Genomic DNA, 72,089 nt, shown 5'->3' with positions numbered 1-72,089 from the left:
AGACTTCAAAGAAAATTGAACACTTTCCTCGACTATAGGAGAAAGTCTGAACCAATTGGAGAAATTCATTCATTAAGGAAATACTGTCTGGAAAACTGTTAGACTTCAAGATCATGATGGAATATAATTACCAGAACCGACCAACCTTGACCGAATCAAACGGTACTACATTTAAGGAGGCCATCTTTGGCCGAATCAATTCTCCTGTTACACAGTTCAATATATCATTTCTCAACCCCTTTGCAGCCTTTTCAAAAAGAAAAATTATGCCTTTTTCTTTCTCAGCCCGATCACCTAACCTAGGGGAGGGAAGATTCGAACTACGTTTTGGTCTGATCCCAAAATTCTGGGGTACGTAGGCAACCTGAGAAGTTACTTCAGGCCCGACCATATCAAAAAAATAAAAATAGATTCCCCGACAAAGAAAAAATCTATAAAAAAAATTCAAAAGAAAAAAATTGTCAAAGTGGGGAAGAAAATTCAAGGAAAAAGAAAATAATTTAAAAGGAAATGTCACACAAGGGGCATTTGGGTTTTTGAGCCTCAAAATCCCTTTTTTTTTATACCTAGTCCTAAGCTTACCCATGAAAGTCCTCCTAAGTACCGTGCGAGAAGTCAAGGAAGATAGCAAAGCATGATCAGACAGCAACTCCAGAAGTTCAGAAGGGAAGAAGAAAAAAAAATCTGCTAAGTTGAAAATCCAAAAAGGGCGGCTTAGGAAAAAATTAAGGTAAGCTCGCAAGGTTGAAGATCTGAAAGGATGACCTTGGCAACAATCAAAGCAAGGAAAAAAGAAAAAATTGTAAGCTCGCTAGATCGAAAACCTAAAAAGGCGATCTAGGCAAAAGCTAGAGCATGCTCGCTAGATTGAAAACCTGGATAGGCAATCTAGGCAAAACTTAGAGCTATCAAAAAATAAAAGAAAATCTCCATTGAGTTGAGAAGCTGAAAAGGTAGCCCGAGCCGAAATATAGAAATCCGAATGATCAAGTTTCAATACCCAGTTTAAACCAAATATAGACTCAGTGGATACAAGTATCTCGTCTATGATTGATCTGAAGAGTTTCATGTCCCTAAACGAACCGACGGGGAGAAAGAACAAATTCTATGATGAATTTCAGAAAGAAATATTTTGTTCCAATGTCTTTGAGCCTGACTCAAAATCTTCAATATAAAAAGTCAAAATTAAAAGTTAAACCTTTATTGCGCTTGCGGTAATCAAGGATTTCAAACTTTCATAACAAAGGCACTTCCTTTTTTCTAAAGAGTACAGTTTCCCCCCTTACACTAGGGGCATTTATTTTCAAATTATATTCAATTATCCCTAGTGCAATGTTCCTTGTCAAACTAGGGGCATTTTTGTTCTGATGCCTGGTCAATTTCAACCCCAAAGGATAAGGTTAACTTTGCATTAAAGGTTACCCTCTTGATAGCAATTTTGAAAACTCCTCAGATTCAAAGAGAGTTAAAATATTTACCAGACCTTCATAAAATCCAACTTTTTATTAAAAAAAAAGTCAAATGCGAGGTTAATCCCCCGTTTGTTCCCTCAAAGCTTAGTTCATTATTCTTGCACCCTGGGCAGGTAGAATAGAACTTCCTAAAAAAGAAAAAAATTAGTTCATTACTCTTTCACTCCGAGTAGGTAGAGTAGAACTTCCCAGAAAAAATTAGTTCATTACTCTTTCACTTCGAGTAGGTAGAGTAGAACTTCCAAAAAAAAAATTTAGTTTATTACTCTTTCACTCCGAGTAGGTAGAGTAGAACTTCAAAAAAAAAATTAGTTCATTACTCTTTCACCCTGGGCAAGGAGAGTAGGACTCCCAAAATAATTAGTTCATTACTCTTTCACTCCGAGTAGGTAGAGTAGAACTTCCCAAAATAATTAATTCATTACTCTTTCACCCTGGGCAGGTAGAGTAGGATTCCCAAAACAATTAGTTCATTACTCTTTCACTCCGAGTAGGTAGAGTAGAACTTCCCAAGATAATAAGTTCATTACTCTTTCACCCTGGGCAGGTAGAGTAGGACTCTCAAAAAGCTTGGTTCATTACTCTTTCACTCCGAGTATGTAGAGTAGAACTTTCCAAAAAAAATTAGTTCATTACTCTTTCACCCTGGGCAGGTAGAGTAGACTCTTAAAAAATTATTTCATTACTCTTTCACTCCGAGTAGGTAGAGTAGAACTTCCCAAAAAAATTAGTTCATTACTCTTTCACCCTGGGCAAGTAGAGTAGGACTTCTAAAAAGCTTAGTTCATTACTCTTTCACTCCGGGTAGGTAGAGTAGAACTTCCCAAAAAAAATTTAGTTCATTACTCTTTCACTCCGAGTAGGTAGAGTAGAGTAGAACTTTCCAAAAAAAAAAATAGTTCATTACTCTTTCACCCTGGGCAGGTAGAGTAGGACTCCTAAAAAATTAGTTCATTACTCTTTCACCCTGGGCAGGTAGAGTAGGACTTCTACAAAGCTTAGTTCATTACTCTTTCACTCTGAGTAGGTAGAGTAGAACTTCCAAAAAAAAAAAAACAAAAATAGTTCATTACTCTTTCACTCCAGGTAGGTAGAGTAGAACTTCCCAAAAAAATTTTTTGCATTACTCTTTCACTCTGAGTAGGTAGAATAAGACTTTCAAAAAAATATAAATTTATTACTCTTTCACCTAGAGTAGGTAGAGTAGGACATTTAACTTTCTCCCAACTTTTGCTCAGATTTGTCTCAAATATCATTCAAATTTTCTCGAGTTTTGTTTTACTCAGATTTTACTCAATTTCACACAGTGCACACACTTGCACTTTTTAGTCAGGGAGAATTCTCTAAAATTCAAGGATCTGACACTGTCAGTGAGAGCTCTCGCTCAAAGACCTGACAATCTTTTAATTCGGGGAGAGCTTACCCTCAAGGATCCGAACACCCCGACGAATTGCTAAATCAGGCTGCAAAATGAACTGTCACTAGCTTTGGCATTCAGATATCGCACTATCTACCAAAATAGATTTGCTATCTAGTTTGCTTCAACCCTCTGCCAAAGAGGGGCATCTGTAGACACCCCATTTTTGCACTCGCCTGATTAATCAACTCGTCAATCCGATTGCAATGATTCCCAATGATGGATGTGTATTCCATTGCTTTATTTTGTTACCAGATGTGTTTCAGAAATCCGGATTAGGTATCTCGAATTGACAAAACCTTAGAAACCACGCTACGCTAGAAAAATACGACCCCAGAAACATAGAAATCATCATCTTGCAGACCAAAAAGAAACTTCACGATAAAAATCACTAAAAAATTACCAAATTACCAAAATACCCCTAACCTTAAAACAACCCTAGAGCCTACGTTACGCTTAGGAAAACTCTCTCGAACACATAAAATAACAAATCGGAACCAAATAAATCATTTCACCAATTTTAACAGAATTTGACAAAATTACGAAAATGCCCCTCATAAAGTTCACAATCATTTCACATAAAAATTTTCATAAATGACACAAACCAACATTCTCATTGAATTCCTTACGAAAAACCGATTCTAAAACATCCTAGAACATTAAAAACTGACTTGAAACATGAAAAATCCTCTCCGGGGGCAAAACGATAATTTCACAATTTTCATAATTAAAAAATTCGAAATTAATAAATAAAATATTAAATAATTAAAGTGAAACATTGATGAAATTAATTTAAAAATTTGAACTTAAAAAATCGATCAATCGGATTTTCAGGTAAAATTGTTGAGGGTTCGTGGGATATTTCTTTAAGGACCCCTCCATTTGGGGGTCTAAAGAATTAACGAAATAATGGAAGGGGGTTCTCCAAAATTTAAAGTCAATCAAGCAAGACTGTAGTCAAAGCATTAAAGTCAATCAAGTGAGACTAAAGTCAAAATTAAAGTCAATTAAGCAAGACTGAAGTCAAAATATTAAAAGTCAATCAATTAAGACTAAAGTCAAAACATTAAAAGTCAATCAAATAAGACCAAAAGTCATAATAGAACTCTAATTAAATAATAACTCTATCTAATAGAGTTCTAACTTAAAAATAATTCTACCTAAAACAATTCTAATTAAAACACAATTCTACCTAAAATAATTTTAACTAAAACACAACTCTAATTAAAAGATCTCTAATTAAACACTAACTCTATCCAAATTAACCTTAAAAAAATTCTATAAATAGAAGTGCTCACACCCTATTTTCGTAAAAAAATCATAAACCCTAAGACAAGGAGGTCTAGAAGCTCCCCTAGCCCCTCATAAACCCTAGTTTTAGAGTCCCAACTCCTTACCTAACATCCCCCTTTAATTTTAGTCTAGAAAACACCTAAAATCCCTCTAAAAACACCCTTAAATCCGCAACAAACTTGAAGAGTTCAGATTCAGAAACAAAGAAATACCTTGATTAAGGAGATTTGAAGTCAAATCCGGAGACAGAACGAAGCAAGGGAGTACAGTACAAGGAACTCTTTTTGTCAGATCTGAGGGAGCAAAATCCTTGCTATCGGAAAGGTATGAAATTTTATTTTTGTTTTAATCTAGGTTTTTAGCAATGTGATATCTTTGGGACTTTAGTAGAGATCGGCTTTGGTCGGGCGGGGTTGGTGCCTAACACCTTCCAATCCCGTAACATGATCCCCGAATTCAGTTTTTTTGGTTTTAGATTAGTTTTTATCCATTTAGAGTCATTGATCGGTTCCTAGACCGTAATAACTAGGTGGCGACTCCTAAACCTCAAGGGTCAAAAGCGGATCCGCGCACCCCGCGGATCGAGGGCGCTTTCAGCACTCATGGGCCCACTTGTTTGAAAAGGCCTCGGGCACATCCCACCCTACTTTGCACACACCACATGCACGTTTATTGTTTTACTCACTTACACGTCCCATATAGCCAACATGGCACTAGTGCGTGGCCCGGTCTCTTCAGAGATGCGACGTCATTCATGAAAACCACAACTCCAGTCACGTACCTTAGGGTATATCAAACTGGGGGCATCAATACCGTCTGATCAGGTGATTCTGTGAAGCATATTAATACACCTAGGCTGGAGCGACCTGAGCCTTTGACCTATTGTAAGCCACACAGTCACATGTCCCGATTGCCAACGTAGTACACTAGTACGTGGTCGGTCCCCTCGTGGGATGCCAAACCATTTATGAAAGCTACAACTCTTGACTCGTACCCATAGGTATAAAAGATAATCTAAGTATATCAATTGCACTTCTTGATCAAAATAGGTGCCTAAGAAAGATTTTGCCCTGTTGTACCCTACTGTACGAGAGGGATAGACTACGTCTATTCTAGACGAGAGGTATTTAAGTGGGCCCTTACTCAGCATTGTGTGCCACCTCTCAACTGGAGATCAAACTGGCTATTTTTGACTTCAAAAAAGTGAATTGAGGTTTTAGATTATCACTTATACGGTATATCAAACCAAGTCACCACGTATCGAAAGGTATATAGGTGTGCTTGGGCAAGGGTGGCTAGATAAAAATGCATTGCACGTAGTAAGCTTAGAGTCTAGAAACCTTCCCTGTAGGTCACGACTCGAACTTAGGAATGGGTGTTCCTGGGTTGTTTATTGAATGGAGCCTGTTGATTGATAAATGTATGTGAGTGATGTGAATGATGAGATCAAAGTGTATGATTGTCCTCAAGGATCAAAAATGTTGCTTTTGAAAATTAAAATGAGTGCACCGACCCAATAAAGAATCCATTCGTTTACCATAATGATCCAATCCATCCCGATCTAACAATCATGGTGGACCCGGCCAGTTAAATCAAAATGGAAGTCGAATTTTCAGAGAAGAAAAAGAAAATAATTTTCAGAAAAGAAAGTTTTCCAAAAAAAAATGTTCTTTAGAAAAAATGTTTTCAAGAAAAAAAAATTTCCAGAAAATATTTTCCATAAGAAAAAGATTTTCCAAAAGAAAATGAAAAGTTGATATTTTACATGGACCTTGGAAGAGTACTAAAATACCCTTTTGTGTCGAACCAGGATGCTAGTCGCAGGCGATAACCCAATCGATCAGTTAGTCAAAACAACCGTCATAGGAATGCACCCTGTAGAGAAGATCAATTTTGGGAGATTCATGTTGAGGAGTGCTCTCTACTTCTACGAATTTGAGATAGACTGGAGCCTCTTACATGTTATGGCTAAGCGATGGAACCCCTATCTTCACATATTTCATATAGGGTATATGCACTTGTGCCCCACTCACGAGGATTATTGTGGTATCATGAGGATATCCACTTCAGGACCTCTAGTCAGGCCCTCATTGAAGACCGGATATTCAGGTGAACTCGCCACAGGACTAAACATTTCCAAGGAAGAAGCCAAGGCCTTAGTCCATGACGGGAGATTGACCTTAGTACCTTTACTGGGTCCGTATCACTCCCGCAGTCACCCTATCAATGTAAAAACCGAAGCCTAGCGAGCCAGTAGAGATTATCGATTGTGCCTAGGAATCCTAGCCCAATACATACTGACCTCCAATAGTGATGGCCAAACTATCCCTGAGTCTTTCATAGATATAGCCTCTCAACTCTCAAGGAAAACCAACCCCGTCCCTCTCATCCTAGCTGAGACTTTCTCAGGTTTAGATGCCATAAAAATGGTGAGCGGAAAAGCTTCAAAGGAAGCCCCTACTTACTCTATATGTGGCTTTCTGATCGTCTCAAAATCGTAGAGGTTCCCTCAAACCTCGAATATGGACCAGAACACTTTTCCAAGAGAAATCTGTTAGTGCGTCACAACTCAGTCAAAGCTTGGAGTAAATGGTTAGACTCTCACCTTGCCTGTCATATCGATTTTAGGTGCCCTTGGTGGATGACTGATCCCTATGTTCTAGGAACCAAAGGATCCTACCATCCTAATCTGATTCTAGAATAGTACGATGTACCTACAGAGTTATCCTTATCTCAGCACAAAGCTTTCTTTTCCCCCGAGCCTTTGACTGAAAAGTTAGTACACCTCATTGAGAAAGCTTGGAACAAGTGCACCTTAGGGTATCCAGACGGATCAGCGGAATTCAAAGAGCCAGTTGTTAGAGCCAAGAGGGTTAAGCTTGACAGCAATCCTGATGACCATCAAGACAAAGTCAAGTATCCATGTAAAAATAGTTCAAATCAAATTTGTTGAAAGATGTTTTAATAAGAACATATTGTTTGTCAATCGTCTTCAATAAAACTATCTTTCTTTTTGAATAAATATTTATTTTCTTTTCGAATACTCATTGTGTGAATGGATTAATTAATGGATTGGTGCACAAACCTCAATAAAATGATTTCTTAAAATGTTATCAAGGGGGTAATACTGAAATTGACTAAATATACCTTTGATGGGGTCATATAGGATTATCATTGCGCCCAAACTCAAGCGTCCACCTCTTAGTTGGAGTCGTAAGTCCAGTCGATTAGAACGAACTACATTACCAAGTCAACAAGCAGAGATGGCTTTAAAATCTGAGCTCACAGAGATCCGTAAGATCTTGGCAGCCTTTGCCAATGACATCAACAATATAAAAGACAAAGTGGAAATGTTAGAACAGACCTCAGAAACGACGGGAAATCCTCTAGATGACACAAAGGGAAAAAAGGTTGAAGAGAAACGTCCACGTGAAATCTTCGAGCTCGACGGAGACGAAGAATATGTTGATGAAAATTCGGCGTTATCTAACAGATGTCTCAATTGGAGTCAGCTATGAAGAGTATAATGAGTATTGATGAAATTGCAGCAGGCATCGAAGCTCTGAGCTGCATCCCTAGAATCCGTTTGCCAGAGAAGTTTGTGATGCCTGAAATGGACAAGTTCAGTGGGACAGGGTGTGCGAAAACGCATCTTAAGGTATATGTTACCAACATGCACACTATGGGGCTCAGCGACGAACAGATGACATTATTGTTCCAAATAACTTTATCAGGATCAGCACTACGTTGGCTAATGCTCAAGATCTAGTTACTGTGGGTACATGGGAGAACATGTCGAAGGCCTTCTAGCATCAGTATAAATATAGTACTGAAATTGAGACCTCAAGAAGGGATTTGGAAGCAACTAAACAGAATAATGGGGAGACATTCACTGATTTCATTGGTCGCTGGAAGGCCAAGGCTTCTCAAATGTGGGATAGACCTTCGGAGAAGGAACAAGTAGCGATTATCCTAAAGAATCTCTCTCAAGTATATGCTCAACACTTAGTGGCCCAATATATCTCCCTACTTTTGAATTGTTGTTACAAGCCGGAAGCCAACTCGAGGATGCATTTGCCTCCGGAATTCTTTCTAACCCCTCAGATAACAAACCTAAGAAACCATATGTTCCCAAATCCAATATCAACCATACTTACATTGCCAATACCTCCGTTACCCCAGTTCAACCCCCGACCCGGGCTAATAACCAGGTTCACCCAAGTCAACCTCGAACTCTGTGTCAATTTACCAATTTAGGGATGACCCTTACCGTAGCTTTGCAAAAACTGTTGGAAAAAGGGTTGCTTACCCTGATTCAACCCCGACCTTTATCAAATCCCTTGCCAACCAGACACAACCCCAACTTATTCTGTGAATTTCATCAAAATCCTGGCCATCACACGGATCGATGTATCACCCTGCGCCTAGCCATTCAAAACCTTATTGATAACAAAAAGATCACAATCCCTAGCCTACCAAATGTCACCACTAATCCACTACCTACTTATCAACCTCCACCAACCCTAAATATGGTTTCTCATATCTTATTGCCATTCGATCCCGTCTCTCTTATCCATCAAATCCAGGTCAAACCGCCTAGTTACCCCCTTGCCGGGATAGCTTTCACTGATAAGGTTTTCATTACGAATTATGAACCATTTGATAAAACCTCGGATGACACATATTGTTTATCCCCGCCCCGTTACGATAATCCCGCATTTACTAGTTACTTGTTGGCCCAAATGAATCCGAAAAGTCCTATACCTTCGACAGACGAAGATCCATACTTGTTGACTGAAGAAGATGAGCCATTCCCTCTCTCCTGTGATGAAGTTAGACATATGACTTGAGGGGGAAGAGTTTTTAAGCCACAAGAACTCTGTGTTGATAATCCTGCAGCCCTGACAAGAAAAGAAAGAGAAGATTCCATCAAGGAGAGTATCGAAGAGGATAACTCCGTGATCAAGCAGTTGAAAAAATCAGGGGTCAATATCTCAGTATGGGGTTTACTCATGGCTTCTACTACTCATAGGGAGGCTGTTCTAAAAGCACTAAACACAGCCCAAGTCTCCCTTGATACTTCTCCAGATCAGCTGGCCAATATAATAGGGATAACTTATGTGGAAAATATCTTATCCTTCTCGGACTCAGATCTCTCAAAAGAAGGGGCAAGCCATACTAAGTCGTTGCACATTACAGTTGACTGTAACGGGATGAGGGTACCTCTGGTTTTGATTGATAACGAGAGTGCACTGAACGTTTGCCCGCTGAAAACGGCTACTTGTCTCGGGTTTAAGGTTGAAGATCTCAAACCTACTAATCAAGGTGTTAGAGCCTATGATAACACCAAGAGAGATGTACTGGGAATTTTACACCTTCCATTGTCCACAGGCATAGCTGAATTTCCTGTGGAATTTTAGGTCATTGACATCCAGTCTTCTTTCAATTTACTGTTAGGGAGACCATGGTTACACCAGATCAAAGCCATCCCTTCTACGCTACACCAGAAGGTCAAGTTTATCAAGGATGGGCTAGTAATTACTCTTCATGGCGACATTGAAATTGTAGGGATCGTAAATAATACTGAGGCTAAGGATGAGCCGTTGCTTGAGATTCAACCAGAACAACAAGGAGTAGAGCTCAGTAGGTTCGAATTTGAAAAGATATGCTCAGTCCAATGGGATCAAGCCATGAAAGAATATTTTCCAATGAAAAATACCTCTAATTGCTACATGGCCAATATATTCAAGAAAATGATATTCTTCCCTGGTATGGGCTTAGGTCACAAGTAGCAAGGTGTTAAAGAGGCATCAGTGATTAAAGAGGTCATCGGCACATTCGAACTAGGATATAAGCCTACTAAGGAAGATTGGGCCCAATATTGGAAGACAAAGCGGGATAAGGCCATTGCAAAGCACCATGGATCTCATTAAAATGAAATCCTATCGAAAGACCCTCAATGGTTATTTTGTGAAAGAAGGAGAAGACTTTCGTTACTATGGATTCCCAGAGCCGTTCATTGATCACATCACTGGTACTCGTCTGTCGGGGTTTGAAATCTTCCTTGGCATGGAATGACCTGAAAAAGAAGCAAGCACAGAAGTTAAAGAGAAGAAAGTTGAAGACTGGTAGCTCGATCTGGACCCCCTCAACATCGATCAACTATTCCTTGAAGATCATAGTGTCTTAGTGTTATCAGTTGGGAAAGGGATCCCAAATCCTCAATCTGTAATCAAACCCGCTGTTGGGTCTCTATCAAATTATCATGTAATCAGTCCTGTTGTGTATGTCAAGGCTGGGTCTGTCGGTCCCATTAGTCATGTTCAGTCTGACATGCCAGTTGAGTCCTTTATTTCTGTTGAGTCGAGTAAGTTAGTTGTTTCTGCTGAGTCTGTTATTTCTAGTAAGTCTGTTTTTCCTACTGAGTCAAGTGTATCTGTCAAATCTGTAATGGACCCCATCTCTTTTTAATAAAATGAAAGAAATTTTTGATTACCCTGAGCGCAATAATAATTTAACTAATAATCTCACTTCGGAGGGAGAATTTCTGACGAAGAACCTCCAATTGAAATAATCAAATTACTTGAACAAGTAGAGGAACGTCAGGCTCAACCTCTAATAGAGGAAGTAGAGGTTATCAATCTCGGAACAAAAGAAAGTCCTCAAAAAATTTGGATAGGGGTCACTTTATCTCCCGATGAACGCAAAGGGATAGTAGACTTGCTCAGAAAGTTCAAAAACGTGTTCGCGTGGTCTTACGAGGATATGCCGGGGGTAAGCACAGATATTGTCCAACATCGGATTCCGTTATATCATGATGCTCGACCAATCAAACAAAAACTTCGACGTATGAAGCCGGAATAGACTTTGAAAATTAAAGAAGAAGTTATGAAGCAGATTAACGTTGGATTTTTGGAAGTAGTCGAATACCTTGAGTGGATTGCCAATGTCGTCCTGGTGCCGAAAAAGGATGGAAAAGTTAGAATGTGTGTGGATTTCAGAGACCTAAACAAGGCAAGCCCAAAGATAATTTTCCTTTTACCACACATAGATGTCCTAGTAGACAGTACAGTAGGGCACGCTTTGTTGTCCTTTATGGATGGATTTTCAGGGTACAATCAAATAAAGATGGATCCTCGAGATATGCAAAAAATGTTGTTCATCACCCAATGGGGGACCTTCTGCTATAAGGTCATGCCTTTTGGTTTGAAGAACGCTGGAGCCACCTATCAAAGAGCAGCCACGATTTTACTACATGACATGATACACAAGGAAGTCGAAGTCTATGTTGATGATATGATAGTCAAATCTAAGGAACGAGTGGGGCATGTTATTGCGTTAGAAAAGTTTCTCACAAGAATTCAAAAGTACCAACTCCACCTTAACCCACAAAAATGTGTATTTGGAGTAACTTCTGGAAAGTTATTGGAGTTTGTAGTCAGTCAGAGAGGGATCGAAGTAGACCCTGTAAAGATAAAAGCTATCTAAGAGATGCCGCCGCCCGAGACTAAAAAGCAGATTCGAGGTTTTCTGGGCAGAATCCAGTATGTTAGCAGGTTCATCGTTCAACTCACCAACGTCTGCGAACCTATTTTCAAGCTTCTAAAAAAGAATGAACTAAAAGTTTGGAATGAGCAATGTCAAAAGGCTTTCGACCAAGTCAAGGAGTATCTCTTAAACCCACCTATTTTGGTCTCACCTACACCAGGTGAACTACTTCTTCTTTATTTGTCAGTCACAGAAGAAGCTATGGGATGCATGCTTGCACAATATGACAAAGATACTCGTAAAGAAAGGGCCATCTACTACATCAGCAAGAAGATGTTAGAGTATGAACGAAAGTATTCGTTTCTCGAGAAAACTTGCTTAGCACTGGTATGGGCTATTTAGAGACTCTGGCACTATATGCTGTATCATTCAATTATCCTGTTATCTCGGATGGATCCTTTCAAGTATCTTTTCGAGAAGCCGGTGTTGATAAGGAGAACCGTGCGATGGTTATTGTTGCTATCAGAGTTTGACATCACGTATGTTACACAGAAGTCTATCAAAGGGAGAGCTGTAGCAGAATACTTAGCAGATCACCCTGTAGTAAAAGGAATAAGGCCTGTCGATCAATTTCCAGATGAGAACATCTTGCATGTTAAAGAAGAACCGCAGAACCAAACATGGCAGTTGTACTTTGATGGAGTCGCCAATCGAAATGGGTATGGAATAGGGGCAGTCTTGTTTTCTCCAGAAGGATGCCACATTCCTATTGCTATTAAATTAGTCTTTTCGAATACTAATAACACGGCTGAATATGAGGCGTGCATCGCGGGGCTCAAAGCTGCTTTGAACCTGGGTATTATAGAAATTGAAGTTTTTGGAGATTCGGCCTTGGTTATACATCAGTCATTGGAAGAATGGAAGACTAGGGATGAAAAGTTAAAACCTTATCATGAGTATTTGTTAAACTTAGTCAATAAGTTTAAATCTATCCTGTTCCAGCACTTGTCAAGGGAGGATAACAGATTTGCTGACTCCTTAGCAACTTTATCTTCAATGATCCATTTTCCCCCCGTCATGGAATTGAGGTCAATCACTGTTGAAGTCAAAGACAAACCCGCATACTACCATCAGATCAACATTGCTACTTGACTACCCGATGGAAAATCGTAGTACATAGATATAAAGAGAGTGTTGGAAAAACAAGAATTCCCGGAAGAAACATCAAGGAAGGAACGACAAACCTTACTAAGATTAGCATCTCAATTCATCCTGTGCGCAGGAAGTTTATACAAAAGGTCTTATGATGGGATTCACTTGTCGTGTGTTGATGAAGATCAAGCTGAACAGATAATGATTGAACTACATTCAGGAGAATGTGGCCCTTACATGAGTGGGAAAATATTAGCTAAGAAAATTATGAGACAATGATACTATTGGCCTACGATGAAAACGGATTGTCATCACATGGTCAAAACCTGTCATAAGTGCCAAATACATGCGAACCTTATAATGTGCCACCATCTCAATTAGTGGGTCTGACTTCACCATGGCCATTCTCAGTCTGCGGAATTGACATTATTGGTAAAATATCGCCTAAGGCATCAAACGGGCACGAATACATTCTAGTTGCCATCAATTATTTTATCAAATGGGTCGAAGCTGCCTCTTATGTTGTCCTCACTGCGTCTCGAGTTGCAAAGTTTATTCAAACGAACATCATCAGTCAATACGGGGTACCTTCAGAGCTGATCTCTGATAACGGGTCACACTTCAAAGTTGAGGTTATCAAATTGTGTTCAAAGTTCAAAATCTCACACCATAAGTCATCTCCTTACCGCCCTCTTATTCAAACGAACATCATCAGTCAATACGGGGTACCTTCAGAGCTGATCTCTGATAACGGGTCACACTTCAAAGCTGAGGTTATCAAATTGTGTTCAAAGTTCAAAATCTCACACCATAAGTCATCTCCTTACCGCCCTCACACTAACGGAGCAGTCGAAGCAGCTAATAAGAATATTAAGACTATCCTCAGGAAAATGTGTCAATCACATCGAGATTGGTCAGAAAAACTATCATTTGCATTATGGGCATATCGAACCTCAATTCGATCCTCCACTGGAGCTACTCCTTACTCCTTAATGTATGGCATGGAAACAGTCTTGTCAGTTGAAATGGAGATTCCGTCTCTCAGGATTTTGTTAGAAAGTTAGTTGTCAGAAGTAGATTGGGTTCGCTAATGGTATGAAGAATTGAATTTGATCGAAGAAAAACGATTAAGAGCGTTGTACCACGTGCAAGCTTATCAAAGAAGAGTCGCCCGCGCATTTGACAAAAAGTTCAAGGCCCGTCACTTACAAGTCGGGGACTTAGTACTCAAAGAGAATCGGGCACCTATCTTTGACCCTAGAGGAAAGTTCAAACCAAATTGGGGAGGTCCGTTCATCGTCAAGGAAATATTACCAGGAAAAGCTGTCAGACTTCAAGATCATGATGGAATCGAATTACCAGAACCAACCAACCTTGACCAAATCAAACGGTACTACATTTAAGGAGGCCATCTTTGGCCGAATCAATCCTCATATTACCCAGTTACCCAGTTCAACATAACCTTTCTCAACCCTTTGCAGCCTTTTCAAAAATAAAAATTATGCCTTTTTTCTTTCTCAGCCCGATCACCTAACCTAGGGAAGGGAAATTCGAACTACGTTTTGGTCTGATCCTAAAATTCTGGGGTACGTAGGCAACCTGAGAAGTTACTTTAGGCCCGACCACATCGAAAAAAAAATCTACTTCCCCACACAAGAAAAAATTCAAAAGAAAAAGAAATTCAAAATGGGGAAGAAAATTTAAGGAAAAAGAAAACAATTTAAAAGGAAATGTCACATAAGGGGAATTTGGGTTTTTAAGCCTCAAAATTCCTTTCTTTTTATACCCAGTCCTAAGCTTACCTATAAAAGTCCTCCTAAGTACCGTACGAAAAGTCAAGGAAGATAGCAAAGCATGATCAGACAGTAACTCTAGAAGTTCAAAGAAGAAAAAGAAGATAAAAAATGATGAAGCCTGCTAAGTTGAAAATCCGAAAAGGGCTAACTTAAGCAAAAATTAAGGTAAGCTTGCAATGTTGAAAATCTGAAAGGACAACTTTGGCAACAATCAGAGTCAAGAAAAAAAAAAGAAAAGTTCGCTAGATTGAAAACCTGAAAAGGCGATATAGGCAAAAGCTAGAGCAAGCTCGCTAGATTGAAAACCTGAAAAGGCGATCTAGGCAAAAATTAGAGCAACAAAGAAAAACAGAAGAAAATCCCAAGCTGAGAGCGGTCCGAGCTGAAACATCAAAAGTCTGAATAACCAAGTTCAATACTTAGCTTAAATCAGGCATAGACTCAGAAGCCACAAGTATCTTGTCTACGATCAATCTGAAAATGTTTACTCCCCCAAGTGAACCAAGGGAGATAAGGTGAATTCTATGATGAGTCTCAAAAGTAAATAATTTTATACTCTTCAGCCTGACTCAAAACCTTTAATAAAATTAATCAAAATTAAAAGTTGAGTCTTTATTGCACTTGTGGTAATCAATTATTTCAAACCTTCATACAAGGGGCATTTTCTTTCTTCTTTTCCCCCTTACACTAGGTGCATTTTTTATTTTTTTGCACGATATGTTCAATTATTTTCAAGGCCATGTTCATTGTCAAACTAGAGGCATTTTGTTTGAGCAATGTTAATCCTAAAAGATAATGAGAACCCCAAACTTAAGGTTACTTTCTTGATAACAGTTTTTCGAAAAACTCTTGAGGTTCAAAATGAATAAAAACTCAGGTTTTAAATACATAAAACTTTTTGATAAATCCTTGAGGTTCAAACAAAAGCATTTTGGATCTTACATAGGAGATATGGCATTCTTTCGTTCTCCAGATTCTTTTTCAGATCCAATCATTCTTAGAATCGATCATTTCTCTTTCAGATTCATTATCTTCCAGATTTATTCGTTCTTCAATTTGTTCTAATCAGTTTTCTCCAAATTCGTTCATTATTTTCCAAAATTCATTCATTCCTCTGCCAGTTTTGCTCAGTTGCCGCCAAGGGTTATCTTGGATTTTGCTCAGTTTTCGCCAAGGGTTATCTTGGATTTTGCTCAGTTGCCGCCAGAGGTTATCTTGGATTCCGCCAAGGGTTATCTTGGATTTTGCTCAGTTTCTGTCAAGGGTTAACTTGGATTTTGCTCAGTTTCCGCCAAGGGTTATCTTGGATTTTGCTCAGTTGCCACCAAGGGTTTTCCGCCAAGGGTTATCTTGGATTTTGCTCAGTTATCGCCGAGGGTTTTCTCGGAATTATACTAAGTTATGCCCAGTTTATGCTCAGTCTATGCTCAGTTTATGCTCAGATTATGCTCAAATTTCACAGTACACACACTTGCACATTTGCACTTTTTAGTCAGGGAGAATTCTCTAACATTCAAGGATCTGACACTGTCAGTGAGAGCTCGCGCTCAAGGACCTGACATTTTCTTTTTGTTCGGGGAGAGCTTTACCCTCAAGGATCTGAAGATCCTGACGAATTGCTAAATCAGGCTGTAAAATGAACTGTCACTAGCTTTGGCATTCAGATATCGCACTATCTACCAAAATAGATTTGCTATCTAATTTGCTTCAACCCTCTGCCAAAGAGGGGCATCTGTAGACACCCTATTTTTACATCCGCCTGATTAATCAACTCGTCAATCCGATCGCAATGATTCCCAATGATGGATGTCTATTCCATTGCTTTATTTTGTTACTAAATATGTTTCAGAAATCCGGATGAGGTATCTCGAACTGATAAAACTAAAGAAACCACGCTACGCTAGGAAAGTACGACCCCAGAAACATAGAAATCATCATTTTACAGCCAAAAAGAAGCTTTACGATAAAAATCACTAAAAAATTGACCAAATTACCAAAATACCCCTAGCATCAAAACGACCCTAGAGCCTACGTTACGATTAGGAAAACCCTTTTTTAACACATAAAATAATAAATCGAAATCAAATAAATCATTTCGTCAATTTTCACAGAATTTAACAAAATTATGAAAATGCCTCTCATAAAGTTCACAACCATTTCACACAAAAAATTTCATAAATGACACAAACTAATATTTCCATTGAATTCCTTACGAAAAATCGATTCTAAAACATCCTAAAACATTAAAAACTGACTTAAAACGTGAAAAGTCCTCTCCGGGGGCAAAACGATAATTTCACAATTTTCATAATTAAAAATTTTGAAATTAATAGATAAAACATTAAATAATTAAAGTGAAACATTAATTAAATTAATTTAAAAATTTAAACTAAAAAAATCGATCAATCGGGCTCTCAGGCTAAATTGTTGAGGGTTCGTGAGATATTTCTTTAAAGACCCCTCCATTTGGGGGTCCAAAGAATTAAAGATATAATAGAGGGGGTTCTCCAAAATTTAAAGTCAATCAAGTAAGACTAAGTTCAAAGTATTAAAGTCAATCAAGTGAGACTAAATTCAAAATTAAAGTCAATTAAGCAAGACTATAGTCAAGATATTAAAAGTCAATTAAGCAAGACTAAAGTCAAAATATTAAAAGTCAATCAAATAAGACCAAAAGTCATAATAGAGTTCTAATTAAATAATAACTCAATCTAATAGAGTTTTAACTAAAAAATAATTCTACCTAAAATAATTCTAATTAAAACACAACTCTTTGAATTCAGTTAGTCATATTTATTTTTGGGTTTTAGTAAGGTATGTCAGTCTATGTTCCTGTTTATTCTACTAAATAAAAAAACTTTTAATTATCTTGTGTGCAATAATGATGTACATATAAAATCTAACATGAGAAATGACTTAAGGCTTACAAATCAAATTTGATAAATATTAGAATTAAAGAGTACACTCAAAAAGTATAAATTGGTGATACGTTATCCTCAGATAAACATGGGAGAATAGTAAACTTACTTGAGAAATTCAACAATGTTCTTGCATGGTCTCCTAAGGATATATGGATGGATTACACAAAAATATAGATCAAGACATAAAGTCAAGAGTGATTTCAAAGTCAAAGATTTTTGTCAAAAATGATATAGCTGAAAGCATCGACAAAGACACTAAGACCTACAAGTGGATGTACCATGTTTTTCACTCAAAAGAGGAGAGTTTTCATTCATAAAAGAATAAAAGGTTCTCTTGAAGTTTTAGAAAAGTTGAATAGTTAGAAAACTTGATTTCATAAAAGAAGACTGAAGAATATTCATTCTCAAAAAAATACTTTACTCAACAAAGCAATCTAGATATCGAATTCCTGAAATTTTGATCAAGTCGAGCAGCATTCATCAAATGAGGCCTTCTTTGGCCGAACCATTTTCCTGTCTAACCAATAAAAAGATAACTTTCTTTAGCCAATCATAGTCTTTAAAAAAATCAATAGCCTCTTCCTTCTAAACCACACCGACCAACCTTGGGAGGGAAGTCTAGTATGAACTACGTTTTGACTTGATCACAAAAGAAAAAAAAAAGAAATATTTGGGGTACGTAGGCAACCTGAGAAGTTACTTCAGGCCTGGTCATACAAAAAATAAATGTATTCTCTTAAGAAAAGTGTCATCTAAAAGGAAAATCCCCTATTGAAAGGTTCAAAAGAAAAGAATGACAAACTAAGGGTATTAGAAAAAGAATTAAAAGAATTGATAAAAAGAAAAGAAAGTCAAACTAGGGGCATTTAGAAAAAATCAAAATAATTGATAGAAAAGAGAGAATATTAAACTAGTGGCATTTTGGAAAGTTGAGCCTTATATATTTTCTTTTTAAACTATATCCTAACCCCACCTATTAAGTCTTCCTGAATGCTAATTAACTCGGTTAAGGTGCAGGAAACTAAGAAGTTGTCGAGTTGGTTATTCAAGATCATCAAGAAAAAAAAGAGAAGTCCGTTAAGTCAAAAATCCAAAAAGACGACTTAGGCAAAATTTAGGGCATAACCATAAAAAAAAAAAAGCCTGCTAAGTTGAAAACCTAAAAAGGCGATCTAGGCAAAAATCAAGGCATCATCAGAAAAAGAAAAACAAATCCCGTTAGATTGAAAATCTGAATAGGCGATCTAGGCAAAAATTAGAACATCATCAAATGGGAGGAAAAGTCTCATCAAGAAGAAAAATTATAAGGAAACTTGTGCAGAAATTAGAAAATGCAGAACCATTCAAGCCCCAAAAATATAGAGATCAACATTTTTAGACAAAAAGAAATTTTATGATAAAAATCACTAAAAAATTAATAAATTACCAAAATACCCCTAACATCAAAACATCCCTAAAGGCCACAGTACGTTTAGAAAAATCCTTTCAAATACTGTAGACATCCCATTTTTACATCCGCCTGATTAATCAACTCGTCAACCCGAACGCAAGGATTCCCAATGATGGATGTGTATTCCATTGCTTTACTTTGTTACCAGATTTGTTTCAGAAATCCAGATGAGGTATCTCGAATTGACAAAACCTTAAAAACCACGCTACACTAGGAAAATACGACCCCAGAAACCTAGAAATCATCATCTTGCAGACCAAAAAGAAGCTTCACGATAAAAATCACTAAAAAATTGACCAAATTACCAAAATACCCCTAACATCAAAACAACCCTAGAGCCTACGTTACGCTTAGGAAAACTCTCTCGAACACATAAAATAACAAATCGGAACCAAATAGATCATTTCACCAATTTTAACAGAATTTGACAAAATTACGAAAATGCCCCTCATAAAGTTCACAATCATTTCACATAAAAATTTTCATAAAGGATACAAACCAACATTTCCATTGAATTCCTTATGAAAAACTGATTCTAAAACATCCTAGAACATCAAAAACTGACTTAAAACGTGAAAAGTCCTCTCCGGGGGTAAAACGGTAATTTCACAATTTTCATGATAAAAAATTCCGAAATTAATGAATAAAATATGAAATAATTAAATTTAAACATTAATGAAATTAATTTAAAATTTTGAACCTAAAAAATCGATCAATCGGGCTCTCAGGCAAAATTGTTGAGGGTTCGTGAGATATTTCTTTAAGGACCCCTCCATTTGGGGGTCCAAAGAATTAAAGAAATAATGGAAGGGGTTCTCCAAAAACCAAAAGTAAATCAAGCAAGACTGAAGTCAAGGTATTAAAGTCAATCAAGTGAGACTAAAGTCAAAATTAAAGTCAATTAAGCAAGACTAAAGTCAAGATATTAAAAGTCAATCAATTCAGACTAAAGTCAAAACATTAAAAGTCAATCAAATAAGACCAAAAGTCATAATAGAGATCTAATTAAATAATAACTCTATCTAATAGAGTTCTAACTTAAAAAAAATTCTACCTAAAACAATTTGAATTAAAACACAATTCTACCTAAAACAAGTCAAACTAAAACACAACTCTAATTAAAAGATCTCTAATTAAACCCTAACTATATCCAAATCAACCCCTAAAAACATCTATAAATAGAGGTGCTCACACCCTATTTTCGTATCAAATAATAAACCCTAAGAGAAGTAGGTCTAGAAGCTCCCCTAGCCCCCCATAAACCCTAGTTTTGGAGCCCCAACTCCTTAGCTAACATCCCTCCTTCAATTTTAGTCTAGAAAACACCCAAAAGCCTTCTAAAAACATCCCCAAATCTGCAAAGAACTTGAAGAGTTCAGATTCAAAAACAAGGAGATACCTTGCCTCGGAGATCCGAAGTCAAATCCGGAAGCAGAACGAAGCAAGGGAGCACGGTACAAGGAGTTCTTTTTGTCAGATCTGAGAGAACCAAGTCCTTACCATCGGAAAGGTAAACCTTTTATTTTTATTTATTTTCTTATCTAGGTTTTAGCAATGTAATTTACTTGGGAATTTAGTAGAGACCGACTGTGGCCGGGCGGGGTTGGTGCCTAACACCTTCCAACCCCATAACTTGATCCCCGAATTCAGTTTTTTTTTTGTTTTAGATTAGTTTTTATCCGTTTAGAGTCATTGATCGGTTCCTAGACCGTAATAACTAGGTGACGACTCCCAAACCTCAAGGGTCAAAAGCGGATCCGCGCACCCTGCGGATCGAGGGCGCTTTCAAATACATAAAACAACAAAGTAAAACCAAATAAATCATTTCGTCAATTTTCACCAAATTTGACAAAGGACATTAAATTTAATTAGACACAAACCGATACTCTCATTAAATTTCTTACGAAAAACCAATTCCAAAACATCACAAAACATCGAAAAATGACCTTAAAATGTAAAAGCTCTCTTTGAGGACAAAACGATAGTTTTTCAATCCTAAAAATTTAAATTTTAAAAATTAATAATTAAAACATTAATTAATGGAAAGTGAAATCTTAATAAATTTAATTAAAATTTTTAAACAATTAAAATCAATCAATCAAGCTCTCAGGTAAAATTGTTGATGGTTGCCTACTCATTTAAGTGGAACCCCCTCGATATTTATTAAAATACCCTTTCATCTTGGGGTCCAAATAATTAAAGATATAATTAGGGGGGTTATCTACAAAACTTAAAAATATATTCTTTTATTTGTACGTACGAATTAAAACCTAATTTAAAAGACCAAGTCAATCTCATAAGACTTAAGTCAAAACTCTAATTCACCTTATCTAAAAGAAGACTTAGTCAAATCCTAATTCTTCCAAAAAAAATCTATAAATAAGAGCCTCCACAATCTAATTTCATAGGTTGAAGAAAATTATAGAAAAAATAAGTCAAAAAGCCTCTTTAACCTCCCAAAACCCTGATTTTGAAGTCTTATCCCCTTACCTATCATCTAAATCCTAATTTTTGTTCACAAACTCAAAGAAAATTTTTATAAAATGCCTAAAAATCTATAAAAAAATTTAGAAAACATTCAGATCTAAGAAGGAGGTATTTCATCTTGAGATCTGAAGCGGATCTAGTGACAGAAACAAAATGAGGAGTATCTTACGAAGAACTATTCTACCAGTTTTGAAGAAACAAATCATTGCAATCATATAGTTATATTTTCTTTTTATCTTTTTTTATTTTATTTATTTATTTTAAGTTTTTTTAGCAATGTAATCTTCTTGGAAAATAGTAGAGACCAGCGTTTGCCGGGCGGGGTAGAAGCCGTTATTCCAACCCCGTAACGTGATCCTCGGACTTAGTTTCTTTTTATAGATTAGTTATTTTTATCCATCTTAAGTTAATGCTCGGTTCCTAAATCGTAATAACTTGGTGGTGACTCCCAAACCTCAAAAATCAAAAGGGGATCTGCATACCCCGCGGATCGAGGACGCTTTCAGTGGCGACTCCGCTGGGGATTATTAAGGATCAGACTTGAAAAGTCCCAAGTATGGGAAGTATTGCCATAACAACCTACTTTATTTTTTAATTTTATTTGTTTGTTTCTTTGTTTATTTTTATTTTTTATCATTCTTTTTTGCTCTATTATTAGTTACTTGTTTGAATGGTGAATATTTTGTTTTGGCACATTTTTTTATGATTCAATATAAGGTCACTCGGAATGATCCTAAATAATGCAGGATTTCAAGAGGGTAATGATATGAAATAATGACTGTTGACCTATTTTTTTAATCTTGTTTATTTTATTTTTTGGGTTGTATTATCCTCTCTTGGCATTAGTTGGATTAATTTTGAGTATGTTATTTTGGACTATCACTTTCCATGATTTAATCTAGGGTCATTTGGGATGACCTTAAACAATGTAATATTCAAATTGACATAAAAATTGAGGATGGAATGATAGTGATTAGGATGAGAGTTATGAATTTTTTTTAATTCTTAGATGAATTTTTTTAGTACGTTAATATGCATGGTTGATAAGTTGTGAAAATAAATTATTTGTGAGTGATGTGCTAAAAAATAAATTTTTTTTTAATGTTGTTTGGGATGAGGATAGAATTCCAAGAAAAAAATCGTAAAAAGTAAAAAATAAAAAATAAAAAATAAAAAATAAAAAAAATATTTTTATGCGTGGTGTACCGTTAGCAGAAAATGATTTTTTATTTGTCATTTTCTTCTAAAATAAATTATTTGTGAGTGACGCGCTAAGAAATAAAAAAAATTACCTTTTTTAATATTTTTTGTGATGAGAAGAGGATTCCAAAAAAAAAAAATTCAAATTTTTTTTTATTTTGCGTGGGGTGCTAATAGTGAAAACGTTTTTTTTCTTATTTCTATTTTCTTCTCCAATGAGAAAGAAGATGACGAAAAACAACAAAAAGAAATAAACATCTCTCTCTCTCTCTCTTTTATTGATTCTCTTCAATAACGATTTCAAGAATTTCGATTTGGATTTTAATCTTGTCAACAATGATCAAAATGAAGAAAATATCAACAAATCTAAGTTTTTGAAAAAAAAAATGAGAATTTTCCTTCATTAAAAAAAAATAAAAAATATATATCAATTTGTTAAAAACAAAAATTCATAACTCCCTATCCCTACAAATATCATCCTATCCTCGATTCAATATTCATTAAAATCTCAATTTATTTTGGATTGCCCAAAAGGGATCCTTAATTGAACCATAATAAAAAAAAAAATTCTTTTTGTTTGGATTAAAAATAAAATTTTCCTCCTTGCTTATTTCAATGTTGGATCATATTGATTATTCTTGTGCTATAAATTTTGTCCATCTAACATATCCTTGATGTACATGCCTTGATTCGATCTTGATGTTATGAATATTGTGTGTATTTCTTGATCAATAATTAGAATTCATATTCTTGTGATCTGGTCTGGTCCATGGGCCCATTTATCTGAAAAAATGTCCCGGGTACACCCACCCTGTATTGCACATACCACTAGCACATTTATTGTTTTGCACGTTTGCATGTCCCTTCTAGCCAACGTGGCATTAGTGTATGGCCCAGTTTCCTCGTGAGATGCGACGTCATGCATGAAAACCACAACTCCAATCACGTACCTTTATGGTATATAAAATTGGGGCATCACTATCGTTCGATCAGGTGACACTGAAAGTTATATCGATTCATCCAGGTTGGAGCGACTTGAGCCTTTGTCCTATTGTAAACCGCAAAGTCATATGTTCCAATCACTAACCCTAGACTCGTACCCATACGATATATCAAAGTTCACCAATTGTACTTCTTGATCAAAATCAGTACTAAGCGAGATCCTGCCTCTTGTACAAGGGAGATAGACAATGCCTATTCTAGACAAGAGGTATTTAAGTGGGCCATTGGTCAGCATCGTGCGTTACCTCTCAACTAGAAATTAAACTGATTACTTTTTACTTCAAAGATTTGAGTTGGAGTATTAGATTATCACCTATATGGTATATCAAACCAAGTCACCAGGTATCGAGAGGTATATAGGTGTACTTGGGCAAGGGTGGCCAGATAAAATGCATTGCACGTAGTAAACCTAGAGTCTAGAAACCTTCCCTATAGGTCACGACTCGAACTTATCGTGGGTATTCCTTGGTTGCTATTTTGAAATTAGACTTTACAAATAATGAGATCAAGAAGTTACAATTTTATCCTCAAGATAACCAAACTTTTTGTTTAACTTGATTCAAAGCTATTATGTCAGTGGGTGCACCAACCCAATAAATAATCCATTTTAAACTTGGCAATGATTCATAATGACTTAGTCCATCTTGATCCAATGTTCATGATGGGCAGAGCCATTTGAATCAAAATGGAATTCAAACTCTTTTCTAATTTGGGTTTCAACCCATTTTAAAAGAAGAGAAATATTTTCTAAAATAAAAATATTTTCCAAAAGAAAAATATTTTCCAAAGGAAAAAATGATTTGCAAAAAAAAAAAAGATTTAAATCAGATTTGTTGAAAGTTGTTATTCAATGAAAATATTATTTGTCAATGATTTTCAATAATTCAATAAAATTATTTTTTTTTTGAAATAATCATTACATAAATAAATTATTTAATGGATTGGTGTACAAAATTTAATAAAACCTTAGGATTCATTTAAAATGTTATCAAGGGCGTAACAATGAAATTGATAATCCACATTTGATGGGGTTACAAGGTTATCATTGTACTTAAGCTCAATCGTCCATCGTTTAGCTAGGGTAATATATTCGATCTGTTAGAACAAACGTCAAAATCAAGTCAACTGTCAAAAATGACCTCAAAAAGTCTCAACATTGCCCAATTGTTCCCTAAAGAACATTGGACCTCAGTCTTACCGGTTGTAAGCAATATCTCGAGTCCGCAATCCATAATCAAGTCCATTGTAGGTACTTGTCTTGAGTTTTCATGAGTCATGTGGGTTAGTCTGAATTCAATTTTTTTATTAATCTATCAATATCATGTTTTCTTTAGATCGAGTCTATTCTTTCCTTGTTAAGTCGAGTTAGTTTATTGAGTCTATAGAGGTGTCTGTCGCCCCATATTAATTTGATTGGATAAGGAAAATTTTTTAATACCTCAAGCGCATTAACGAATTAACTACTAATCTGGCTTCAATGATAGATTTCTCTCCTGAACAAGAAGATAAGAGTTGGACTCAACTTTTAATCAAGAAAGCAAAGATCATTGACTTCGGAACAAAAAATAATTCCTAGAGAAATTCAGATAGAAACCATCCTATCCCTAGAGGAACTGTAGACATGAAATGTTCACAATGAACCTCAATGCTACATTGTTTGGAGTCGCCACCATTCTTTTTTAGAAATAGGTGTGAATGGGCATTCGAATCAATTTTGAAAATCATTTTTTCCATGGCATTGTAGTGACTCTCATTTGTTAGAAAGGTAAAGGTCTACCTAAGATCTAGGTAAGGAAGTCCGATTAGAGGATGGGAAGGTATTAGGCATCCCATCTTCTCCACCAAAGGTGATTACATCTTAGAAATTTCTAAAAATAAAAAAAGAGGGTTAGAAGAAGAGAATGTAAATTTTGAAATAAGTAAACTACATCTTAAACCCCGCTTTGTCCCTTGATGAACTTGAACCTTGAAAGGTAGACTTGAGAGTTGAATGAGATGGTTGGGGGTTGAGTGGATTGAAGTTTAGAAGATAAGAGAGTGAGTAGAAATTTTGGTAGATTTTTAGGTTGAGAGATGGGGGCTTGAGAGCATGAATTATTCATAGAAAATGAGGGCATTTATAGAGTTTTTGAAGAACTTTTGAGGATAAAGTGGCCCAACCCTAAAAATAATGAAAATGGACATAAGGTTTAGGTTATTTCTTTTTGGATTTTTCATTTGTATGAGGGCAAAGATGACATTTGTGAAGAAATCTTAAAAATATTATTTGATCTTTGGTTTTTTAGTAAATAGAGGTGAGAGAACAAAAGTATTTTTGGGAGGGTGAATAAGGGAGTGACATGTGTAAAGGTGGAGTGATAAGTAAAAAGTAGATCTTGGTTCATTTGTAAATAACAAATAAAGCAAGGGTGAAAATATAATTTTGAAATGGACTAATGGGAGAACAAAAGTACTTTTGGGAGGATGAATAGGAGAATGACATATGTAAAGGTGAAGTAGTAGGTGAAAAGTAGATCTTGGTTCATTTGTAAATAACAAATAAAGCAGGGGTGGAAGTATAATTTTGAAATGGACTAATGAGAGAACTTCATATATGTACTTGAAGATTTTCACCTTTTGAGGGTATGATTGGAAGTTCTCTCAACTTTATAAATTATTACCAAAGAATAAATATTCTTTTTGGTTTGACTACACTTTTTGAAAAGGGTATTCTTGAATTTTTCCAAGGGGGAGTTGACTCTCTAATTAGATGATGCATTAGGTATTGGGGGCTTATGAGATGTCAACATGTGTCACCTTTTGGGAGGTGTGAGAGAATGACTTAGAGTGGGCTTGGTGTTGGGCTTGGGTTTGGGTTAGGATATAGACTTGGGCTTGGGTTTAGAATGGACTTGGTTTTGAATTTAGGATATGGAATTGGGTGGGGTTTAGAATGGACTTGGGTTTGGGTTTGGGTTTGAGTTTGGGATATGAACTTTATTTATAGACTTGGGTTAGGGTATGGGTGATTGATATGGGTTTAAAGTGGATTACGGACAAGGTATGAACATGCAATGATATGAGATGCAATGAGTATGCATGTATGCATGAATAATGATGCCAAGTGGCAATGGGGTCCATTGAGAGGCTTAAGTCTAACTCGGAATCAATTCGAGGAAATTTAGATTTTCTTAACGGGTTTATGCAAATTGGGGTGCCTGATTGACCATATTTTTAGTCATCAATAAACCCTATAGAAGATTGTAGTAAAGTGATTTGTAGGGTATCGTTATTGGTCGGGGATTGCGGGTACTCCTATTCTAAATAGTCATAACAAATTTTAGTTAGTTTAATTAACAAATTGAAAACAAACATATTACACAAATTTGTAGGGGTTTCAATTTTGACGATTCGGATTAAAAGAAAAATAATAATAAAAAAAGAAAGAAATAATAAAAATAAAAATAAAAATTAAAGAAATAAATATTTACAATTGATCATCTTCTCTCACAATTCAGAAAAACAAATTCATTAAATGACTAATCAAATTGCTTCAACATAGATAACGAATTTTATGCCTTAATTACATATCCGAATTGAATCGAAGTGCAAGCCTAAAGAGATCATGCATCTTATAAATTCCTTCTTAGATAATCCCTGGGGTTTTGGAAAAATCTATCACCTAGTTATTTTGATTAAACAATCAAGTTAATACTTAGCGTATCCTTACAACTTCTTAAACAAATCATTAAGATCAAAAGGAATTATGATTCAATAACCTACTCTTCAAACCTGTGGAAAAGTCCATGGCTAAAGAACATGCAATTTTCAGATCACAACTATTGTTCATAGTTTTTACCACTTTTAAATCATATTCCAAATCCATTAGGTAATTAGAGATACAATTATGGCTTCAATGACCGTTAATATCAAAGTTTTCAATATGACCAAACTGAAAATTCAGCATACATAATTAAAATTCACTAATTCATGTGTCTACATATCACCAATCCGAAAACATCAATTAATGAATTTGAAAGTCACTAACTCATTGAATTAAAAATTTCCAACTTAAGAATCCAACAAGATGTTCTTTAATCTAAAAGCAACCAGGGTTGCAATAATAAAAATAAATAAAAGTCATAAGGGTTACACTTTTTAACACAACCAAAGAAGTTTGAGATGTGTTGGTAGTGATGTTCCTCACGGCGATTAAGACTATATAGCATGCATACTTGGAGTGTGTGTGTGTGTGTAGCCAAATATAAGTGTAATATGCATCCTCAAGTTAATGCACAAATTGTATCAAACTTTACTTCTCACGATGTAACACTCTGGTTTTCTCTCAATTTGATATGGTGCTAGCTACACTAATCACTCAAACACTTGTGAAAATAGTTTAAACCATAGGCTTGCTTGTCCACCCACTCTCCACATTTAAAACAGAACATCAAAGGATCAAGAGGTCTTTGAAAAGGTTGTAATGGGGCTAAAGGGTCAAGGGTTCATAAGAAGGAAAAGAAAGGATATCACAAAATTTCCTCAGAACTAGAAAGCAATTAGAAATGTCAATAAATAGGTCTTCATCATTAAGTACCACATTTCGATCACTCTAAGGTAGATTTCATCAAATTTTTTTTTTCTTTTCACTTTGCTTGAGAGATTTGTAATGCTCCCATTTCTTCAGAACTTGTATTCTTTAAATCACAACACTTCTTTTCATGTCCCTACTTCTCCTTTGATCATAAGTTTTTTTTTTTTTTTACAAATTTTACACCTTAGAACCATATGAAATCCTCCCCCACACTTATGCTTTTCCACCTTTCTTGATATCACCTTATAAACAAGATCCAAGCTCACTAGTTCCAAGGAAAAGGGTAAGTAAAGTATTTAAGTTTAAAAGAGTAAGTGAATGTGGGTTAATGAAGAAAATAGGCTAATGAAGGCTCAAAGGGCTATCTAAGGGTCAAATCACAATCAGGACAAAGGCTATTTGGTCATGGTGGTAAAATCCTAATTTGCCTCCGTCTTCTCCAAATCTGAACATGTAAAATTGTCTCAAGCAGGTTTAAAGCAAGTTCTAGAAAACATGATATTCACAAGATGCACTCAGAAAGAAGTTTAAATTGATATGTATAATGAATCAATTATAAGGCTCGAATAGCTCACAAATATTGCCGAATTATGCAAGTATCATTCAACATGTCTCCATGCTTCACTTTAAGATAACAGATTACTCGAATCAAGGCTAATGTGCATCAAAATTTCCAAGTATGACTACAATATAAGCAAATTAACTCCATTTCTTGTTTTATCTGTAAAAATATGCTCAATTCTATTTACAAGCCATCTATCTTAAGAATCAGTTTCATCATTGAGTTGGAAGGAATTCTAAAAAGAAAACAAATTTTTTTTAATTTTTATTTTTTTAATTTTTAATTTTTTTAAATTAAAGTTGTAAATCCCTCCCCCACACTTAAATCCTACATTGTCCTCAATGTAGATCAGAATAAGCCTGTAAGTAGAAATATAAACATGAGCAAGGTATTCACGAAAATCACACAATAAAAAAAAATGAAATCAACCAAAGTAAAAAGAGGAGAGAAATAAAATGCAAATTTGTGTTGATGTATCCTCAATAGCCTTGGCTGAATTGGGTTGCCTCCCAGTAGCGCTTGAATGTTTACAGTCCTTCAGCCTAGACTTTGTACCTCGTTTTTTGTCCTTTGTGAGTGGAGCCTCTAGGAGGGGTACTTCTTCCACAGTGTGCTCCTTAAAAGCCTCATAATAAGGCTTCAAGCGATGGCCATTCACCTTGAATTCATTTCCAGTTTTGTCACTTTTTATCTGCATAGCACCATGAGGAAAAACATTAGTGACAATGAAAGGACCAACCCATCTAGAACGTAACTTACTAGGAAAAAGTTTAAGTCTAGAATGGAAAATAAGAACTTTTTGGCCTACAACAAAGGCCTTGCCACGGATCATCTTATCATGAAAAGCTCTACTTTTCTCCTTGTAAATCCATGTGCTATCATATGCCTCGTTTCTAATCTCCTCAAGTTCATTCAGTTGCAATTTTCTATGTAAACCGGCCTCATCAATGTCTATGTTGAAAGACTTAACAGCCCACCACGCCCTATGCTCAAGCTCAACTGGTAAATGACACGCCTTACCATAGACAAGTCTAAATGGAGACATCCCAATTGGCATTTTGTATGCTGTCCTATAGGCCCAAAGTGAATCATCAAGTCTTTTACTCCAATCCTTGCGTGTAGAACCCACAGTCTTTTCCAAAATTCCCTTAATCTCACGATTTGAGACCTCTGCTTGTCCATTCATTTGAGGATGATATGGTGTTGCCACCTTGTGATTCACCTTGTATTTTTTTAGCAGAGCGTCAATTGTTTTGTTGCAGAAGTGTAATCCACCATCACTAATAATCGCACGAGGCACTCCAAACCTAGTAAATATGTTAGATCTCAAGAAATCTGCAACAACTTTAGAATCATTAGTTCTGGTGGCCTTAGCCTCTACCCACTTGGACACATAATCAACAGCCAAAAGAATGTAAAGAAAACCGTTAGATGAAGGAAATGGCCCCATGAAATCAATGCCCCAGACATCGAAAATCTCAACAGTTATGATATGGGTCATGGGCATTTGATCTTTAGAACTTAAGTTACCTGTTTTCTGGCACCTATCACAAGTCATGCAGTACATATATGCATCCTTAAAAATAGAGGGTCAAAAGAAACCACAATCTAATCCTTACGGGCTATCCGACGTGCACCAAAATGTCCACCACAAGACTCAGAATGACAAAAGGCAAGTATAGATTTATGCTCAGATTCAGGGACACACCTCCTAATGATTTGATCACTACAATGCTTCCACAAATAAGGTTCATCCCATACATAATATCTAGCCATTTTCTTAAGTTTTTCTTTATTAGACTGAGGTAAAGTATCAGGGAATTGCTTAGTAACTAAATAATTCACGATATCTGCATACCACGGTTCTCTTACCTCAATCCCAAAGAGCTGTTCATCTGGGAATGATTCTTGCAAGGGTAAGGTGTCCTCCTCATGTACAAGTCTGCTCAAATGGTCGGCTACCAAGTTTTCACTCCCCTTTTTGTCTTTGATCTCTAAATCGAATTCTTGAAGTAACAGCACCCATCTAATCAGCCTCGGTTTGGCCTCCTTCTTTGTCATCAAATACTTCAAAGCTGCGTGATCAGTATAAACAATAACTTTAGTTTGAAGTAAATAAGGGCGAAATTTATCTAAAGTGAAAACCACAGCAAGGAGCTCTTTTTCAGTTGTGGAATAGTTCAGTTGGGCATCATTGAGCGTCCTAGAGGCATAGTAGATAGCATTGGGCTTTTTATCTATTCTTTGTCCCAACACAGCCCCAACACCGTAATCTGAGGCGTCACACATCAATTCAAAAGGTAAGGACCAGTTAGGTGGAGACATAATTGGAGCAGTAGTCAATAACTCCTTCAACTTCTCAAAAGCCTTCTTGCGCTCCTCATCAAACTCAAATGAAGTGTCTTTTTGGAGCAACCGGCACAAGGGCCTTGATGCCTTGGAGAAATCCTTGATAAATCTCCTGTAAAATCCTGCATGACCAAGAAATGACCGAACCTCTCTCACACAAGTGGGAGAGGGTAAGTAACGCATAAGATCTACCTTAGATTTATCAACCTCAATCCCCCTAGCAGATATAATATGTCCTAAAACAATCCCTTGAGTCACCATGAAGTGACACTTTTCCCAATTCAGAACCAAATTAGTTTCAACACAACGTTTTAAAATAAGTTCCAAATTTCCTAAGCATGTATCAAAATCTCTACCAAAGACACTAAAATCATCCATAAAGACCTCAATGATATTCTCAATGTATTCAGAAAAAATGGAAAGCATACAACGTTGAAACGTACCTGGTGCATTGCACAATCCAAATGGCATACGTCTGTAGGCATAAGTGCCAAAAGGGCAAGTGAAGGTGGTCTTCTCTTGATCCTCTTGGGCTATACAGATCTGGTTGTACCCACTATATCCATCCAAAAAGTAATAAAAAGGGTAACCAGCTAACCTCTCAATCATCTGATCGATAAAGGGCAAAGGGAAATGGTCCTTCCTTGTTGATGCAAACTCGATTACCAGTCACAACTCGTTGAGGTACTAGCTCATTCTCCTCATTCTTTACTACAGTAACTCCAGACTTCTTTGGCACAACTTGAATAGGAGACACCCACTTGCTATCTGAAATAGGGTAAATAACGCCACAATCAAGTAATTTTATTATCTCATCTTGCACTACCTTCATCATGGGTGGATGTAGGCGTCTCTGGGCTTCTCTGGTGGGTTTGGCACCATCCTCAAATAAGATTCTATGGACGCACATGGTTGGGTTGATTCCCTTGATATCTGCCAAAGTCCAACCAATGGCGGTCTCGTACTTCTTAAGAATGTCCACAAGCTTTTTCCCTTGATTCTCCTCCAACTTCGAGGATATAATAACAGGCAGCGTCTCCTTATCCCCCAAAAAGACATACTTCAAGTGATCTGACAAAACCTTAAGCTCAAGTGTAGGGGCCTGTATCACTGAAGGTAACATCTTGTTAGTAGAAATAGGAAGGGACAAAGGAGGAATATACCTTGATAAAACGGGTAGGGACACAAGGGAGGCCACGGTTCTAATCACAATGGGCTCCTCAGCCTTCTCCAACTCAGCTTTAGAAATGGAATCTCCATTCTCATTATAACCAACTCCTTGAGAGAGTGTTACTTTCAACTCATCCTCTTCCATTGCTTCCATAAACCTCTGCGCAAATGAATCAATAATATCAATAGAAAAATAGGGTTTAATGTCAGTCAATGGATACCTCATAGCTTCAAAGATGTTGAAGCGTATAATTTCATTATCAAATTCCATGGTCAATGTTCCTCCATAAACATCGATCTTTGTTCTTACAGTCCTCATGAATGGGCGCCCTAAAAGTAATGGAGTGGAATTTGGGGGTGCCTCTTCCATATCAAGGACATAGAAGTCAGCGGGAAAAATGAGATGATTCACCTGCACAAGAACATCCTCAATGTATCCTTTAGGATACTTGTTAGATTGATCAGCCAATTGGATAACAACATTATCACTTTTAAGTTCACCCAGATCTAAAGAAGCATAAAGACTATAAGGCATCACATTAATTGAAGCTCCTAAGTCTAACATGACATTATCAAATTTATTGGTACCAATCACACAAGGAACAGGAAAACTCCCTGGATCCTTAAGCTCTGGTGGTAATTTCCTTTGGATGACAGCAGAGATTGTCTCATTCATCTTTACCACCTCTTTCTCACGAGTTTGCCTCCTTGTAGTGCAAAGCTCTTTCAGAAATTTGGCATATTTTGGCACTTGCTTCAAACACTCAATCAAAGGCATGTTGACTTGTACCTTCTTAAAAATCTCCAAGATGGCTTGATCAGATTCATCCTTCTTGGTTTTGGCAAACCTACTAGGAAAAGGCACACGAGCAAAAGGACTATAATCGAAAGAATTTTTAGGGTTTTGCTCATTACCTTGAGGTTTCAAAGCCTTCTCAGATGATGAAGGACTAATCATTTCTGTCTTTGATGTGGCAAGATCTTTCTCTTTGTCCTTTTCTTCATTGTGGGTCACTTGGATCTTTCTCAAGGGTCTTACCACTTGTCCCAACTGCTTTTTCAACTCTACAATGTCTTTAGTGTGAGCCTGTTGACCTATAACAAGAGCTTGAGTAGCAGTATTTAAATTCTGTTGCCCTTGAGCAAGGGACTTTAAAATCTCATCATAATTAGGAGCATTAGAATTTGTAGGAACATGAGGATTAGATACAAAGTTTTGAGGTACCTGAGGTGAGACAAAGTTTTGAGGTACCTGAGGTCTCATCAGAAAACCTGGAGGGTGTGGAAACACTTGCCCTTGTCCTTGAGGGTTCTGAATATTATCATTGTTGGCCCAACGTAAATTGGGGTGATCTCTAAGTCCAGGGTCATATGTGTTAGAGAAAGGGTTATACCTTTGTCCACCTTGATTACCTTGAAACCCAATAGCGTTAAGAGACTCCCATCCTCCATTATTGATCAGTTGGGGGCATTGGTCAGTTGGATGCCCTTGAGTACAGCACACACCACAGATTTGAGCAACTTGTTGTACTTGTACTCCATTCACGATCAATACCTGAGATAGAAGAGTAGACATTTTATTAACTTTTTCCTCAAGAGTAGAGTTAGAAGATACCTCATTCACCCCACGAGTGGAGTTTAACACTCCTTCATATTGTTGATAATGAAGAGCACGTTGGGCGAGCAACTCCTTAGCAACTTCAGGTGTCTTATCCACAAAAGAACCTCTAGCAGCAGCATCTAACAATTGACGTTCAAGAGGGAGGAGTCCCTCATAAAAGTAAGTAAGTAGATTTCCTTCCTTCTTCCCATGTGAAGGACATGATGCAACTAAGCTCTTGAATCTCTCATAGTAGGCATAAAATGCCTCATCCTTCCTTTGCTCAATTCCAGTTATTTGCTTTCTCAAGACAGTAATCCTTGAGGCGGGGAAGTACTTAGTCAAAAACTCAGTCATCAACTTCTCCCATGTGTTGATATAGCCTGAAGGTAGATCAAACAACCAAGTCTTTGCCCTATCTTCAAGTGAGAAAGGGAATGACTTCAGCTTCAAAATGTTGAGATCCGCATTCTGTGGGCACATACTTGAACACACAAATTGAAACTCCTTGAGATGCTTATGAGGATCTTCATTAGTAAGCCCATGGAATTTGGGTAAATGGTGTAAAAACCCACTCTTCAGTTCAAACTCAGCTACTTTGTCGATTGCTGGTTCTGGATAAGTAATACAAGTTGGTGCGGTTCCCCCATCAGTTGAAGAAGACATTTGTCTAATGGTTTCAGCCATTGGTAATTCTTCTTCTTCACTTTCTTCTTCTAAATCAGGTATGCTTTCTTCCTCGTCTGACAAGGGATAGGAAGAGCTATCTGACTCTTCCGACTCTTCCCTTTCCTCTTGGTGAGGTGGGGGTTGATTTGCAACTTCTTTTAGCAAGGCCAAGCGTTTTGCAAGTTCTTGAGTCTTTCTTCTAACTGCGGACATTCATGGACCTGATCCCAAAAGTAAAGACAACAATATACAAGTTAGAGTTGAAAAGAATAATAATAAGCTTCCCTTCCTAAAAACATCACAATGTGATCGCCATAGTGATAGGAAAGATTCATGTTAAAATTTCAATAAGTGTAACACAAGATATATTACATGCAAGCTCAACAAGTAAAATAGAATATTAACAAGTTAAATGACACTAAAGCATAGGGATTTTGCAATCCCCGGCAGCGGCGCCATTTGATTGACCATATTTTTAGTTATCAATAAAACCCTATAGAAGATTGTAGTAAAGTGATTTGTAGGGTATCGTTATTGGCCGGGGATTGCGGGTACTCCTATTCTAAAGAGTCATAACAAATTTTAGTTAGTTGAATTAACAAATTGAAAACAAACATATTACACAAATTTGTAGGGGTTTCAATTTTGGCGATTCGGATTTAAAAAAAAAATAATAATAATAGTGAAAAAAAAATTAAAAAAAAAAAAAAAACTTAATAGAAAGAGAGCAAGAGAGAGAGCCAGAGAGATCTTCTTTTTTTCCTTTTTTTACCCGTTCTTCTCTTCCTTCTTAGAAGCCAACAAAATCTCCTAAAAAAGATATTCTAAATCTTATCCTCCAATAACAATATATAAATCTGACTAATTAAAATAAAATAAAGTCCTAATATAATTAGGAAAGTGGTGTTTTAGTTGGAATTTTCGTGCACTAGATTTGGAGACTTTCGAAAATAAACCTCGTCAAATTTTTATCAAATTCGCGTCAACAGTGTACGTGCAGCAACTTCAAACCCAATTTTGACTTTGATACAGTTATTATCTCTCAAAACTCAAAACACAAAAGTTGTAGATCTTTTTCTCAGCGTTCCATAACATTGGGAATCATCTCAATTGGAGTTCGGATGAGAGAGTTATTCCCAGATTACGAAGTGATGTTGAAATTGTCCAAAATCGCCCAATTAATTTCGTTTTGCACTTAACACCTCCATTTGCATCCTAAATCAAAATAAAAGAATAATGAGTACATTTAGGCACTAAATATGTATAAAGGACTAAATATTAAAGGAGAAAAATATGACATTTTGCATTCTTATCAGTGCCTACAATTGCCCCTCTTTGCAGGAGTTGTTTGCAAAGAACTGCAAAGAATAAATTAGACCCTTTATTTGCACGAATCCGAAATAATTTATTGCATAATGATCAAAACATTGGATGGATTGAAGATTTTTTTTTGGTAGAATGTGGCTACCCAAGCACGGGGTCTGACAGGGTTAACCTTTTTGAAACCCTTGATTTCGTGGCACGAAGCTTGTTTGAAATCTTAGATACCACTTTTTTTTATGATTTTTGAAAGTGATCGGCGTTTTAAACCATGCAATGCAATTTTGAGATATTTCTTCTCTTTTCCTCATTGAATTTGAATTTTGAACTTAGTTTCCCTTCATGGAAGTTACGGGATCGTCTTGAGAGGGCTTAGCGTAACGTGGCCGTTCTCGAGAGAGACTTGCTTTGAAGATGCATGGTGGCATTATAGTTGAGTACTTGGTAAGTGGTTCTGCTTCAAATGTGTAGAGAATCATCATTGATTGGACTTCTCAGATCAAAGCCTTAGAGGATAGACTTGATGCCTACTGTGATCTTCAAGAGAATATATGAGTGGTTCATCGCCCATTGTTCCTTCTTGTACCCTACTTTTAATGAGAATGATGTAGCACTATTTGAAATGAATGAAATAGATATTTTAAGTAGTGGCCTCAGATATATTTACTGCTTTCGAAAACTCTTGATTTTAATAAAAGTTCTAGATTCTTCGTCATAGGCCAAAAATAGTAATTTTGATAATGTATATTTTTTTTTAGATTTTAAAAGATTTGCTTTTGTCGAATAATCTATGACAGACTGTGTTTGAAAACTCTGAAAATTAACGATCATGGTGCCTCTGTCAAATGTCGAGGATACAAGTGTCAGTTAATCCTTAGCCTCTTCAGAGTCATCCCCAAGACTGAAGATTTTAACTGAGTTATCTTGGTTGCATATGTTGGAACATCGAAGACTTTGTGATTTTTACCGTTCACAGTTTATACTCTTGCGGGCCAGGAGTTTTTTTTTTTTTTTTTTTCATTTTTGCCCCTGGTGCCAATTATGATTTTCACCAGACCCGATTTCCACATTTTTGCTCATCGACGCCCTTTTTGGGTTTTCATCCTGCCGATGGTTTTGATCTTGCCATAGACAGATTTTTTTACTCATAGTGCCCTTGCAGATTTTCACTATGCCCTTTCAGTCTATGTTTACTTTTTAGATTTTTTACTTTGAATACCTTCTCGATTCCTTTATGCCCCTTGTGGCTTGGTGACTCAAGTTGAACTGCGAGATCGAACACTCTACTCTTCAAGTGGCACTCTTTCTTGAGTAACAGATCTGGACTTCCCTCTCGAGTTCCTCCGACGATTTTTATGGTGCGGTGACTCAAGTTGAGCTTCAAGATCAATGACTCTACACTTCAAGTAGCTCTTTTTTTTCAAATATTTGACCTGACCTCCCCTCTCGGGTCTTCCAATGACTTTGGCAGCTTGAAATCTGATTTGAATGGCGAGATGGACTGCATTGACGATGTTTTCCATGATATGCTTCCACCATGATTGAGTTACCTTGAGCCATTCCTTGATCTGAGGGGACTTTTAAATAGGACGAAACGTAGGCTTAAGCTAAGGGTTGTGAAAGGATGTAAGGAAGGTTAAGTCTGGATTTATTGAGGTATAGATTAGACATGGGGTTTGTCTGTTTTTATTTCGAAAATATAATCTGTCTCTTCCCATCGTCACACGAACTTGTTTAGGTAGGAGATTTGGGTAGAGCTTGAGATCAGACATTCGAGATTTTTTACTTTTTTGATTTTTTTGTACTTTTAGCTGTTCACAGTTTACCCTCATGCAGGCCAGGAGTATACTTTGGTATTTTTTTATTTTGACTTTTGATTACTTTTTCTATATATATATTTGATTCTCTTGATAGCGGTGACTTGCCCCGGTCCTAGGTTAAGGAATGAATGTGATGGCTCAAAAAGGGTTAACTAAGGGTAGATAGTAGTTCAGGTAGTAGAAAGATGGCCTCTCTTCATTTCAAAGGATGACTTCAGGTGTAATATTTTTTAACGGTGTCAGCATTGATCGGTTGCGGAAAGACTTCCCCGTCTATCTTTGTGAGAATCAGCGCTCCTCCGGACAGTACCTTTTGGACGACGAATGGCCCCTCGTAATTTGGATGAAACTTTCTTTTCGCATCTTCTTGTATTGGTAGAATCTTCTTCAGAACTAAGTCTCTAGGTACAAACTCTCGAGGTCGAACCTTCTTGTTATAAGCCCGTGCTATTCTTCGTTGATACGTTTGACCGTGACAAATTGCTGAAAGACGTTTCTCTTCTATTAAGTTCAACTGATCAAATCGGGCTTAGACCCATTCTGCCTCATCCAATTCAACTTCTTTTAAGATCCGAAGGGAGGGAATCTAAACCTCAACGGGCAAGATCACTTCCATTCCGTATACCAATGAGTAAGGCGTTGCCCTAGTCGAGGTTCTGATTGACGTTCGATAAGCATGTAAAGCAAATGGTAACATCTCGTGCCAATCCTTATAAGTGACAGCCATTTTCTCGATGATCTTTTTGATGTTTTTGTTTGCGGCTTCAACTGCTCCATTCATCTTTGGTCTGTAAACGATTGAGTTGTGATGGTTGTTCTGAAAATCTTGCACATCTTAGACATATATTTGTTCTTGAGATTTTTGGCGTTATCGGTTACTATCCTGCTTGGAAGGCCGTATCAACATATGATGTTGCTCTTCATGAACTTCAAGACATTGCCCCTTATAACATTGGCATAAGATGCTGCTTCTACCCATTTTGTAAAGTAGTCGATGGAGACTAAGATGAAGCGATGCCCATTAGAAGCTTGAGGATTGATCTGCCCGATGACATCCATGCCCAGAGTGAGAAGGGCCAAGGAGAAGTCATATTGTGCAATTTTGAAGGTGGTGCATTGATTTTGTTAGCATAGATCTGACACAAATGACATTTTCGAACATGTTGGTTCCCGTCACTCTCCATAGTCATGCAGTAGTAACCCATTCTCATAATCATCTTTGCGAGCATATGTCCATTCATGTGGGATCCACAAACTCCCCCATGCACGATCTCAATTAAGCGTTGAGCTTCTATCTGTGTTACACACCTGAGGATGACCTCGTGATGCGACATTTTGTACAAGACTCCACTACTCAAGAAGAACTGTCCTGCCAATCTCTGAATAGTCTTTCGGTCTGTCGTTGTGGCCTCGGGTGGAAAAGTTCGATCTTCTAAAAATGCCTTGATGTCTGCGTACCATGATTTTTCCTCAAGTTCTTTGATCTCCACAGGTAAGCAATAAGCTAGCTCTTCTTAAATTCCAATATCAAGAGGGTCAATTATGGTGTCCTGGGAAATACTGATCATTAAGGCCAAAGTAGCCAGTGCGTCTGCAAACTAGTTCTTAGCCCTCGGCATATAAGTGAATGAGATTTGGACGAAGTTTGAGCTCAGATCCTCGAGATACTCATGATACGGAACCAACCTCTGCTCTCGGGTCTTCCATTCTCCCGTTGTCTGGTAGACTATCAAACTTGAGTCTCCGAATACATCTAATTCATTTACTTCAAGGTCGATTGCTGCTTTCAATCCCACAATGCATGCTTCATACTCGGTTTCGTTGTTCCAACATTGGAACCTTAGTCTAATCGTAATGGGGATATAAGTCCTGTCTGACTTAACTAGAACTGCCCCAATTCCATTTCTTTTTTGATTTACTACTCTGTCGAAGTACATCTTCCAATTAGATTCTTCATCATCACTCTCGACTTCAGCAAACAAGATGGTTTCATCAGGAAAATTTATCTTTAGTAGCTCATAGTCGGGCAAAGGGTGTTCCGCTAAGTGGTCAGCAATGACTTATCCTTTGATGGCTTTTTGAGTGACATAGGTGATGTCGAACTCTGATAATAGTAGCTGCCATTTTGCGATGCATCCCGTTAGTGCTGGTTTCTCAAAGAAATACTTCAAAGGGTCCATCCGAGCAATGAGCATAGTCGAATAGCTGAGTAAGTAATGGCGTAGCCGTTGTGATGCCTAGACAAGGGCACAACACGTCTTTTAGAGGGTTGAATATTTCACCTCGTAACTTGTGAACTTCTTGCTAAGGTAATAGATGGCTCGCTCTTTTCGACCTGTTTTATCATGTTGTCCCAGTACACAACTCATAGAGTTTTCTTGCACGAAAAGATACATCAGCAGGGTCGACCTGGTGTAGGTCGAACTAAGATTGGTGGATTAAGCAAGTATCTCTTAATCTTGTTGAAAGCTTCTTGACAGTCTTCATTCCATTCTTTCGGCTCATTCTTCTTCAGTAGTTTAAATACTGATTCAAAAATCGGAGTTAGTTGTGCGATGAACCGACTAATGTACTGAATTCTACCTAGGAATTCCCGATCTCTTTCTCTGACTTGGGTGGCTCCATATTTATGATGTACTTCGTTTTAGCTGGATCGATTTCGATGCCTCTTCTACTAACAATAAACCCCAACAGCTTTCCTAACGTGGCCCTAAATACACACTTTGTTGAATTAAGCCTTAAGCTGTATTTCCTTAATCGATCAAACAGTTTCTTTAGGTTTGCCAGATGATCCTCGTCGAGGTTTGATTTAGTTATCATGTCGTCCACGTATACTTATATCTCCTTGTGGATCATGTCATGAAATAAGGCAGTCATGATTTGTTGGTAAGTTGCCCCAACATTCTTGAGACCGAATGGCGTGACTTTATAGTGAAAGGTACCCCAAGGTGTAATGAACGCAGTCTTCTCTTAATCTTCTACAGCCACATTAATACATCGTCCCTAGCACCTCCCTCCTTGTGGTTGCATGGTACTTGCCAAAATCAATCCAACGCTCAAGTTAGAGAAGTAGACGAATCCTCCTTAGTACTAGTTAGGCTCTAATTTCTCCAGAAGGATCCCTTCTATAGTGCTTACTGTGCTATTTATCCCCCCTGACTATCCCTAGGGTTTCTTCTTCCATAAGTAGTAATCATGGGATTTCCACTAATTTTATAGAGGTGTTTACCTAATTAGGATATTCTTGATCGATTATACTTACCTATAGAGATCTCCTCCGCGATCTCCGAGATTGACGTGCACACAGTAGTTTTACTATTTTTCTAAGATCTGGCCTGTCCTACTTGGCAGGTCTGATCTAGCTTATTGTTATGCTGCCCTGCTAGCCAGGCTAGGGAGAGGTCTTTACTTTGACCTGCCTTGGCAGCAAGGTTGCATTTCCATATATTGTTTTGTGCCTGGTACCACTTAATCGATTAGAACATGTGTACGGCTAGATTTAGAATACAATTATTTCCCTATACAATTACCCCCTCTCAAGGAGGTACAAGGTCTCTTCGTTTCCTCGAGACACAATTCCTCTTTCTGATTAGTTGCCTTGCTCTTTCATAATTGAGTCTGCTATTTTTGAATCGATACATTTAATACAACGTCACTTCAAATCTTATTTGATGGCCTAGATAGATTGCTCTTCATCTATTCCTGTCCACGTGCCCTGATATTTTTCATACTACTCCCAATCTTGTGACGCTTCAACTACGTTATGGATGTCCTCTCAGGCGTTCGTGCTCCTTCGTCATTTTTCTATAAATAAGGGACTTAATGTATTCTTCACTCATTATCATGCTAAATCTTTGTAAAATCGTCCTTATGCTTTACTGGAAGGTCCTCTCTATTTTGTTGCTTCAATTACCTCTTTTACATCGATGTAATTTTTTCTTTCTTTGTGCATTTGTTTTTAATACTTAACTTTTCCATGGCTATCACTGTGGCCCAACTTCGACGAAGTTTGTATATTCTTGCCTCTGTACATATTCGGGTTGATAGAGACTCTGACACCCTTGGCAAATGCCGCCAAGGAGAAATCCTTATCTTCACCGGCCAAATAAAGAATGGCCTTAGTTTCCCTCTGTCTACCTTCCTTAGAGAGATACTTAGTAAGATAAACCGGGCCCCTAACCAAATGTTCAGGAAATTCTACCATCTGGTAGAGGTAGTAGAGAATATGGGCATTAACCCCAACAACTTTATTTCCTGGTACAACCTGAAAGCCATCCCCCAATGGCCAGGATACTATTCTCTGTCCTCCAAGAGCGCAAAGGTGGCCCTGATTCCATATTTCCCTAGTTCTGATAAAGGGTGGCATAGAGAGCCCCTCTGCATTTTTGGAAACTGGGAATTCGTCCCGAGCACCCCTCACAAGGGATTCAGAGTTCCTCGAACCTTCCAAAGTAATGTTGTCTGGTTGTGATCTATTTGTCACCCTGTTTAGGATTTGTTTTGCTTTTTTAACGGATTCTTTGCTTCTTTCACAAATTTTTCTGGCCTCGTGGCTGCTAAGGTTAGGAGATAACAACAAAGAACATCCAAAGATTATAGGCCAGTACTAGTGGATCTCTGAACCAATTCTGTAGAGAGGGCGGTAGTGGAAGATCTCCTAGGTGACGTTTTGCAACCACTTACACAACGAGCTCCCTGGTTAAGCGGGGCATATCATAGAAATTCTTGAAGCATTCTATCCCGACTCTGTTTCCAATCGACCTTCTCCACGATGACAAGATCCCAGTCATCTGGCACTTCCCTCCGACGAGCAAGGTTTAGGTAATTTGATCCATTCTGAGTGGCATTCTCCTCCTTTTGGGACTCTACCAGGGTCCTCTGACGCGATGGACATCAACCTTTCGGATTTCCCGCTCTCATGTTCCCTTGCCATTAGTGCTGCTTTTCCTACTATCACAGTCAATAAGCGGAGAAAGAAAATGAGCCAAACTTCTTATGGTTCCAGCCTGTTTGGAGAGGCTGGTCAGTTGGCTGTGGTACTTGGGGAGCCTGTTGCCCTTGCTACTGTTTCTACTTCTATTTCTATTGAGGTTGCTATTGATGCTACTACTAGTGTTGCAATTGTTTCTACAGTAACTCAAATGCAAGCAGGGCAAAGTTTTTCCACCACCAGGGAAAGCAACCCTATTTCTGACCTTCAGCCATGGAAAAGGTACCGACTGATCAAGAAGAGCTTGATGAGTCCTTCTCCTCTAGCGGAGTCCAAGCATGATGAAAACGCCCTCGATTCGTAGGGTGCATGGATCCGCTTTTGACTTTGAGGTTTGGGAGTCGCCACCTAGTTATTACGGTCTAAGAACCGATCATTAACTTGAAACGGATAAACAAATAACTAATCTATTAAAAAACATATTGAGTCCGGGGATCACATGACGAGGTTGGAAGGTGTTAGGCACCAACCCTGCCCGACAAACGCCAGTTTTTACTAATTTCCAAAAATGATTATATTGCTAAAAAGACTTAAATAATAATAATAAAAAAATAAAATATTTACCTTTACAATGAAATGATTTTGTTCCCTCAGATTTGATAGAACAGCTCCTCGTATAGTACTCCTTGCTTCGTTCTGTTATAGGATTTGCTTCAGACCTCCAAGACAAAGTACTTCCTTCTTAGACCTGAATATTTCTGATTTGTTTATGGATTTCTAAGTATTTTTGAAGGGTTTCTAGATATTTTTGAATTAAAGTTGGGGTATAGATGTTAAGTAAGGAGTTGGGGCTTCAAAATTAAGGTTTATGAGAGGCTAGGGAAGCTTTTTGACCTACTTTTCTTAAGATTTATTTTTTTATACGAAAATAGGTTGTAGAGACCCCCTATTTATAGATTTTTTAAGGTACTTTTTATATAGAGTTAGTGTTAAATTAGGTTTATATTAGATAGAGTTAGTGTTTAATTAGAATTATAGAATTAGTGTTAGAGTTTAATTAGAATTCTAGAGTTAGTGTTAGAGTTTAATTAGAATTCTTTTAGGGTTTTGACTTTAATCTTATTAGATTGATTAGGGTTTTGACTTAAGTCTCACTTGATTGACTAGAATTTAGGGTTTTGACTTAAGTCTTACTTAGTTGACTTGACTTTAGGACTTTGACTTAAGTCTTACTTAATTGACTTGACTTTTAATTAGGATTTTACTTTACATTAAATAATGTTTTAATTATTAATTTTAAAAATTTTAATTATTAAAATTATAAAATTACCGTTTTACCCTTAGAGAGGACTTTTTGCATTTTAAGTCATTTTTTAATGTTCCAGGATGTTTCGTAATCGATTTTTCATAAGGAATTTGATGGGAATTCATTTATGAAATTTTTTGTGCAAAATAGTGGTGAACTTTATGAGGGGCATTTTCGTAATTTTATCAAATTTTGTGAAAATTGGTGAAATGACTTATTCGATTTCAATTTGGTGTTTTATATGTTTGAAAGGATTTTCCTAAGCGTATTATAGGTTCTAAGGATATTTTGATGTTAGGGTATTTTGATAATTTGATCATTTTTTAGTGATTTTTATCGTAAAACTTCTTTTTTTGTTTACAAGATGATGATTTCTATGTTTTTAAAGTTATATTTTCCTAGCGTAGTATAGTTTCTACAATTTTGTTAATTCGAGATACCTCATTCGAATTTCCGAAACATCTCTAGTAACTAAATAGAGTATTGGAATAATTATCCATCATTGGGAATCGTCACAATTAGATTGACGAGTTGATTAATCAGGCAAATGCAAAAATGGGGTGTCTATAGATGCCCCTCTTTGGTAAAGAATTGAAGCAAATTAGATAGTAAATATATTTTGGTAGATAGTACAATATCTGAATGCCAAAGCTAGTGATAGTTCATTTTGCAGCCTGATTTAGCAATTCGTAGGGGCGTTCGGATCCTTGAGCGTAAAACTCTCATCGAACTAAATGTTGTCAGGTCCATGAATTTTTTAGAAAATTACCCTTGACTAATGAAACAAATGTGCAAGTGTGTGCACTTAATATCTAAGATAAATTTCAAAGAGTTTAAGTGAGAACTAAGTAGAATCTGAGCATAAAGTGAGTATAAATTAAGCGTAAACTGAGCATTGTCTAAGCATAATCTAAGTATAAACTGAGCATAATTCCGAGTAACCCTCGACGGTATCTGAGCATAATTCCAAGAAACTCTCGGCGATATCTGAGCATAATTTCGAGAAAATCCTAGGCGGCATCTGAGCGTAATTCCAAGGAACCTTCGGCGGTATCTGAGCTTAATTCCGAGAAATCCTCGACGGCATCTGTGCATAATTCCAGACGGTATCTGAGCATAATATCGAGAAACCTTTGGTGACATCTGAGCATAATTATGAGAAAACCCTCGGTGGTATCCGAGCATAATTCCGAGAAACCCTTAGCAGTATCTGAGCATAATTCTGAGAAAACCTTCGGCGGCATCTGAGCATAATTCTGAGAAAACCTCGACGGCATTTGGTTGAGTAATTGAATCTGGAAAAGAATGATTGAAAATGAATTTGGGAAAGAGTGATTGAATCTGGGAATGAATAGCTCTGGGAAAGAATGATTGAAAATGAATCTGGAAAGAATGATTAAATCTGGGAATGAATAGATCTGTGAAGGGATGATTGAATCTGGCAAAGAAAGAATATCCTATCTCCTGTTCTAGGTGAAAGGGTAATGAGTTAATCTCTGGGTAATATCAAATGTGAGATCAGAAATGCTTCTGTTTGAACCTCAAGGTTTTTTCAAGATTTTATGAATTTTAACTTCTTTTTAATCTCAAGAGTTTTAAAAAAAATGCTATCAAGAGGGTAACCTTAAATTTTGGGTTCCCATTATCTTTTAGGATTAACATTGATCAAAAATGCACCTGGTTTGACAGGAAACATTACACTGGAGATAATTGAATACATCTTGTAACGAAAAAATGCCCTTAGTATAAGGGGGAAACTACATATCAGAGAAAAAAGAAAATGTCCCTTGTATGAAAGTTTAAAATATTTGATTACCACAAGCGCAATAAATATTCAACTTTTAATTTTGACTTTTTATATTGAAGATTTTAAGTAGGCTCAAGAAAGTAAAATATTTCCTTCTGAGACTCATCATGGAATTTGCCCTTCTCCCCCTTTGATTCAGTTGGGGAGGTAAAAATTTTCTGATGTTTTACCTCGGATCGCTCTTTGCTTTTAAACTCCTCGAAGATTTTTTTTTCTATTTTTCTTTGTTGCTCTAACTTTTGCCTAGATTGCCCTTTTAAGTTTTCAACTAGAGAGTTTTTTTTTCTTTGCTCTGATTATTGCCAAGACCGTCCTTTCGAATTTTCAACCTTGCGAACTTGCCTTAATTTTTGCCTAAGTCGTCCTTTTCGGGTTTTCAACTTAGTAGACTTCATTTTTTTTCTTTTCTTCCCTTCTGAACTTCTAAAATTGTTGTCTGATCATGCTTTGCTATCTTACTTAACTTTTCGCACGGTACTTAAGAGGACTTTTATGGGTAGGCTTAGGACTGGGTATAAAAAGAATTGAATTCTAAGGCTCAAAAACCTGAATGCCCCTTATGTGACATTTTTCTTTGAATTTTGTTCCCTATTTTGACAATATTTGAATTTTATTTATAGGAAATGTTTTTTATTTTTTTATTTTTTTATTTTGATGTGGTCGGGCTTGAAGTAACTTCTCAGGTTGTCTACGTACTCCAGAATTTTGGGATCAGACCAAAACGTAGTTCGCATATTCTCCCCTAGGTTAGATGATCAGGCTGAGAAAGAAAAAGGTATATATATATATATATTTAAAAGGTTGCAAAGGACTGAGAAATGAGATATTGAACTGGGTAGCAGGAAAATTGATACTGTTAAAGATGACCTCCTTAAATATATTACCATTTTATTTGGTCAAGGTTGGTTAGTTCTAGTAATTCGATTTCATCATGATCTTGAAGTCTGACAGTTTTTCCTAGTAATATTTCTTTGATGATGAACGGACCTCCCCAATTTGGTATAAACTTCCCTCTACGGTCAAAGATAGGTGACCGATTCTTTTTGAGTACCAAATCTCCGACTTGGTAAGCCTGCACGTGGTACAAAGCTCATAGTCATTTTTCTTCAATCAAATTTAATTTTTCATACCGTTGACGAACCTATTCCGCTTCTGACGATTAATTTTTTAACAAAACCCTAAGATATGGGATTTTCATTTCAACTGGTAAGACTGCTTCTATGCCATATACTAAGGAGTAGGGAGTATCTCCAGTAGAGGATCGAATTGAAGTTCGATATGTCCATAGTCTAAATGATAGTTTTTCTGACCAATCTTGATGTGATTGACACATTTTCCTGATGATAGTCTTAAGATTCTTATTCGCTGCTTCGACTGCTCCATTGGTCTGAGGGCGGTAAGGAGATAATTTCTGGTGTGAGATTTTGAACTTTGAACATAGTGTAATAACTTCGGCTTTAAAGTGTGATCCATTATCAGAGATCAGTTTCGAAGGTACCTCATATCGACTGATGATGTTTGTTTGGATAAACTTTACAACTCGAGAGGCATTGAGGACAGCATAAGAGACAACTTCGACCCACTTAGTAAAATAATCGATAGCAACTAGAATGTATTCATGCCCATTTGATGCCTTAGGTTATATTTTACCAATAATGTCAATTCTCCAAACTGAGAATAGCCACGCTGAAGTTAGACCAACTAATTGAGAAGACGGCACATGTATGAGATTTGCATATATTTGGCATTTGTGGCAGGTCTTGACCATGTGATAACAATCTGTTTCCATTGTAGGCCAATAATACCCTCGTCTCATAATTTTCCTAGCTAACATTTTCCCACTCATGTGAGGATCACAGTCTCCTAAATGTAATTCGACCATTATTTGTTCAGCTGGATCTTCATCAACGCATGACAAATGAATCCCATCATAAGACCTTTTGTATAAATTTCATGCGCATAGGATGAATGGAGATGCTAATATTAGTAGGGATTGTCTTTCCTTCCTCGATGCTTCTTCTTGGAATTCTTATTTTTTCAATACTCTTTTTATATCTGTATACCACAACTTTCTATCGGGTAGTCGAGTAGCAATGTTGATCTAATAGCAATATGCAAGTTTGTCTTTGACTTCAACTGTGATCGGCCTCAATTCCATGTCAGGGGACAAATGGATCATAGAAGAGAGAGTGGCTAACGTGTCAGCAAATCTATTATCTTCCCTTGATAGATGCTGGAACAGGATAGCTTTAAACTTACTCACTAAGTTTAATAGATACTCATGATAAGGTTTCAACTTTTCATCCCTAATCTTCCATTCTTCCAACGACTGATGTATAATCAAAGTTGAATCCCCAAATACTTCAATTTCTGTAATGCCCAGATTCAAAGCAGCTTCAAGCCCAGTGATGCATGGCTAATATTCGGCTGTGTTATTGGTATTAGAAAATGCTAACTTATTTTATTTAGGATCTCACTTTACATTAATTAATATTTTAATTATTAATTTTAGAATTTTTAATTATTAAAATTATAAAATTATCGTTTTGCCCTCGGAGAGGACTTTTTACGTTTTAAGTCATTTTTTAATGTTACAGGATGTTTCAGAATCAATTTTTCATAAGAAATTTGACAGGAATATTGGTTTGTATCATTTATGAAATTTTTTGTGCGAAATGGTCATGAACTTTATGAGGGGTATTTTCGTAATTTTATCAAATTTTGTGAAAATTGGTGAAATGGCTTATTTGATTTCAATTTATTATTTTATGTATTTGAAAGGATTTTTCTAAACGTACTGTAGGCTTTAGGGATATTTTGATGATAGGAGTATTTTGATAATTTGATCATTTTTAGTGATTTTTATCGTAAAACTTCTTTTTGTCTACAAGATGATGATTTCTATGTTTTTGAGGTTATATTTTCCTAGCATAGCGTAATTTCTACAGCTTTGTTAATTTGAGATACCTCATTCAAAATTTTAAAACATCTCTAGTAACCAAATAGAGCATTGGAATAATCATCCGTCATTGAGAACTGTCGTAATCAGGTTGACGAGTTGATTAATCAGGCGAATGCAAAAATGGGGTGTCTACACATGAGGGCCCTTCTCTTCGTAAGACTCCTTTAGAGGAGGCTGCTTTTGCTTGGATGGGACGCAGGGCCTTCCTTTAGGATGGGAATGAGAGTAACATTTTTCGGGCCCCATGCCACGTCTATAATAAAGGTTACGGGGTGAAAGACCTAGTAATCGTTGCTTCCCTACTCTCCCAGTCTGTTTCTCCCATGGACTGGGTGGTTGCTGACCAAGCCAATGCTTACTTGAACTTTGAGCTAAAGTTGAGGTATGGATGTTAGGTACGGAGTTAGGACTTCAAAATTAGGGTTTTGGGAAGGCTAGGGAAGCTTTTTAACCTACTTTTTCTATGATTTATTTTCTCATATGAAAATAGGTTGTAAGGACCCCTATTTATAGATTTTTTTAAGTGCTTATTTTGATAGAGTTAGTGTTTAATTATAATTGTTTTAGAGAGAGTTATTATTTATTTAAAATTATTTTAGGTAGAGTCAAATTTTAATTAGAATTATTTTAAATAGAGTTATTATTTAATTAGAATTGTTTTAATAGAGTTATTGTTTAATTAGAATTGTTTTAGGGTTTTAACTTTTAATCTCACTTGATTAACTTGCCTTTAGTCTTACTTGATTGACTTTAAGATCTTGACTTTCGTCTTACTTGATTGACTTTAATTTTTTGGGCCCCTAGATGGAGGGGTCCTTTAATAAATATCTGGGCAACCATCAACAATTTTGCTTGAGAGCCTGATTTATCGATTTTTTTGGTGAAAGTTTTAAATTAATTTTATTAATGTTTCACTTTACATTATTTAATATTTTATTTATTAATTTCGAAATTTAAAATTTTTTTAATTGAAAAATTGTCGTTTTATCCCTAAAGAAAACTTTTGGTTTCAAGTCGATTTTTGATGTTCCAAGATGTTTTAAATCGATTTTTCATAAGGAATTCAATGGAAATATTGGTTTGTGTCATTTATAAAAAAATTTTGTGCGAAATGGTCGTGAACTTTATGAGGGGCATTTTCATAATTTTATCAAATTTTATGAAAATTAGCGAAATGATTTACTTGATTTTGATTTGTTGTTTTATGTGTTTAAAACATAATTTGATCATTTTTTTAATGATTTTTATCGTGAAACTTCTTTTTGTCTGAAAAATGATGATTTCTAGGCTTTTGGGATTATATTTACCTAGCGTAGCGTGATTTCTAAGGTTTTGTTGCTTTGAGATGCCTTATCTAAATTTTCGAAACACATCTAGTAACAAAATAGAGCATTGGAATAAACATCCATCATTGGGAACTGTTGTGATCGGGTTGACGAGTTGATTAATCAAGTGAGTGCAAAAATGGGGTGTCTACACCAGGTAGCTATCTTAGCCTGAGAGTAGGGAGAGAAAATAACTGCGCTCCAAGCTGAGTTGGTCTCTTCTAGCCAATTTTCTCGAGAGGCTAAAGAGGAGATGGAGGCTAATCTAGCCCAATTTTTCAAGGCCAACCTAGCCTTGGAGGCCTCTAATAGGAAGTTGACAAATCTCCAGGGTATTCTTTAACTAGAGCAGGCCAGCTACAAAGAGAGAGTGCGACGGAAAGATGTAGAGCTAGCAGAGTTCCAAGAGAAGTTGCAACAACAGGAGCTTGAACTAAGCTCTCTGAGAACAAGTGTTGATTATGTAGATACCCCATTTTTGCATCCCTCTGACTTGGTGATCCGTCACCTATTTGCTGTGGATTCCTAATGATGAGCGCAAAGAACTAGAATGCTAGTGAATACTATTCCAGATTCCTTCCATTTCTAGTTGTTTTATCCCCTTACTCGCTATGACTCAACATAGAAATTTTTGTACGCTTAGGATCGCTACACCTTACATCTGATTTGGCAAGCATGTACGCTTTAAGTTTGTTACACAGTTTGATAACTTAGAGATCTCTCTGCTCTAGGAAAATACAATTTTGAAACTTAGAAATAATCACGTTAAGATTGAAAGAAACCTCATGCCAAAATTTGTAAAAATTTATAAAAAATTAAGAAAATGACAAAAATACCCTTCATAAATTTTAGACTTCTAAAAAATCTCGAAAGTACCTTCATTGCACTTAGAATATGATTTTCGAGTCTAATGGGACCCGTATTGACGAAAGTAAGAAAATTTAGAAAAAATCACAAGAAAATGAAATACTCCTTAATGTTCAAATTTGACATAAAAACCCTGACCCTTAGGAAAACGATGAAAGTCGAAATCAATTTAAAAGCTAATCTAATAAAAATCAAGTTCAAATTAAAAATCAAATAATTAAAATAAAAAATTTAAACTCAAATTAAAATCAAAATTAAAAATAAAATCCAATCGACCAACAAATTAAAATTAAAATTAAATCTGATGAAATTAAAATCAAATTCTATCAAAACCCAATTAAATCAACAAATCTAAAATCGAACTCAACCGACTAATAAATATTCAAATCAAAAGATAATCGACCAATCGAATTAAAATCTTAATTTAATCAACCAATCAAGATTGAAAAGTGAAACACAATTAACCCATCAAATTAAAATCAAACTAAATTAAAAATTAAAAAAATTGATCAATCAATCAAAACTATAAATAAAAAATTATTCGTCAATGATCCACCAATGTGCCACGGGTTGCAAAGCATGGGATCATGGTCTCGTTCTTTCTAAACTCTAATAGAGACTGATATTCTCTCTTTGGTTCAATCAAAGAAATAATAAAAGATAAAACAAAAGAAATAAACATACAAAAAGAAAAAAGAAACAAATAAAGAAAAGAAGAGAAAGTTGCTAAAACGAGAACCTAGAAGACATCTATAAAAAGATATTTTTCCAACTCGACGTGTTTCAATAATTTACTTTTCAAAATATCTTATTGAGTCCATGTCGATGCAAACTCTGTGTCAATGCCAGCCTCGTACTGATGTAATTTCTTTTTCAAAATACTTTAACGACTCTGTATTGATGCCAACTCCGTGCTGATGTAATTTTTTTTCAAAATATTTTACCGACTCCGTGTCGATGCCAGCTCCGTACTGATGTAATTTCTTTTTCAAAATATTTTATCGACATTGTATCCATGCCAGCTCCATGTTGATGTAATCCTATTTAAAAAAAATATATTTTATCGATTCCGTGTCAATGCCAGTTCCGTGCTGATGTAATTTCTTTTTCAAAATGCTTTACCGACTCCACGTCGACACCAACTCCGTGTTGAAGAAATTTCTTTTTCAAACTTTACCGCTCTGTGTCGATGCCAGCTCTGTGTTGATGTAATTTCTTTTTCAAAATACTTTACCGACTCCACGTCGATGCCAACTCTGTGCTGATGAAATTTTCTTTTCAAAATTTACCTACTCCGTGTAGATGCTAGCTCCGGCTGATGTAATTTTTCTTTCAAAATGTTTTACCGACCCCATGTCGATGCCACTTCCACGCTGATATAATTCCTTTTTAAAAATATTTTACATACTCTGTGTTGATGCCAGCTCCGTACTAATATAATTTCTTTTTCAAAATATTTTACCGACTCCGTGTCAATGCCAACCTCGCGTTGATGTAATTCCTTTATAAAAATGTTCTTCCAACTCTAGGCTAGCTCTATGTTGATGTAATTTCTTTTTTAATAAAAAACAATTTACTGACTCTGTATCGATCTAACTCTGCACTGACAAACCACGTTTCCAAATTCACTTAACTAAATTTTCCTTTTGGGTGTAATCTCTAATATTACCGGATTTAATAAAACATCATGCATCTTCTTTTTTGTAAGTAAGATAGTAACGCTTGGTCTCCTATACCCACAGGTGGCCAAACGAAAGAAGTACAAACACCTTGAGAAGCTTTCATATTTCCTTCGATTTTCATTAAGTATGAGCAACTCAGAGGACCTACAATCTGCCACAAATGAGTTAGCCGAGGCTAATGCAATGATAGCAAAGCTATTAGAAACAACGAAAAGGCAGGAAAGAATGTTGACGGTCATTTTGAGTAATACAAATTTCTTACAAGCACAAGCCGCTTAGCATCAAGCATTTGGGTCAAACCTTGAACTTCTTGAACAGACACAAACAGATCAACATACCACCCCACCTCCTTCTGTGCTAGTATATTAGGGCCCTCCGCTCTACATCCCATAGAATCAACTACCATCGGTGGTGATCCCAGACGATGAATGTGACTTCAAGGCTACCGAACCCAAAATTTCTACTGATGATAAAATTGCCCAGCAAATCGAGTCTCTCCAAGAGGAAATGAGATGAATGAAGGGTACAAATACCATAGGAGGTACAAAATTTAGGGACCTTTGCTTCTACCCCAACGCACAGTTGCCGATTAAGCTCAAATGCCCAGAATTAGAGAAATATAACGGTGTTGGGTATCCTCTATTGCACCTCAAATTGTATTATGGATCAATGTGCCAATATGGTGAGGATGACAGACTGTTGGTGCAACTGTTCCAAAGAAGCCTAACGGGGCTTCAACACATGGTTCAACTGTTCTCAAATGGTTCTCAGGATAGGACCATTCACTCTTCAAGAATCAGTTCTGGCATAATTATCGGTTCAACACAGATGTGGATCTAGATTGAAATGATATGGCTAAGATGACAAGAAAATAGAGAGAAACAGTGAAAGAGTATGCCTAAAGGTGGTGAGAATCTGCTTTACAAATAAGGCCTGCAATGAATGAACAAGAGATGAACACCACGTTTATCTTGACATTAGGGCATGCCTTTATACACATCTAGTCGGACATACCACGGGCACTTTCTCCAATTTAGTTCAAGTAGTAAATCAGGTCGAAGACGGGATTCGAACTGGTCTAATATTTGACTTCATAGCCTTAAGTGCAATAGTGGGACATCGACACAGAAGAAATCAGTGCCTTTTGTCAAAATGAAAGAGGAAACCCAAGTCAATAATGTACAACCCAGCCAACCTCTCTTTATTCAAGCACCAGTTCAGAGGCCACCAGCACCACAAGTCCCTTGGATACTAATACCTCGAGCTGCTTAGACTTCAGCATCGTAAAATCCCTTCCAGACAGTTCCACCGCAAGTACAACCAGTACCACAGTATGGGTAAAATCAACAAGCATCGCCCAACAAGGTAAACAGGATGTTCACCAGGTTGTCCATTATATTGTTAGAATTGCTTCCTATCTTACTCAGGGGAGAGTACCTTACAAAACGACCACCAAATCTAGATAATGCAAAAGGGCCAGGGTATAACCCCATCTTGTTTTGTGAATTTCATATGGGTGCACCGGGGCACTCTACAGATCAGTGCTGGCAAATCAAGCACCAAGTACAAAATTTGATAGATAAAAACGCTCTCATACTAGATGGAACTACAAACTCCACTCAACAACATAATATCAACCAAAACCCCCTACCTACCCACAATGGAAGGGGATGTGGGCACAGGGTAAATTTCATTATCGAGGAACTCAATTTTAATCCGTCGACTTTGATAGCTCCCATTGGGTCAAAAATCAGGATCCGTGTAGCAAAAGAATTAGAGATACAAACAGTCAACACCATCAACCAATACACAACAAATCCACCTCAAAGCTCGTAACTGTCACTTAGAATGGTTGACCTCACCATCCATCCTACTCATCAAATTCCCAATACTGCTACCCAACCACCTCTCATTATACCCTATACATTGTCAAGTTCTCAGTATACAACTCGACCCCCCTTCATATACCTTACACTTCATCTTCACGATCATCGCTTGTCATTCCTTACACTTCACAAACCCCTCAAGTAGCTCTTCCCATCATCAAGACATTCAAAACACAACTACCACCCTTAATCCTTAACGTAAACCTGATCCATCCCCAATAACCATACACTCACCAGAACCATTTCTATATAGCTCTATCCAAGCAATCCACTGGAGCTATGAAATAACTATCACCACATCAGTAAGGGTTGAGATGATGAAAAAAGTAATGGTGGTTGACATTGGCCACGTGACAAAAGTAGGGAGGTGTCAGAGGATACCGGTGAGGGGGATAAGAATAGAAAAGAAGGAAACAACAAAAGGTCAGTAAATAAAGAGAAAATGAAAGTAAAAGGAAAAGGCAAAATAGACAAAGGTGACAAGAAAAAGAGAAAGGTGTCGAATAAGAAGGCAGTAGACTTCATTAAGCTCGTTCGTAAAAGTGAGCATAATATAGTAGACCAACTAAACAAACAATTAACTCAGATTAATATTTTAGGTCTCCTACAGAAATCAGAGGAACACCAAGAAGTCTTGTTTAGAATCTTGGAAAAGTCACATGTACCTGCAATCACTTCACCAGCAAATTGGAACAAATAGTAGGTCAGATTCTGGCTCCCAATTCCATTGTCATCACGGAGAGTGAGTTCGTGCCACAGGGGATGGGGCATGTCGAACCTTTAAATATCATGGTCATGTGCAAGGGCATGATGGTAGCCAGAGTACTGATCGATAATGGCTCAACTCTCAATGTTTATCCTCTTGAAACATTTCACAAACTTAACGCTGACTAGTTGCATGTCAAACCCAACAATAAGGTTGTCCGAGGATTTGATAGTTAAAGAAGGGATTCTTTTGGAGAAGTGGACCTACTAATCACAATAGGCTCTTGTACGTTCGAGGTAAAATTCGAGGTCATGGAGATACCGACGACCTTCAACTTGTTGCTAGGCAGGCCATGGATCCATATTGCCGGGGAGGTGCCTTCCTTTTTGTACTAAAGGGTCAAATTTATTATGGGATAGAGGATGATATTTATACTAGCAGAAAACCTGATTCTAGCTGGGAAAACTCTGGACGTCTCTTTTAGTGACATAGAAATGACGAAAAAGAAAGTATTATATCATTCTTATTAGTTTGCTGCCGTCAACCATGTCTAAAAGGGGAAAGAGAAGGTAAAAGCAGAACTATCAAGGGAAAATCTGATGCTTGGCAGGGTCTTGAAAAAGGTAGGTTACCGACCTAGTCAAGGGTTAGGACCAGGAGGAAAAGGGAAAGTTACGCCAGTTGAAGCAAAAAAACACACTCCTTATTTAGGTTTGGGGTTCAGGTCCACGAAAAAGGATATATTAGATATGAATGACAAGAAGAGGGAACTTCGGTTAGTTAGAAAGCAAAATCGTGAGCCTAATATCTAGAATCTGGGCAGAGTTCTTTACATCAGTATCAGCTTCCCAAAATTGAAAATCAGACCTGACAATCTATTAGAACCACTGCCAACAAAGCTAGGCAAAAAGAAGAAAATAGTGAGTTTCAAACCCCAACACATTCAAGAAGACTCGGTTCTTGAGTTTCAACCATCCCTCATGGAAGGCATTGATGTCTTATTCAATGGGGACTCCAGTGAGACTCTAACAGAAACAACAAGGGAACCTACAAAATGGAAATACTACAAGCAAAAAAAATGAATCACCTTTCCCCATCGGCATTTGACTGGGCATTAGTCATCTCCTACCAAGCTTAGGAGAGACCATGCCTAGTTTTGACAACATTCAACTGGAGATCATGGTTATCTCTGAACCACTAAAAGAACCACCATCTTACCTTATCCACCTCGTTAGAGAAGGGGAAATCTTGAATAGTTGAGAGGAATTGCCATTGACCCTTGAGGCTGCCATAGCCTCCAAAAAAATGTCGTTAGGCAAAATCAGTTTTCCCAAGGATCATAACGAGCCCTCATCCTTGGGTAAAAACTGTTTTTAGGGCTTCATATCTTTACTAATGAATTTGCATGATTGTTCCTTTTATTTCAAGTGTCCAGAAAATAGCACGTAAAAATTAAAAAAAAATCAAAGTCTTCAAAAATCAAAAAAATTAAAAATTCATCAAAAAACAAAAAAAAACAAAAAGCTTTCAAAATTTAAAAAAATAGATATCTTCCACAAACCAAAAAAGAAGTTTTCTTAGAATTTAAGGGTTTGTCTCAATTGAATGAATCTTTGGACAGAACAAAATATGAAAGGGATGAGTATGACTTCGATCTAGAACTCGACTTCGACATCATGGGATTAAGGAAGAGTCTGAGGATGAAATGGAATACCCTCATAAAGAAATCAAAGATCTTCTATAACGACATGAAAAAGGTGTTCAGCCAAACATTGAAGATGACCCATGTGTTGTAAAAATCAGAGCCTTTTTAACTCTTCAGCAAAAAGAAGAAATGATTTATCGAGGCACATTCGCCTAGTCCTATAGAGATATGCCCGGCTTAGACCACCAATCACTCTTGGGAACAAGTCAATCAAGTAAAAAGTTGAGAAGACTTGAGCCAAAATGGACACTCAAAGTAAAAAAATGAAGTGATGAAACAGTTCCAAGCAGGATTTCTTATAGTCTCCACTTACCTTGAATGGCTAGCAAATGTTGTTCCAATACTAAAGAAGGATGGGAAAGTGCGAATGTGTGTCGACTATCGGGATTTGAACAAAACCAGTCCTAAGGATGATTTTTCACTACTTCACATCGACACTCTAGTCGATAGCATAGCAGGGTATGGCATATTCTCATTCATTGATTGGTTCTTCGATTACAATTAGATAAAAATGGTAAAGGAAGACTAGGAGAAGACAGCATTCGTCACACCCTGGGATACTTTTCATTACAAAGTCATGCCATTCGGGCTCAAGAATGCCGATACAACTTATCAACGAGTAATAACGGCCTTATTTCACGATATGATCCACAAAGAAATGGAATTTTATGTGGATGACATGATTGCTAAGTCTAACTTAGAGGAAGACCATCTGATAAACTTGAGAAAGTTATTTGATTAACTAAAGAAGTACAGTCTGCGACTCAATCTAGCAAAATACGTATTCAGGGCAACATCAGGAAAATTGTTAGGCTTCATCGTCAGTAGAAGAGGCATTAAGATAGATCTAACAAAGATCAAGTACATTTTTTAAATGAAAGCGTCAGTGTCAAAAAGGGACATTAGGGAATTTTTGAGTAGATTACAATATATCAACAGGTTCATCGTACAACTCACGCTTATTTGTGAACCAATATTTAAGTTACTTAGAAAAGATGTACCAAAAGCATGGATCGAAGACTGACAAGAAGCCTTCGATAAAATAAAGAAATATTTACTTAATCTGTCAGTCTTGGTTCCTCCTACACCAAGCCAGCACTGACAGGTCGTACCGCAAAATGACAATTACGATTATCTAAGTTTGACATCACCTATGTCACTCAAAAGGCCAACAAGGGACAAGCTATCGCTGACCACTTAGCTGAGCATCTCTTACTTGACTATGAGCTATTAAAAACAAACTTTCCAAATGAAGTCATCTTGTTGACCAAGGTTGAAGATAGTGACGAAGAGCAATGTTGGAAAATATACTTCGATGAAGCAGCAAATCAGAAAGAGAATGAAATAGGGACAGTCTTGATCAAGCAAGATGGGTCCCAAGTGCCAATTGCTATCAGATTGAAGTTCCAATGTTTTAATAACGAGATGGAATATGAAACATGCATAGTAGGGTTGAAAGCAGCATTAGACCTCGAGGTAGATGAAATCAATGTCTTTTGAGTTTCAAGCTTAGTGGTCTATCAGACGACTGGGGAATGGAAGACCCGAGAGTAGAGATTAATCTCTTACCAAGAGTATCTTGAAGAATTAAGCTCAAATTTTAACAGGATTTCATTCACATACATGTTGAGAGCTAAGAATCAATTTGCTAATGCACTAGCGCAATATTTGCTTCCATGATAAGTATTTCAAAAGACTTGGTTATCAACCCCTTCGAAATAGGGATTCAAGATGAGCCAGCTTACTGTTTACCCGTTGAAGTAGAAGAACCTGAAGAAAAGTCATGGTACTTGGACACCAAGGCATACCTCGAAGATCGAACCCTCCTATCAGACACAACGCCTAATGATCGAAGGACTATTCAGAAGTTGGTAGGCTAATTCTTCCTAAGCAATGTCATCCTGTACAAGAAATCACATCATGAGGTCTTACTCTGGTGTGTGGCAGAAACAAAAGCGAAACGACTAATCGAGACCGTATACGGTAGGGTCTGCGGACCTCATATGAATGGTCACATGCTTGCTAAGAAGATCATGAGAATGTGATATTACTAGACGACAATGGAAAGTGATTGTTAGCAACACGTCTGTAAATGCCATCTCTGCCAAATCTATGCTAATAAGATCAATACTCCACCTTTAGAATTGTACAGCATGACTACTCCTTAGCCCTTCTCACTCTGGGGCATGGACGTTATTGGATAAATTTCACCGAAAGCTTCAAATGGGCACTACTTTAACCTAGTCACTATCGATTACTTTATCAAGTGGGTAGAAACAACATCCTATGCCAACATCACGAAAAGTAACGTCCTAAAGTTCGTCAAGAACAACATCATTTGTCGTTATGTACTTCCCAGCAGTTTAGTAACCAATAATGCCAAAAACCTCAAAAATAAAAATATGGCAAAAATGTGCAAAGACTTTCAGATCACTAATCATAACTCGGTACCTTATAGACCCGAGATGAACGGAACCGTCGAGATTGCCAACAAGAACATCAAGAGAATCATCGAGAAAATGGTAGTCACTTACAAGGATTAGCATGACATATTGTCTTTCGTCCTTCATGCCTATTAGACTTCATTTCAAACCTCAACTAGTGCAACGTCGTACTTGTTAGTATATGGAATGGAAGCACTTTTACCCGTAGAGGTTGAGATTCCCTCCCTTTGAATCTTAAAAAAAGTAAAGTTGGATGAAACTAAATGGGTTCAGTTTTGGTTCGACCAATTGAATCTGATAAAGGAGAAACGACTTGCAGCTATTTGTCATGGGCAACTTTACCAACGGCGAATCGTACGTGCTTACAACAAGAAAGTCAAACCTCGAAATTTGTCACTAAGAGACCTTGTCTTGAAAATGATCTTACCAATCCAAGAAGATGCTAGGAGAAAATTCAAACCAAATTACGAGGGACCATTCATTGTGTAGAAGGTAATGACGGGAGGAGCTCTGATCCTTACAGAAATGGACAGATAAGTCTTTCTTCAACCGATCAATGCTAACACTGTCTAGAAATACTACATTTGATATCTGACCCTAAGATGACAAAAGGCCATCTTTACTATCTCAAAAATAATTATCCACCCTAGTCAACCCTTTTGAGCCATCACATTCATTTCTCAACTTAAGATTGGGGCCAGTCAACGTTACAAAATAAAACAAAAAAAAAAGAGAAGAAAAAAAGAGAAAAAAGAAAAGAAAATCAGAAAATCAAAAAGAAAGATTCCACATACTCCTAGCCCACATGAAGATAAACTGTGAGTAGTTAAACATACAAAAATAATTAAAAAAATAAAAAACTCGAATACTTGATCTTGAGCTCGACTCAAATTTCTAGCCTAAATAAGATTGAGAGACGTTGGGAAGAGACATAAATCACCTTTTCGAAACAAAAATAGACGAACCCCACGTCTAACCCACTCTAAATAAACCCAAACCTTAACCTTTTTGTACCTCACCACTACACTTAACCTTAGCCAACATTTCGTCCCACTAAAAATCTTTTCGGATCAGAAATGTTCTAAGGCATAATAATGTCGGTAGAAGTACCAATGATCATGTAATTTGATCCAAATCTCAAGTTTTACTAGTCGTTGAAAAACTCGAGAGGGGAATCTAGATCAGATATTCGAAAAAAAAGGGCACTTGAAGTATAGAGTAGCTGATCTCGTGACTCGACTTGAGTTGCTGAACCATGAATAATCGTCAACAAACTTGAGAGGAGAATCTAGATAGATCACTCATGAAAGAGTGCCACTATAAGAGTAGAGTCGCCGATCTCGCAGCTCAACTTGAGTCAGCAAGCCATTAAGACATAGAGGCTCCAAGAAAGATTCGTAATGTAAAAATCTAAAAAAATATAAACATAATCTGAAAGGGCATACTGAAAATCTGAAAGGACGTTATGAGTAAAAGAATCAGACTATGCCAAGATCAAAGCCATCGGCACGATGAAAACCCAAAAGGGTGTCGATGAGCAAAAATATGAAAATCGGAAGTGGTGAATATCGTAACTGGAACCAGGGGCAATAAGGGAAAATGAATATAAAAAAAAATTAACTCCTGGCCCACATGAGTATAAGCTGTAAACGATGAAAATTTCTCGAAATCCCAAGTCCCACACTTAACGATACCCAGTACTGGGGCACTAGGGATGACTTTAAAAAAAACCTAAGAGCTACTAACATCTATATCCTCAGTACTTGGCAAAAGCACAGATATCATTGCTTAGACTATCATTGTTCTTCCCACTGGAGTTAATATTAATATTTCTTTTACCTTACTTGTGGGACAAGTAGGGGATCGAACCCAAGAGAAAGGAGGAGTAGAGTTAAGCTAAGAGGATAAAATTTAAATTAACCAAAAGGAATTAAAGCTATTTTTCTTTGTATTTTTGAACTTATCAAGAAAATTTAAAGTTGTTAGAAAATTAATCAAAGTAAATGAAGTTAAAAGTAAGTAAACTTATGAAATTAAAGCATCATTGGAGGTAGATCTACCTAGAACATGTTGATGAGAAATTCCTAGTTTCTAACCTTTTTATAACTCAATCGTAAGGACTTGGTATTAGTTCCTTAGATCGAAAAGTTTAGCAAATGAAATCAAATGAGGGAACATAAACAAAATAGAATTCTTTGAACTTCCTACTACCAATTATCTAGTTTAAGCATACTTTATCTTGATTTAATCTAAGTATAAAGTATTTATAATAAGAATAAAAGGTGTAAGAAATCTTAAAAAGAATTCATAAGCATTTTTAGATAAAAGAAAGACATAAAACTAGAAATAACACAAGAACTTGCTTTACGCTTTTCCACTCTCTAATAGAAGGGAACTTAGCCTAATGTCATTGCAAGAGAGAAAATAAGAGACGGAAGAACTTTTCTTCATTTCATGGAGAAACTTATAAATTCTTCTTCTTCTACTTCTTACAAGACTATTTAGCCGAAAAGAAATTATCTAGAAGATAAAAATACAAAAAATATAAGAGAAAAGATTAAGAACCTTAGATTAAAGGAATCTTAGTTAAGAGAACTAAGAGGAAACAAGCTTTCTCTAGAGATTGAAGTTCTATTTATAGAGAAAAATGTGTGTTAGAATAGTCTAAAAGTAGCCTCCACTTTTTTTTGCACAAAAAGACAAAAGAGGAGAGCAGTTAAGGATTTGGGCATTTCAAAGTGGGTCCAAATGCTTTTGCCCTGAGATTTTGATTTCAAAATATTGATTTTTGTACAAGAAACACACGTTATTAGATTTATCTAGTAAATGAATTTATTTATGTAAAATTAAGCTTAATTAACATGCAACATAATGTTTTGGGGCTTATTATGATTATTACTTTAATATAGAGAAATAGGGATAAAAATCAAAATAAATGTTTGAAAAACGTGCGTATAGTTCTATGTTTCGAGATCCTTATCACACCCCCAAACTTATCTATTTTTTAGTCCCTAGAAAATAAAATTACCACTTTCGTAAGTACCTCAACTGCATTTAGCGAATGTAGCAAGCCCTTGAAACCTTAAGTTACCCCTAGTAGATGAGTTTGACTTATAAAGCTTTTTAGAAAACATACCCACAAAATCGAAAATAACTTTAAAGTAAAAATAGTCAAAATCAAAACTTATATTAAAAAGCACAAGTCTTTTTTTATATCAGTAAATTGGAAGTAATGCTTGGTATAGGGTCCTAACTCTTATTTCTTTACGACAAAATTTAGACTTACTTTGAGCTATAGTGGTTCTAACTCAAAAATTTAAGAGATTCAATTTCCTAAAATGAGTTTAAACCTTCTAACTACTCAAGAATAATTAGAGTAACTCAGGGTTTAATTATAAACTTAGCATCCTATCTGGGGTAGTGACAAGTATGAACATTCACTTTAATGCCTCTAAGGGACTTTATCTATGATATTCCACTATACTCACATTTTTACACTTGATGACTTTCACACTACTGAAACTTTACATAAACTTTTAGATCTTTGATTTTATTTTAAATTTTTTTTTGGGGTCTTTTTTTCTATTACTTCTTCACTCTGTTTTTCTTCTAATCAGTCAACTAATTGAATAAGGAAGTCAAAGTTCATCAAATATAGTTTTTCTTTAAACTCTAAGTAGAAAGAAGGTAACAAGCTCTCTTAATACAATCTAAACTCTTGGTAACCTTATTAGAAGTGACTATAAATCAAAAAATAACTTTGCTCTAACTTTCTCTTAGGAGAAACACAAATGGGGACTCTAGATCATAGCTTCCAATGAAAGACTGATTAAATATTTTTAACTAAGTACTTAAAGATAAAAACTAAGATTTTGAGCAAAATACAACAAAGTCGCCAACCAATTTTTTTTTTTTTGATAAGAGAAGAAAATAATAAGTAGAAATCCAATCCATACACCCCTAAACTTAAACATTATATTATCCTCAATATTTCAACATATACATGCAAAGGTAAAATTGAAATTGACAAAATGAAATGAAGTGGGTTAGATAGTACCTGAGAAATATCATACAGTCCTGTTGCTATTTAACACAATGTCCCCTGAAGTGCGTAGATTGCCTCCTAGAAGCGCTAAGTTTAACGTCTTTAGCTAGACGAAAACTTAGTTAATTTTGATAAGCGAGGTCATCGAGGATAAGAACTTCCTCCTGTAGAACATACTCGAGAAAAGATTTGAGACGTTGGCTATCCACTTTGAAAATAGATCCGTCCTTAGGATTAAGGACTTCACCAGCACCATAAGGGTAAACTGTTTGGATAATATATGAGCCAGTTCATCGAGACTTAAATTTTCCTAGAAAAAGGTAGAGTCTATTAGTATACAACAAAACACCTTGATTGGGAATGAAATTTCTCCTAAGAATGTGCCTATCGTGAAAGAATTTGGTACGCTCTTTGTACCTTTTGGTACAATCATACAAGTCATTTCTAATCTCTTCTAACTTATTTAGTTGTAACTTTCTATTCTCACTGATTTTGTCAAAATAAAAGTTGAGGTGCTTGATCACCCAATACGCACGATGCTCGAGTTCTACAGGGAGATGACAAGTCTTACCAAAAGCTAATCGGTAGGGAGACATCCCTACGGGTATCTTGAATGCGGTCCTATGGTCTCAGAGTGAATCACTCAATCTCAAAGACCAATCTTTCCTTGAAGGATTGACTATTTTTTTTAAGATAGACTTTATTTCTTTATTAAAAATCTCCACTTGTCCACTTGTAGTAGTAAGGTGTGGCAACCTTATGCGTTATGAGATATTTCTTCATAAACGCAACAAAGATCTTATTGCAAAAATGCGAGCCACCATCACTTATGATAGTTCGCGGAGTATCGAATCTTGAAAATATCGTATCTTTGATGAATTTTATCACAATCTTATGATCGTTAGTTCTACATGCCACAGGTTCGACCCATTTTGACACATAGTCAACTACAACTAGGATGTATTGGTAACCCTGGGAGATTGGAAAGGGTTCCATGAGGTTTATACCCACATGTCAAAAATTTCGATGATCAAGATAGGATTTTGAGGCATTTCATTTCTCTTGGAGATTTTTCCTAATCTTTGATATCTATCGAAATATTTGCTAAACTCGTGGGCATCACGTAAAATACTAGGTCAGAAAAAATCATACTATAAGATTTTCATAGCGATCTTTTTACGACTGAAGTGCCCTTTACAGGCATGATTATGGCAAAATTCTAGGATATTAACTTACTTACAGATTGAAATACAACGTCTAATGATTTGATTGGGACAATACTTAAATAAATATGACTTATTCCAGAAATTTCACTTTGCTTTCAACAGAAGACGGAGTTTCTCTTGGCTAGTCATTTCGATTGGGAATTGACTTATAACTAGGTAGTTGACAATGTCCGTATACCATGAAGCGTTGACCTGAGAGATTTGCATAAGTCGCATATCGGGAAAGGATTCAAAGATGAGTAAGGACTCCTTAGATGGCATATTAACTATCCTAGACAAGTTATCAATTATGAGAATTTCTGTCCCCTTTTTGTCTCGGATCTCGAGATCAAACTATTGTAGATGTAGATTCAAACAGATTAGCCTTACTTTAGCATTTTTCTTTGATAGAAGATATTTCAATGCTACGTGATTTGTGTAGATCACGAATTTAGATCCTATGAGGTACAGACGAAATTTTTCAACAGTATAGACCACTGCTAGCATTTCTTTCTCTATTGTAGAGTAGTTCAACTTAACATCATTAAGGGTTTTACTAGCATATTAGATGACATGAGGTTGTTTTTTTTATTCGCTAACCCAAAACATCGCCTATTGCATAATCTGAAGCGTCGCACATAACTTTTAATGGAATGCTCTAGTTTAGAGGTTGAATAATGGGTGCCAAGGTTAACTCGGACTTGAGCTTGTTGAACGTAGAGATACATGACTCTGAGAGTGGAAAGGAACATCCTTTTCCAATAGCTCACATAAAGGCTTAGAGATTTTTCTAAAATCTTTAATGAATCTACGATAGAAACCTACATGGCCTAGGAATGACCTAATTTCATTGATAGTCCTAGGAGGTGGTAATTTTTCGATTAGACCTACCTTCGCCTTATCTACCTCAATCCCTTAGTAGAAACAATGTGCCCCAGCACAATCCCTGATGTGATCATGAAATTGTATTTTTCCCAATTGAGGACTAGATTGACTTCTTTGCAACGTACAATGACTAAAATCAAGTGATGGAGACATTCTTAAAAATTTGATCCGAAAACTAAAAAATCATCCATGAACATTTCGAGATATTTTTCTAGCATGTCGAAAAATATATTTATCATACACCATTGAAAAGTAACGGGTGCATTGTACAATCTAAAAGGCATGTGACGATACGTGAAAGTTCCAAAAGGGCAGGTGAAAGTTGTTTTCTCTTGATTGACTGGATTAACAGGTATCTGATTGTAACTGAAATAATCATCTAAGAAGTAATAGTAAGAATGTCCTACTAGATGATCTAACATTTGATCAATGAAAGGTAAGGAAAAATTATCTTTATGAGTCATCGAGTTGAGTTTCCTATAATTGATACACACTCTCCATCCATTTTGGACTCGAGTGAGGATTAATTCGTTATTTTGGTTCACTACCATAGTGATACCAGATTTCTTAGGAATTACTTGTATAAGACTTACCCAACGACTGTCAGAGATAGGATAGATAATATATGCATCTAGCAATTTCATCACTTCCATCTGAACCACGTCTTTCATGACAGGATTTAACCGTCTCTGAGATTCTGAGGAAGGCTTAGCGAAATCCTCTAGACGAATATGGTGCATCACCACAAATGGATTAATTGACTTGATGTCAGTTATGGTTCAACCAATAGCTTCTTGATGTTATTTTAATACTCCTAACAACATTCCCTCTTGGACTTCATTGAGATAAGAGGAAATGATCACAGGCAAGATTTGATTTTTACCCAGAAATGCATATCTTAAGATCTCTGGAAGTGACTTGAGTTCTAATTTTGAAGATACGACATGGGAAGGAACAAGATTGAATGTGCACACAGGAAGACTTTCAGCTTTTGCATTCCACTGCACAGAATCTAAGAGTGAAATGGACTCAAGTAAAACATTGAATTCGCTTATAGACTCTTCTACATCAAAGTTAAGGCCAAAGTGAGCCAAACATTTCATTAGGGGATCAAAGTAATCTAACTCTTGATACTTTTGATTGACTAGCATATCTATCATGTTCACTTCCTCCATACCATCATATACATCAATTCCTTGAAAATTATGGAAGACATTCTACATAATCTCATTTCTACAATACATGACTGGGTCAAACATGGCTAAGAATGAACGTCCTAAGATGATAAGAATATGACTGTTCGAATTGATGATTGGTTTTGTGTCTAAAACAACAAAGTCAATATGAAAATAGAAATATTTGATTTTAATTATCACGTCCTCAATTATATCCTTTAGAATTTTTATGGGCCTATCGACTAGACTCAACGTGATATCAGTGGGTTTCAAAACCCCCAAACCTAATTGTTTATAAACTAAATATAGTAGAAGATTCATACTAGCCTGTAAGTTTAACAGACATTTCTCGATCACTTGATTTCCAATGTGAATGAAAATTCTCAAACATCTAGGATCCTTAAAATTTGGTGCAATCACTTATTGGATGAGTAACAAAGCTTAGGCTGTCATGATGGCTTCCCGAGAAAACGGTATTTTTCTTTTAGCTGTGGTCAAATCTTTTAAGAATTTCACATAAGAAGGTATCTACTTAATGACATCTAAGAATAAGATATTGATATGTACAATTTGGAAGACTTCTAAGACACCCTCAAACTGCTTACTTTTTTTTCAAGTCTTTATGGCGACAGGAAAATGGAGCTTTTGAAATTGGTAAGATGCTGAGAAGATTTTTCAAATCTTTCTCCTTCTCTTTTGGAGACTTTATGACTTCTTTTTGAACTTTGTCCTTCTCTAAGATTTTTTCTCTCTTGTCAATAAGTTGGACTTTGTTGTCCACCTTCTTTACCGAATGCAAGGAGTGGATAGCCTAGACTGAGGCTTGTGGAGCTCCAGAATGGCTTCCTACTTCGTATTGACCCTTCGATCCATTTGGAATTGAAGGTTGACTTCTAGGGTTTGGTAGTTTGACTAGGAGATTGGCATTTCTCTCTCCCATTTATGAAAAGAGCTAACTGTCCCAACTGAACTTCTATCTTAGCTATGGATTGCATAGTAACCTGGTAAATTTGAGTTTGATTTTGATGGATTTGCTATTGAGTTTGGATGAACTGTTGTTACTACCTCATCAACTTGACAATCATAGATTCTAAAGATGACTATTGTTGGGTAGGCTACTGGTAATTGGTCATGGGATTTGGTATAATGGCTCTACAATTTGTAGATTATTGGGGTTGATAAGGGACTTGAGGAACAATGACTTGGTTTGTGGAAGAACCAAATTGCCTAGGAAAATTCTTATTGTAACCTGACGGACCACTCGATTGAATAGGATCATTATGTCTGTACGAGAAATTAGGATGGAACCTATTATTTGGGTGATACATTTGGCTAAAAGAGTTCGGAGTTGGCGTCCTAAAAGTAATATACCCATTAATCGTATTTGCTTGTTCAGCTTTGATTTGAGGCAAGTTGGGAGAACACTCAATCAAATGGTCATTGCCATTGCATATGACACACAAAAGAACTTGGTTCGACAGTTATTTGTAAAACTGTACAAGGATCTAGGTGAGGTTTGGATGCTGAGATGGTAAAGGCAACTAACTTCTTCATGAGATTGTTCATCCCACTCACTAGACTAGACATGATATTTTTAGATCAGGGTCTGCCTTCATCTCATACATGCCTGTCTTCCTAACCGAATCGTCTCTATCAAACTCTTCCTGGTTAGTGCTCTAATTTTGAGCACTCTCAGCTAACTCTATGAGAAAATTGTACGCTTGGTTGGGAGTCTGATTCATAAATTGACTCTTATGCATTGACTCGACTAAGGTGCATTGATTCATTATTAATCATTTATAAAAACTTTGTACCAACTATGCTTTGTCAATGCCATGGTGTGGGCACTTGACCAATAAATCATTAAATCTTTCCCAAGTTTAAAAAAATTCATCATCAGGACAAGCTCTAAAACTTCTAATGGAGTCCTTCATTTTCTCAGTTTTGACCACGGGATAGAATTTGGTCATAAATTTTTCTAGATAGAACATCCTAGGTGGCTATAGAATTGGGTGCTAGGGAGTTCAACCACGTAGTTGCGTGGTCTTCCAGAGATAATGTGAATAGAATAAGCTTGATACTCTACTCATCTAGATTCTGATTTCTAAAAGTTTGACATATAGTCAAGAATCGATTAAGGTGAGTGTAAGATTGTTCACGCTTTAAATCGTGGAACTTAGGGAGCATATTGATGGTGGCAACCCTAATTTCAAATTGAGGTGCATTGTTTAATGGTAACACAATGCATGTAAGAGGAGATGCGGAAGTTGGAGCGAAAAGCTCATTAAGAATTCGCTCTTGATCATCCATCATAACTACTGATTGTGTCTTGCGTATCCTATTAATGGTACGTTCGATCTTAGGATCAAATGGTTCTAATACGTTGTTCTGTGAATGTCTACCAAGCATGCAAATCACACAGTCGATCAAACAATCATGAAAAGAAAAGACTGGACCTAGATAGGTTGTCTAACGCTAGACAGCTCCTAACTGAGTAAAATAACACAACTAGCCTTCCAACTCGGTTCTATGAAGTTAATTTTGAATCATTCGAATCTCTAGATTGAAGGTGGCGCACAATGCATAAGAAAATGCACTCCTAAATCACCTTCCTTTCTTGAATAGACTTAATCTATCCCTTCAAAGGACAAGATCTTACTAGATATAAAAGATGATCAAGAAGCGCAATTGGCACAACTTGAAGTAAAATTTTTCTTATTTAACTCATGGGCCCAATAGTCAAGTCTAATTGATTTTATTTAATTTGATTAGATGATTAGTGAGTTGATTATCCTAATTAGAGTAAGGAATTGGTAATGACTTCTAATCCTTATCTTATCATGCCATCCCTAAGAGAGGGGTGCTCTTTACTACTTAATTAACTATTCCACGTGTATGCAAATAGGAAAAATAACACACAAGATCAAGGAGTAGCCCACTAACATAGAGAGGTGTAGGTGTTTCGGGATTACCTCCTGTGTTAGACGAGGTGAAGATGGTTTGAGTCTACCTGTCGTCCTTCCTTAATCTATTACTATTCATGCCTTCTTGAATAATTGAAAAAAAAATTACAAGGAATCCTATACAAGAGTTTCTAAAATAGAAAAGTAAACCTAACTAAAGATTAAAAGAAATTGAAAGAAAAAAAGAAAAAAATATTCACTTACAATGAGCAAAATAGAAATATTAGCAGAAATGATAGTAAACTGACTCAAAAACAGATTCTAACATATCAAAATCTTGCTGACTTTGTCACATTTGATAGAAAATTTTATTCTGTCCCAAATCGATAAACTATAATAGTTAATCGAAAATTGAAGTAGAAAGTTACAGTTAGTTTGAGTTCTACTATTTGGGGTGAAAAAAATGGGAATAATTTTTATTTTTTTTTCAATTCTATTTTCTTTTTTCTTCTCTCTTAAACCGTCAAAATGACTTTAGCTTAGACAATGAAAACAAAAGAAAATAAAAAATAAAAATAAAAATAAAATAAATGCATTTTAAATCAAAACTTACCACTACTTTTAACTTTCCCCGACAGCAGCGCCAAAATTCTTGTGAGACTAGCGTTGTTCTTCCCACTGAAATTAATATTAATCTTACTTTTACCTTACTTGTGGGGTAAATATGAGATCAAACCCAAAAAAAAGGGAGAGTAGAGTTAAGCCAAGAGGATAAAATTCAAATTAATCAAAAGGAATTAAAACTGTTTTTCCTTATATTTTTTAACTTATAAAGAAAATTTAAAGTTACTAGAAAATTAACGAAAGTAAATAAAGTTAAAAGTAAGTAAACTTATAAAATTAAAGCACCATTAGAAGTAGATCTATCTTGAATATGTTGAGCAATTCCTAGTTTCTAATCTTTTTATAACTCAATCGTAAGGGCTTTGTGTTAGTTCCTTAGATCAGAAAGTTTAGCAAATGAAATCAAATGAGGGAACAGAAACAAAGTAGAATTCCTTGAATTTCTTGCCACCAATTATCTAGTTTAAGCATACTTTACCTTGATATAATCTAAGTATAAAGTATCTATATTGAGAATAAAAGGTATAAGAAATCTTAAAGAGAATTCATGAGCATTTTAGATAAAAGAAAAGTATAAAACTAGAAATAACACAAGAACTTACTCTAGGCTTTTCCACTCTCCAATGGAGGGGAACATTGCCTAATGTCATTGCAAGAGAGGGAAGATAAGAGATGAAAGAGTTTTTCTTTATTTCATGGAGGAACTTACAAATTCTTCTTCTTCTACTTCTTACACGACTATTTAACCAAAAAGAAATTAATTAGAAGATAAAAATTTTAAAATATAAGAGAAGAGGCTAAAAGTCTTAGATTAAAAGAATCTTGGATAAGAGAACCAAGAGGAAGCAAGCTTTCTCTAAAGATTGAAGTTCTATTTATAGAGAAAAATGTCTGTAGAAGAGTCTAAAAGTAGCCTCCACTTTTCTTTGCACAAAAAAATAAAAGAGAAAAGCATGAGTTAAGGAGTAGGACATTCCAAAGTGGGCACAAATGCTTTTACCTTGAGATTTTGATTGCAAAATGTTAATTTTCTGTACAAGAAATACCCGTAATTAGATTTATCTAGTAAATGAATTTGTTTTGTATAATTAAGCTTATTAGCATGTAACATAATGTTTCGAGGCTTTTCATGATTATTACCTTATATAGAGAAATAGGGACAAAAATTAAGATAAATGTCTGGGAAACGTGCATATAATTTAGTGTTTTAAGACACTTATCAATCATAAAAGTAATAAAGATTTTTCAAAAATCTTCATGTTTTGTATGTACAATATCTATTCTACAACGACAAATCACCAAAGATTCAAATGTTTTCAAAACTACTATTTTGGCCAATGATGAAAAGTCTAGGACTTGTCCCATCATTACCACCTTAGTGTGCAAAATATTACGGCTCACAAGGTAAAATGCGAAGGCATCAAAATAGGGACCTTGAGCAAGCCTTTCCCGCAGATCATCAATCTTAGCCCCTCAAAATGGAAGACTTATCGTTCCTCAAAGACTTAAGTTGAGTTATCTAGGTCTTCAAATCATTCTCAGAATGTAGTCAAATCTTCTCAATCCACTTGTGAGACATCTTCATCTCCACCAGTCGATTACGGTGGTTGAAGGAACGAGAACTAGAAGACCTCCCTCGAACTGAAAGCATGGCACGAGCTCTCTTTGCAATCTATTGTTGTATCCAAAGTTGATAATTCAAAAAAAAAAAGCTATCTTTAGTCAATCACGCAATTGCCACGAGGGGAAAGAAGGAGAAAATGACCCGACCAGCTCTCCGATGTCTCCATGAGTCGCTAAGCCCTGTTCTTCACCAAATTGCCTCAACACTCGAAGAGGGATGTAGTGAGTAGCCCTAGTCAAACCAATCAATATGCAAAGTAATTTCGTT

Source organism: Akebia trifoliata, chromosome 16 (genome assembly GCF_017979445.1).
Source record: "Akebia trifoliata isolate Shusen 1 chromosome 16, ASM1797944v1, whole genome shotgun sequence".
Taxonomy (NCBI): Eukaryota; Viridiplantae; Streptophyta; class Magnoliopsida; order Ranunculales; family Lardizabalaceae; genus Akebia; species Akebia trifoliata.
Note: the sequence above shows the minus strand (reverse complement) of the source record.